Source organism: Macadamia integrifolia, chromosome 13 (genome assembly GCF_013358625.1).
Source record: "Macadamia integrifolia cultivar HAES 741 chromosome 13, SCU_Mint_v3, whole genome shotgun sequence".
Lineage (NCBI taxonomy): Eukaryota > Viridiplantae > Streptophyta > Magnoliopsida > Proteales > Proteaceae > Macadamia > Macadamia integrifolia.
This window is the reverse complement of record NC_056569.1, coordinates 18,530,956-18,603,044: the sequence shown is the minus strand read 5'-3', so window position 1 is coordinate 18,603,044 and position 72,089 is coordinate 18,530,956. Positions and strand designations below refer to the sequence as shown.

Here is a 72,089-nt window from a genome sequence, read left to right as displayed (position 1 = left end):
GTGCCATCAATATGGCATTGGGTCAGTATTGATATTGGTGACAACTAATACCAATACAAAGTGTCTAATATCAATATATGAAACTATGGTTTGTGTTGCTTAAACATCCACTTTGTCTGCCCTTGTGTGCGGATCCCTTATAGCACGTTACATTGAATAGCACATATCCAAGGGTTGGGACTTGACAGCATCTTGGACTGCGTGTCTGAGGGCTCTCAGCCCTTGGATCTATGTTACATTGTGTAGCGTGCTACAGAGAACCCTGATCCCTTGCTTTCCCCCCATTCCTTTCAAGTCCCCCCACCAAAAAGCCATGCCAGCAACCTCAAGCAAGACATTTTGGGACTCCAATTGCAGATGGACTGAAAAAATAAAACGAAAAATTGTGATGGGACGAATTTGCTTTATGTCTTTACAAAAAGACATAACTACTTCCCTCTTATACAATTCATTTTAAAAACGGTTATGTTATTTCTATTACACCTGTACCCTGACCCAGTCTAATTTGAACTGTTGTGATAGGTCTCAGACCGGAGATCAGGAGTACAGTCGGATTTTGGCTCACGGTTGCCCATTGCCAAAGGAGAAGAGATGACCCCACGTGTTCGTGCATTACGTGCTAGTCCAACTAGAGGGGATTCGTACCTTCCAATCCCAGACGGTAAGTGACCCGACTCCCCACACATGAATCCTGACACGTACTAACATTGCCAGAAGACTATGAGCATGGCCAAGGGTAACTACCCGTGTGAGGCTAGCTAATAGACAGCAAGCAGTCAAGATAGTCTATTGTCTTGACCACCGAAAATAAGCCACCGGAAAAAGCCTGAGCCTGAATCCGATGACTATTTCCAGTGACCAAACAAACTATTGTCAGGGTTCCGATGTTCGTGGGTCCCGCCACTATCACCGTAGATATCACTAGATGATCCCAAATCATCCTCCACACCTTCCTCATGACATAAGAAATTTACGGACCTAAGTAGTCGGGTCCTCGTGCTCCGGAAGTCAGATTAACTCGATTGGACTGAATAGGGACCAAATAGGCCCTAAGGACCAACTTAACTCATAAGTTAGAAATGAGGATTTCATTTCCTCATTTCAGTTGTGCTCAATATAAGAGAGGAGAGAAAGGAAGAGGAAGAAGAGGGGCAAAGGGCTTACCTTGGTGCTGGCTGCCTCCTAGTTGCCAGAATCTCCGCTGGAAGTAAGTACAAGCTCTTCTACTACTCTCTCTCTTCATTTTAACCTAAGTTAAGCTAGGTTTGGATGGAATCTTGGTGCTCAAACCATGTTGAACTTAGGGAATGCGTATTTCATGTCCCTAGTGACATTGCCGAGCTCAAACCAAGTCCGATGAGCTCTGGCAACAAGATTGGCAAATAACCAACTAGGATTTTGATTGTTCGATCAATATAACTTCCAAACGAATCAGTGGAATTAGGATTTTATTATTTTAAAATGATGCTAGGAACACCCCCTACAAACTCCACGGAATAAATCCCAATGATCAGGCCTGAGCCGGAAAGCCCCAAATCTCACGGGCAGTTCTGTACTACCACCAGAAGCAAACCACTGGAAACACTAGACTTGCTTCCAATGGGTTGTTTTCGATGAACACCTGAGCCTTAGGAGCTCTCTGTCACCTGCACCGAAAACAACACTGATATTTTTCGGTGGGAAGTGTCTATTTCTGGCAGGTGTTTCCGGTGACATTACTGTCACAGATGTGGGGATGACCCATGTGGGCCCCTTCCGATGTCCCCGACACGTATTAATGTACAATTACCTTTGTATCTAGGACAGTGACGCACAAGTGCTCCGAAGTTGAAATTGAGTTGATCGACAGGTGGTCATAGTTAAATCCTAACACACACGAACGTAAACCAGGTGAGGGATGGATTGCTTTATTTTTGGGATTGTTTTATTATTATAGAATTGCTCACATGCTTAAGATTATACATGATTATTAATTGCCCAAATGATGATGGTATGCTATCACATGTTACATTTTTATTGAATTAATATGAACTATTATGGAGATGTATGGCGGGATCCAATGTGGCGGAGGTGGCACCGGTACCGTGATCGCCGTGTGTTTGTTGTATGTATGAGATGGAATTCAAGGTGGATGAGGTGGTACCGGTGCTATGATTGTCATATGTATGTTGCATTCATGCATTGATTATGTGCATTAGAGTTAGTTGTAGTCACAGATTACACTTTGTGGCCGATGTGTTACTGATATTGTGTGCTCTGGGACTACATTTGGAAATGGATACACTTCGTGGCCTACGATTGGTAGCGGTGTTACGTAGTCCATGCTCAACTATTATATGCATGCTAAATTAGGTAAACGGTCACGGGTTACACTTTGTGGCCAATGTGTTACCGATATCGTGTACCCAGGACTATATTTGGAGATGGATCACACTTAATGACCGATATGTAACCGGTATCATGTAATTCATACTAACTGTATCACTATAAAGGCATGTAGAATATTTGTGGTTAGGCAGCACTCCCTATGCTACGAACCCTTGCCAACAGGGCTTAAGGTGTTAGATAACCCATTATGATATGTTCAATATGCTTTTCTAGAATGCCACACCCGCGGTACGATGTGATTGTTATCGGAGGTGGGAACTTGTCAGGCATGACCGATGATTGGTACCAGTACCGTGAAGCCAGGAGGGGATTATCAAGGATTTACTGAGTGACACATGGATCCATATGGGGACCGACAGGCTTTTATTCACAACTAGGGATTGTATCCCTATATAGTCAATGGCGGTTCCGAGACGAGGGGTACAGCCTAATGTGCTGTAGTAGCATTTACCAGACTTAGTTTGTATTGTTAGGTGGATAATAAAATAAATGAATTGCATTACGAGTATCGTGGACTATGTGTTTAATTTCTGTTATTATGCATCATAAATTATTACTGCGATTGTCTTGCTTGGATGTGCTTGAACCCCACCCCTCACTAAGCAAGTTGGAAAGCTCACCCCACGTATACATACTTTTTAGATGGTGATGCAGTTACGGTCGTGCCTATGGCTAGTGACTCTCTTTCCTCCAGACTGAGTACGCAGTGAGTGACTGGTGGATGTCGAAAGCGGGGGAGTATAGCCAGGACTGTGATTGTGATTATTGTGCATACGCGACACCATGAGGTGTTCGACGTATTTTTGATTATTTTGGTACGAGCTTGGTACGATGTGATTGTTATCAAAGGAGGGAACTTGTCAGGCATAGCCAATGATTGGTACTAGTGTCGTGACAGCCAGGAGGGGGTTATCAGGGGTTTGTTGAGTGACATATGGAACCATATGGGGACCGACAGACTTTTATTCATAGCTAGGGATTTTATCCCTATGTAGTCAATGGCGGTTCTGAGAAGAGGGGTACAGCCTAATGTGCTGTAGTAGCCTTTACCAGACTTAATTTGTATTGTTAGGTGGATAATAAAATAAATGAATTGTATCACGAGCATCGTGGACTATGTATTTAATTTATGTTATCATGCATCATAAATTATTACTACGATTATCTTGCTTGGATGTGCTTGAACCCCACCCCTCACTGAGCGAGTTGAAAAGCTCACCCCACTTATGCACACTTTTTAGATGATGATGCAGGTACGATCATGCCTATGGCTAGTGACTCTCTTTCCTCCGGACCCGAGTATGGAGTGAGCAACTAGTGGATGCCGAAAGCGGAGGAGCCTGACTAGGACTATGATTGTGATTATTGTGCATACATGGCACCATGAGGTGTTTGGCGTATTTTTGATTATTTTCGTACGAGCTTGTGTATGGTACATTTTGGTACAAGCTTGTACGATATGATTGTTACCGGAGGTGGGAACTTGTCAGGCGTGGCCGATGATTGGTACTAGTGTCGTGACAACCAAGAGGGGGTTATCAGGGATTTGCTGAGTGACATATGGACCCATACGGGGACCGACAGGCTTTTATTCATAGTTAGGGATTGTATCCCTATGTAGTCAATGGCGGTTCCGAGACGAGGGGTACAACCTAATGTACCGTAGTAGCATTTACTAGACTTAGTTTGTATTGTTAGGTGGATAATAAAATAAATGAATTATATCACGAGCATCATGGACTATGTGTTTAATTTCTATTATCATGCATCATAAATTATTACAACGATTGTCTTGCTTGGATGTGCTTGAACCCCACCCCTCACTGAGCGAGTTGGAAAGCTCACCCCACATATACATACTTTTTAGATGATGATGCAAGTACAGTCGTGCCTATGGCTAGTGACTCTCTTTCCTCTGGACCCAAGTATAGAGGAGCATGGCCAGGACTGTGATTGTGATTATTGTGCATACGCGGCACCATGAGGTGTTCGGCATATTTTTGATTATTTTGGTACGAGCTTGTGTATGGTACATTTTGAACTTTTTAGTTATAAGTCATGGATGATTGTAAACAGAATAACTCGGTTATAGATATTATTTATCATTAGATATTTTCCCCATTTTATTGGTGATTCCGCTATTATACTTTGGTTTCGTTGCTTTTGGTTAGTTTATGATATGAGATTGTGAAATGTTAAGGTACTACAATCAGAGATCCTAGTAGGTTTGTAAGATAGGTATGTGTCTTACTCACACAACCGGTATTCCTAATGGTAAGTTAGGTCTACTAGAAGTAGAGTGTGACAACTTGGTATCAGAGCGCGATGCTCTGCCTTAACTCACAATCTCAGTCAAACCATGATTTTGGGGAAATTAGGATTTAAATAAAAATCTCAAAGACAACAATTTATAGAATTGTTCAATTAGGAGACAAGCATAGGTGTTAAAGCCGTTTCATTAAATAAGAAATTTGATTACATAAGCTTACACCTTTTCATAAAATAAAGACAGAAAATTGAAAATCCTAACTAGCCTAATTCTATGTTGAGGAAGTACATTCCCGACCCCACTCATGTCTTAGCTTACATACCCCATGAGTTGGATGAGGATTTTGCCTACGTGGAGTATCTGAAGAAGATTGTTGATCGGAAGGACCATGTTCTCCGTAACCACACCGTCTCCTTTGTCAAAGTGAAATGGATGAACCACCCTATACAGGAAGCATCCTGGGAGTGGGAAGATGAGATGTTGAAGCAGTATCCTGGATTGTTTGATTTACCAGGTATGTTCAATTTCAAGGACGAAATTCTTGTAAGGTGGGGGGAATGTTACACCCGTGCCCTGACTTGGTCTAATTTGAACTATTGTGATAGGTCTCAAATCGAAGATCGGGAGTACAACTAGGTTTTGGCTTGTGGCTGTCCATTGCCAAAGAGGAAGAGATGACCCCACGTGTTCTTGCATTACATGCTAGTCCAACTAGAGGGGATTCGTACCTTTCGATCCCAAACGGTAAGTGACCCGACTCCTCACACATGAATCCCAGCACGTACTAACATTACCAGAAAACTATGAGCATGGCCAAGGACAACTACCCATGCGAGGCTAGACAGTAAGCAGTCAAGACAGTAGACTATCTTGACTACCTAAAATAAGCCTTCAAAAACAGCCTGGGCCTGAATCTGGTGATTGTTTTCGATGATAAAATAAGCTGCTGTCAGAGTTCCGATGCCCGTGGGTCCTGCCACTCGCATCATAGATAGCCCTAGATGATCCCAAATCATCCTCCACACATTCCTCATGACATGAGAGATTTACGGACCTAAGTAGTCGGGTCCTCGTGCTCTGAAAGTCAGATTAACCCGATCGGACCGAATAGGGTTCAACTAAACGGGCCCTAAGGACCAACTTAACTCATAAGTTAGAAATGAGGATTTCATTTCCTCATTTCACTTGTGTTCAATATAAGAGAGGAGAGAAAGGAAGAGGAAGAAGAAGAAGAAGAAGAGGAAGAAGAGGGGGAAAGGGCTTGCCTTGGTGTCGGCTGCCGCCTAGTTATCAGAATCTTTGTCAAAGGTAAGTACAATCTCTTCTACTACTCTCTCTCTTCATTTTGACCTAGGTTAAGCTAGGTTTGGATGGAATCTTGGTGCTCAAACCATGTTGAGCTCGGGGAATATGTATTTTATGTCCCCGGTGCCATTGTTGAGTTCAAACCGAGTCCGGTGAGCTCTGGCAACAAGATTGGCCAAATAACCAACTAGAGTTTTGATTGTTCGATCGATGTATGTTCCAAACAGCTTGATGGAATTGAAATTTAATTAGCTTAGAATGATGCTAGGAACATCCCCTACAAACTCCACAAAACAAATCCCGATGATCAGGCCTGAGCCGGAAAGCCCAAATCTCACGGGCAATTTTGTACTACCACCGAAAGCAAGCCACCAAAAACACTGGACTTGTTTCCTATGGGCTGTTTTCGGTGAACCCCTAAGCCTTAGGAGCTCTTTACCACCTCCATTGGAAATAACATTGATATTTTCGGTGGGAGGTGTCTGTTTTCGGTGGGTGTTTCTGGTGACATTATTGTCATTGATGGACCTTGTCCGTACTCTTTGGGGGTGAGCCATGTGGTCCCCTCCCGATGTCCCCGATACCTATTGATGTACAATGGCCTTTGTGTCTAGGATAGTGGTGTGCAAGTGCCCTGAAGTCAGAATTGAGTTGATCGACTGGTGGCCGTACTTAAACCCTAACACACACGAATATAAACCAGGTGAGGGATGGATTGCTTTATTTTCGAGATTTTTTTATTATTATAGAATTGCTCACATTCTTAAGATTATACATGATTATTAATTGCTCAAATGATGATGGTATGCTATCACATGTTACATTTTTATTGAATTAATATGAACTGTTGTGGAGATGTATGGCGGGATCCGATGTGGCCGAGGTGGTACTAGCACAGTGATCACTGTGTGTTTGTTGTATATATTAGAAGGAATCCAACATGGCGGAGGTGGTACCAGTGCCATGATTACCGTATGTATATCGCATTCATGCATTGATTATGTGCATTAGAGTTAGTTGTAGTTGTGGATTACACTTTGTGACTGATGTGTCACCAGTATTGTGTGCTCCAGGACTACAATTGGAAATGGATACACTTCGTGGCTGACGATTGGTACACGTGTTGCATAGTCTATATACTTATATGCATGCTAGATTAGGTAAACGATCACGGGTTATACTTTGTGGCCGATGTATTACCGATATTATGTACCCAGGACTGTATTTGGAGATGGATTATACTGTGTGGCCGATGTGTTACTAGTATCGTGTAATTCATACTAACTGTATTACTATAAAGGCATGTAAAGTATTTGTGGTTAGGTATCACTCCCTATGATACGAACCCTTGCCAACAGGGGTTAAGGTGTTGGATAACCCATTGTAGTATATTTGATGTGCCTTTCCGTAATGCCACACCCGTGGTATGATGTGATTGTTGCCAGAGGCGGGAACTTGTCAGGCGTGGCCAATGATTGGTATCGGTGTCGTGACAGCTAGGAGGGGGTTATCAGTGTTTGCTGAGTGACCCATGGATGCATACGGGGACCGGCAAGCTTTTATTCACGACTTGGATTTGTATCCCTGCATAGTCGATGGCAGTTCCGAGATAAAGGATGCAGCCTAATGTGCCGTAGTAGCATTTACCAGACTTAGTTTGTATTGTTAGGCGGATAATAAAATAAAGTTGCATCACGAGCACCATGGACTATGTGTTTAATTTCTGTTATCATGCATCATAAATTATTACTGCGATTGTCTTGCTTGGATGTGCTTGAACCCCACCCGTCATTAAGCGAGTTTAAAAGCTCACCCCACGTATACACACTTTTTAGATGATGATGCAGGTATGGTCGTGCCTATGACTAGTGACTCTCTTTCCTTCGGATCCGAGTACGGAGTGAACGATTGGTGGATGCCGAAAGCGGAGGAGCATGGCCAGGACTGTGCTTGTGATTATTGTGCATACGCGACACCATGAGGTGTTTGGCGTATTTTTGATTATTTTGGTACGGGCTTGTGTATGGTACATTTTGCACTTATTAGTTATAAGTTATGGATGATTGTAAACAGAATAACTTGGTTATGTATATTATTTATCATTAGACATTTTCCCCATTTTATTGGTGATTCCGTTATTATACTCTAATGCTACTGCTTTTGGTTAGCTTGTGATGTGAGATTGTGAAATGTTAAGGTACTGCGATCAGAGATCGTGGTAAGTTTGTAAGACAGGTACGTGTCTTACTCACACCACCAGTATTCCTAATGGTAAGTTGGGTCTATTGGAAGTGGGGTGTGACAATTTCAGTATAAGATCTAGATATTTCCATGACACTACCATTAGGTTAAAATTAAATATTGATAAAGGACTTGAAGGATTCAAAAGTTCAAAAGTGTTTGATATTATAGGGAAAATCGGACTCTTGTTCCAACCTAGACAATAAAAATTTAAATTAAAAATAATGAAGATACAAGCCCACCCAAGTAAGAAAACTAAGAAATTCGGAGGACAAGTTAAACAACTTTCTATCTTGATAAATGAGATACTTTATTCAGGAAAGGAGATAATGCAACTAAAAAGGATGTAGAAACAGTCTCAGTTTGCTTCCATTTAAACAGTTACAATCTCCTGACGACAGTCTGGGAAAATATTTGAGTATTGCAAACGTATTGAGGAAAAATACATACCATTTGCATCTTAAATGTCAAAGAGAGATTAGATGAGCATATAAAACTAAACCTTTTCAGCCTTGGCGGCCACTTTCGCAGATCTTCCATACAATTCTTCTCTAACAGCAAGTTGTCCTTTCAGTTTTTTTATCTTGCAAAACCTGAGAAGTATTTAGAGATTCTACAAATTAGCAAGCTACATATAATACTATATAAAGATGAAATCCCTCCATATCCTGCCAAATACCCAAATTTGCACCCATGTCCCGAAGATACTTCTTTACTTTCAAATCCAAGTCAAAAGAAATATCTTGCGAACAGAGGATTAATACCAAAATTTTGGCATGTAGATGTAACAATTTAATGAAAAACTTGAATCATAAACAAGTCTAAGTTAAATATTACAATGTTCTAGAGCCAACATATCTGCATACAACTCTTACTTTAACCATCAACAAATATCAGCAAAAGCTCAAAGAATTCTTCAGCCATAAAAAAGAAAGAAAGCCCTCCAGTAAACTATAAGGAACATAGAAGTATGCCAACAACAAAGAGGGTGGGAAAACTTGTTAAATTTATTCATGTATTCTTCTAATGCATAAACAACCAAAAATATGGACATAATAATAGTAGACAACACCACATTTTCAGCATAGAACATGAACTTGATTATCACCTTCTCAATCAGCGGCATCTCAATTCTTGGACAAAAAAAAAAAAAAAAAAAATCTTTCCTCTCGGAAGAACTAAAAGGTTAAGAATAATGCAAAATATGAATGACTAATGTCAATTATATGATTTGTGACACTGATTTGTTTGATGACAAAAAATAATGAGAGTAACGGTTAAGAATATTTAATCATTTTTATTACATGTCTGACATTCATATGAATAGATGCCAGAATAGTTATCATGGAGCCTAGGCGATCTAAGGCATTAGAGAGCTGCCTAAGCAAGCACTTAAGTGCCTAGGCACCCTTGTATTTTTTTTTTTTTTAAATAAATCTAGCATAACAATGATATAATTGTGCTTATATGCTATATAAAGAGTTAACAATTTAAGCCACATCAAAAGACAAGAATCAACATCAAAGCATAGCCATGCACCATGGATTAGAAGAATAGATGTACAACAATATCATCTTAAACTAATCTGAAGACTGATGGCTGTAGCCATGAAATATTCTTTGTGTGTGAGAGAGAGAGAGAGAGAGTATAGAACGAAGGAGATGAAGAAGGGGCGTGAGACAAATAACCTTGCTTTCAATTAAACAACCAAAGCAATTGTTAACCAAAACACAATGAAGAAGGGATGTGAGACATTGAGTAAAATAAATTAACTAAAATTTGCAACTGAGGGGAGAGAAATTGAAAAAATACAATTTATATTTTTGGTAATATTTTGAGAAAACTAAAATAACTAAATTTGCAATTGAGGAGATAACTTAGATTGGAATTTTTTTCCCAAGAAAGAGTTTCAGAAGAGAAGAGAAGAGAGAGAGAGAGAGAGAATATTTTTTTTTTGGGTAATAACAACTCCTAAAATAAACTTTTTCTTTATAGAAAGATATGGGTTAAAAGAGAAAAGAGGAACGTGAAAGAGGGGAGGGGGAAAATTTAGAATGAACTTTTTCTTTTTTTTTTTTTGTAAAAAGACTCTTAAAATATATATTTTTTTTATTTTTTATTTTAAGAAAGCTATAGATTAAAAGAAAAAAAGAGAGGAACGTGAGAGACGAGGGAGAAAATTTAGAAATATTTTTTTTATTAATAAAAACAACTCCTAAAATATAGATGTTAGAAGAGAAAAAGAGAGGAACGTGAGAGAGGAGAGAGAGGATTTGGAATAAAGAAACTCAATTTAGAGAATATTTAAAAATTAAAGCATACAAAGGGTACCAACAATATTGAAAAAATAAAAAATATTGACAAAAAAGATAATGAAAAAGATAAAGTATATAAATAAGTAAGATGACTAAAATAGTCAAAGAAAATATTAGCCACGAAGCATGAGTACATGCACTTATATAATAATAATAATAATATGATAGTATGATATATATTGGTAAAAAAAATACATATATGTATTACATAAGGGATATTTTTATTGACATTCGTTAAGGTATCAAATAATGTGTAATCTTACTTTTTTGCCCTCTTGGTACAACATATTTTTTTATGAGCGTATAGTTTTATCATTTCACATGTGCATTAAAAATGTGCAAAAGGGCAATTCTTAATAATGATTTAAATAAATTTACCAAAAAGAATAGTGAAAAGAAGCTTATAAGTTCTAAATGTACCTATAGAGGTGTCATTCAGACAATCTCATTACACAATGCTAGTAAAGGCTCTGTTTTGGTATGATTTATATTTTAATTTTTGGGAATTGTTTTAAAATTTCGTTGGTTGTATGCTATTATTTTTGTACCCAACTTTAGTGAAATCAAATCTATTTGAATAAAAGCCTAATAAAACAAAGAAACTATTTCAAATTTAGAGGTTGAAATCACTTCATCTTATTTTGTGCTAAGGATTTAATGCACGTGTTCACAACATCTAAATTTGAGAGTAAATGTGTCATTAAAAAATATTTAAAGAAAACAAAAGCATAGCTCTTTCTTCTCTCTGTTAGATCTTATTTAGGGTTTCACATCAGACCCTAATTGGTTCCCATACGGACAACTAGAATACGATATGAATTAAAACTTGAATAATTGGATCAGATCATAGAAGATCGAATTGTACCTTTCACCTAGTATGCTGAAGACGATTGATGTTGGTCACTCCCACTTTCACTCTCTTGGTTTGACTATGGACCTTCTACAACCCCTTAGACTTCTTTGGTTCTCTCACTTTAGTGGTAAAGTGGGGAAGAATGAATAATGGCTGCAGGGACTCAAAACTTAGTATTTATAATATTGTCCTGCATCCAAAACCTTAAACAACAATGGGTTGGGCCAGCATATCCCTAAACTTGAGAGTGGATCGAAATGGTTTATGTAATTTGACTCACCCATTTAATCAACCCAAATAATTAATTTAGCCCATAAATCCAATAATCTCTCCCTTGGGCTACATTAATTATAAGGATGTCTTTTAAATTAGTGTGGCCATAGAATCTCATTACATTAATCACTCTTACTGTGATTCAGTTGAAAAATCATTTACATCGAACAACAGCAGAAGATACGCCTCAATATACGACATATAATGTTTTGCTATTACAAACATAAATAAATTTCTCAACACAAATCTATGTGGGATATTAACATGAAAATATTGACATATCCTCATATAACACTGTTGTTATTCCATGTAGGCCCTTAACTGTGATATTAACCTTCACTGTGGCAAATTGCCTTTGATCTGGGGTTAATATCTGACTATCGCTTTGTGCCTATAAACTGTGGTAAATATTGCCTTTGAACTGCCAAAAATATTATCTTAAAATGTGGTAAACATTATATTTGAACTGTGGTAAGTACTACCTTTTAAACTGTGGCAAAAATATTGCCTATAGCTGAGGCAATTATTGCCTATAAAATATTCTCAAATGAAACCATAAAGTATATAAATAATAGAATAACTGTGCATAATATAAATACTAAAACATAATCATAATTTATCAAATTGTGCCCCTAAAACATATGGGCTAAGGTTTCAAAACATAAACATATAGTCAACAAAAAAAAAAAAAAAAAAAACAAAGGCTCCCACTAATCAAGTGTTTTATACAACTCAATATAAAAGGTTTGAATTAAAATAAATCTCAACTACTTAATGACATTTACTCCTAATCACTCCCAATTGTAGACACTCAGTCCACCTTAGCCTTTCTTAGTATCTTCATGTTTATCAGTCTCATAAATCTTTCTCTTTTCTAACAATTTTTTGAAAATGAAGCAGTCCTTCTTCACATGTCCTTTCTTATGGCACCAGAAACACTCTACGTTGTTTGTCTTCTCTTCATCCTGAGTATTCCGAGATGTCTCAAGCTCTTGAGAGTCCTTAGTCCTATCATATGGCCTGAAGTTTCCTTTATTGAAAAAAATTCTTGTTCCTTCTACTTGGTCTATCAGAAGATTCTTTGTGGAAAGTTGCATACGCAGTCTCAAACCTGGTTTGTTTCAATTTTTTTCCTCTTGAGTGCAAATGAAAATAAGCTCATTCAAGCTCCAATCGTCATTCAGTGCAATGTAAGTAGACTGAATAACCTTATACTGATTAGGGAGGGTATTTAGTGCAATGTAAACAATATATTATTCATTGATTTGTATTCTAAGATCCTTAAGTTTACCAGCATCAGTAGCTACACCAAAAATGTATTCCCTAGCACTCCTATTTCCATCATACCTTATATTCATTAGCCTAGTCATCAATATGGTTTTCTTAGCTCTCTTGTTATGTTCAAATCTAGCTTTAATAGCATCCAAGAATTCTTTGGCAGTGCCTTCGATTTCTATGTTCCCACATATAATTTCAGGAACGACTGCCTTTTTCATAACTAGTATACACTTTCTGTTTGCATTTGCCCATTTCTTAAACTTGGTCATTTCAGCAAAAATTTTTGTGTTTGTGAGAGGATCAACTCTCTAAGTGCCAAGTCTAAGTCAAGAAGACCCAAATGCAATTCTTATTTCTCCACCAATTTTTGATAGTTGTTACTAATAAGAATTAGGATGGAAGACACATAACTTGAGGGAATGACCATCCTGCAAGAGCAGTAATAACAACACAATACACGCAAAATTTTAAAATATAAACCAAAATATTAAAGCATATAATACCATCACTATATTTTTAATAAGAGTTACAATTAAACTGTATCTCAGTCCTTTGTGACAGGAATTAACTGATGCTCTTATTTCCTTCTTTTAACTGTGAAAATAATACTAATTTAAGAATTCAATCACCTTTGGGCAAAAGAACTCCTAAGTCAATGCCATTTTCTAAAATGTGGATATTTATCCTCAAACCTTAATGACATAACATTTAGGAAAATATCACCTTTACTGTTTGGGAAGATACAATCGAATTGAATGTACCACTTTGGTGAGTTCCACTCAATTCTATCATATCTTTCCCATTAGAAATGTGTATCTTTATATTCAAGAACATACATTTAAATGTGTCACTAGGACAACAATAACCATACAAGAGTCACAACCGTAACTACATTCCTATCCTTTGGGTTAAGAATGCACTGGCCCTCTTACAAATCCATATTTACTGTGAATAGAACAATAACTTTCGAGATCCCCTCACCATTGGGCTTAGGAGCCTCTAGATTACTGTCACTTTCATTAACTTTGGTGGTATCACCTTTGGGCAAATGTCACCTACTTTGCTGCCCTGGGGAAAACCATGGAATAATAAGATGTGCCACTTTTGTGTATTCCACCTCATCCTTTCATGGTTTCCTGAAAAAATTATTTTGGAGCTAAGAATGTGCGGAAGCTTACACCCTTTTCAATATTAATATATCTCAATTTAAAAACTCTTTCCAATCTCATGGTAACCAATAACATATACATTTTTCAAAGCATTGATTTATGCCCTCTTGTTTCAATGATTAAAAATAAATACAACATAAAATTTCAAATAAACATGTCATATAAAAAATTTGATCATTAAATGTGGCCCAAACAAGGAATCCAACGCCAAAAACGGATTTCAATTTGGCCTTAAAACGAACCTTAAAATGACATTTAAATAGTTTAAATAAAAACCCAAAAGGAACAAAAAACCAAACAAGCCATTTAAGGTTTTTTTTTTTTTAAAGCACTTTCTCGGTCAACACCGGTCAATGCCGAAAACTGATTGTCGGTGGGTTTTTTCGACGACCCACCGGAAAACCCAATTGGATCAAAAAACTGGGTCATCGGGTCTTGTTTTGGGTCGACCCAACCCACTAGGTCCGATTCTGCTCTGAACTGATTCAATTGAACGATATTGGGTTGAATGGTTTGATTCTCGAAGCCACAATAGTCAATCAAAGTCTATGGACCAAGCTAGTGGGCCTTAGCCCACTACTTCCTTTTATATGTCAAAAACTAAGTTTTAAAACAATAACGTGGGCTTAGCCCATTATATATTAAGTTAAGTTTTAAACAAAACTTATAATGAAAACATGGGCTCAACCCATTAGTTTTTTAAAAGTGTTTGGACTTGAAAAAAAAAAAATAATAAATAAATAAATAAATTGATAGACCCAATCTTAGGTCTATCACCATTTCACGACCCTATTCTCTTTGTCTTCTCCAAACCAAAACAGCCGCCGCGGAACATGCCAATTTTTTTTTTCTTTTTTAGTGCTTGGGGCGACCATAATCGACAACGAAAAAGGCAATTCAATCATGAAATCCATAACAGAAACCCATCCATAGGGAATCAGGACCGATCCAAACCACCAAAGGCATTCAACACTTCGCTGGACAGTAATTAAATTTCAGAGACGTCTGCTTAAAACCAGAGTTAAAATCCAACTTAGCCAATTTCAAACATTAATCACGACCACAGGTGACCATGGGCTTCAAAAGTCGGGCTGAGCCAGTGTCAAACTCTTCAATGACCGTGAGGGCCGTTGCCTTGGTCATGGGCATGCTTAAAAGCCCCCCCCCCCTCTCCCTTTTATTTTATTTATCACAAAGGTTACTAAAAGGCCCAGGTCGATCAAATCTCGCATCAAATAAAAACATAAAAAATGGGCAAAGATAAATGGTTTGAGCAATTCATAGAACATAAAATCTCTATCAATCGATTCTAACATTGTATGGGTCATTCTAATACCACTTGTTAGAATTTATTTAGGGTTTCACATCAGACCCTAATCGGTTCTCATACAGACAACTAGAATACGATATGAATTAAAACATGAATAATTGGATCAGATCATGGAGGATCGAATTGTAACTTTCATCTAGTATGCTGAAGACGATTGATGTTAGTCACTCCTACTTTCGCTCTCTTGGCTTAGCTATGGATCTTCTACAGCCCTTTAGACTTCCTTGGTTCTCTCACTTTAGTGGTAAAGTGGAGAAGAATGAATAATGACTGCAGGGATAAAAAATTTAGTATTTATAATATTGTCCTACACCCAAAACCCAAAACCACAATGGGTTGGGCTAGTATATCCCTAAACTTGAGAGTGAATCGAACCGATTCATGCAAGTTGACTCTCACCCATTTAATCAGCCCGATTAATTAATTTCGCCCATAAATCCAACACTCTCGAGCCCTGCTCTCCATATTGTAGACCACCACCACTAGTAGTAGCAATGTTACTACATCTGTTGCTTGATTCAAATAGTTATTGAGATCTATAGAGTTTTATTATCCAAGTAGAGTCAATTTGCAAAATAAATAATTAAAAAAAAATTAACAGAACTGTATGAGATAATTATAATGTGCTAATATGATCCAAATGGGAGATTGTAGGAATTTTATCTTATTAGTGTGACCCATAGTTATTGAATAATAATACAGACCAGATTAGAATGATCGAATATGATTGGAATCATGCTGTGATTTCTCATGGAATTTATGATGATGCTAAACAAAAAATGCAACTTCACTATTGAACCATCAACAAAGGAATGTCATAAGGCCCTTAATAAATACTTCTCTATATATGGTATTATTGACATGCATAACTTGCACACCCTTATATATGTGGTTGATGCAAATAAAGCCCGAAACACAACGGAAGATCATCTAAAGCATTGCTCCAAAACCATTCTCAAATTTGTAAGTTTCATAAAATATTTTAACAAGTTAGTTATAAAGGCTAATATATAAGGTCTCAGTGTATTAAATGTAGTACTAAATCTCTAAAATAACAAGATAGGCATAAGAAACCAATTGGTTATGACCTATGTGTGTTTGAGCACTCTAAGATATTCTATTGACCAAATGTCCAAGAAGCTCTGCATGCTAACGTCACAAAAAATATTCCATATCCATGGACTCAGTGTAGGTACTAATCATCTTACTCAACCACTGATCAAATCCTTAGCTTCCTTTCATCCTCAGAGGCTTGTCATGCCTTGACTATGATACCACTTGTTAGTACTTTGGTATAACTTATCCATAGAAGGCTTTGAATCTGTTCATTTTTTAACTGAATTCGATTTTTTTTTTCAGCAAAACATTGGCCTTACATAGTTCAATATAATCCATTCACAACACTATATAATATTATTACCTTACGTCCAAGGTTTTGGCCCATAAAGTTCTTAAACAACAATAACTCCATCACATTTTAGAAATATGCATTTTCTTCCATGCTCCCAACCATCTGAAATTTTATCAATAAAGACCTTCTTGTATTGGTTTTTAAGTAATGATATTTCTTATACGTATATCATTTTTAGTGGATTGTTATCGCGTATATATATATACTAGTTAAAATACACGTGCATTGTGTGGCTAAGGGGAGAGAGAGAGAGAGAGAGAGAGAGAGAGAGAGAGAGAGAGAGAGAGAGAGAGAGAGAGAGAGAGAGAGAGAGAGAGAGAGAGAGAGAGAGAGAGAGAGAGAGAGAGAGAGAACAAAATGTCTTGTCTAACATCATACTAAAACTATTTCAATCATATATGATATCCATCGAAGCAATTAGTAATTTGAGATGATTATTAAATTAAAAATTTATAAATTTTAAACAATGATAAACAATTACAGCTTTAAATTCCCCTACAATGCAAGCAAGGAGGATTGAACCTGATAAAAATTATAAAAAATAAAATAAAAATTTATGACTTTTGATTTCAGACAATCAATAGTTAAATGCTATTCTGAGGCAGAGGGAAGAGAGGTTTTCTAAATATAACGTTAATGATTTCTGTATCTATTTTGAGTTGTTTCCTAATTTGTAGTAATCTTATTTCTTCTTATTGTGGGTAAAGGGTGAAAGGTTGGATTCTCCTCCTGGAAACTTTGATTTGATTCCATTTTGTGAAATCTGACAGTATATGAATCCATAAGATATCAAGTGAGGAAATTTTATGCCACTACTGATTTCTATCTCTCCCTCTACTAGAACTTGTCATTCTCATTTAAGTAGAGATAGAAATATACCTTATTTTTTTTTTAATTATAATTTTTTACATGTCCTTGTTGTTGATTTAAGAATGGGATACAAAAGTAGTAAGGAAACTTGATGAAATAGTTGGTAGATGTATCTTAGGGTTATCAGGCTAGTAGTTGAGTTATAATAATAATAATAATAATTGGATTTTTTTTCATTGAAGCAAGGTATTGCTTTACTTCTTTTGGTCTCGTACCTTGAACATGTGTCATTACTCTTATAGGAACTAGCCCTTGGTGATATAGTTCTTCAATCCATATTTATTCAAAAAGCCCCTGTATATCTCTGTTGATACCATGTATGCTTGATAGGGGATAGGGAAAAAAAAAAATGGAAAAACACTATCTTCAGTGCCTTGCCAGGATGCTTTCTTTGGTTTTTCTATCGTAGGTTCTAAGGCAAGAATTGTGCATTGACAGTTACATTTGCATTTGCTTAGTGCCATGGCTAATCTATGTAAAGAAAATACTTCTATAAATAAAAAGAATAAATTTTAGTACTATAAAATAAACTACCAACATTCCTTTTAGACTAAAAGGGTGACAGTGAGATTTATAATAACCTTATTCCAGAATCATAAATTCTAGTTGGAGACAAGATGAAACAAATAATTGTAGTGAATTTAAAAAATGACCTCTTAACATTTTCATTTCATTACAGATTTCAATTTTATGATATCAAATAATATGAATGCCCAAATAACTTTGATAAACACAAGAAATTTTAAAAAGGGGAAATGATCAATTTCATTTCAATCTCTCATAGAGCATATATATACAATGATAGTTGACGAAATTAATCAATGCTGCCCTTTTACCCCATTGCAAATGTCAACCAAACCCAACTTTCTATTCACCAATGACATTCTCTTTAATTCTTCTGTGAATAAGTTTCTCAGGTAATATATTCTCAATGTAGTGATATTCTATCCTCACCTTGTATCAACAACATTTCAGTAGCGGGAAATAACCTCTTCGGTAAAGCAGGGGGTAAGGCTGCATACAATTACTCTTCCCAGACCTTGCAGTAGCAGGAGCCTTGTGCACTGGGTTGCTCTCATCAATAATATTTTAGGCATTCTATACAGAACTTGGCTTCCATAAGCCATACACTCTTCTTGAATAGACCATTTGAGCCATGATAGTGTTGACATCGTTAACTTTGGAGGTCGTTTCCTACAACAAAACCAAAAGATAAATTCAACATCAATGGTAAAGAAACCACAAAGGGGTCATCCAAAAAAGGATTAAAAGAAGAAATAAGAACTATTAGATAAAGAGCAGATGGATCAACAATGGACTTAATGGCATCAGCTTATACACCCGAGTGTAGATGGTACATCCCAGTTTTTAAACCCCAGCATATGCAGCAAGAATATGTAAAACTGCTTTGCTTCCAGCCGAATGCATGTCAAAATTCCAAACAATTTGAGCATTACATGTTAATAAATACCTTAGCCCAGGCATAGAAGGCGTAGAAGTGTAGGGAAGTCAGTTTCCCAAAATTAGGCTTATCCAATATTCAAGCTTTGACTTTGATCTATGTAACACCCACAACAAAGACCCATGTCAACCAGTGTATTTTGCTCAATCTCTCATTGCCCTAACATCATTCAAAAAAAAAAAAAAAAAATCTAAAGTTGTCAAGAAATGGTGCATAGCATACTTGTAAATAGCCTTGAGATCATCAAGAATTTCTGGGATTTTTTGGATCGAACCATTTTCATAAATAATCTTGTTCTTGAGAGAAGGAGGCCAAATACCCTCTTTGGTTAAGTCATGAAAAAGATGTGTGTTCACTACTATAAACTTTCCACTAAAAAATAATCCTACTCTATCTCAAAGAGGTCAAGATCCCTACTGGCGTCATTAATCACGTGATCTATCTTGGTCATTCCTCCATCAAGGTGTTCACCGTACATAACGTGATCCTTCGAGTTATCGGAATATCTTATGAATATGTGTTTCCTAGCTTTAGGGCCAAGCTTCCCAAACTTATGGGAGGTATTGTGAACATAACCTACTGATCCCAATGGTCGCATATGCCATTAGTTAGGCTTTGCACCATTCCATAACTCCTAAGGGGTCGAAGGAATTGACTGTGAAGGCACCAGATTAAGGATATAGGTTGTAGTCAAAAGAACATCCCCCAGAAAGATATTGGGAGGTTGGCTTGCGGAATTATTGACCTAACCATATTTAAGAGTGTCCTATTTCTCCTCTCTGCTATGCCATTTTGTTGCAGAGTATAAGAAATAGTCAATTGCCTGCAAATCCCCTACTCCTCTCACAGTTCTTTAAACTGGTCAGATAGATACTCGCACCCTTGGTCAATGCGTAGAGTTTTTAATTCCTTACTTGACTGATTCTCAAATTCACCACGAAGCATCTGAAGCAATCTAACGCCTTGTAGTGGTGAGCAATCAGATACGCATAAATTTGTCGCAAATAATTATCAATGAATGTGAGAAAATAAGAGGCATCATGGTGTGCCTTTATATTCATCGGTCCACAAATATCTGAGTGGACAAGTTTTAGGGGCTGGGTAGCTTGGACTATCTTTCCAAAAGGCTTTCGATGAGCTTTACTTGCTAGACAAAGCTCGCACATAGGGAGGTTAACTTTAGCGAGTGAGCCTAAAAGCCTTCTCTAGCTATCCTAGCCATCCTATCTTGACCTATGTATCCCAATCTAGCATGCCATGTAATAGATTTAAAATTATCACATGTATTAACTATATAAGAAAAAGATGAAGTAGAATAAATTAAATCTAATTTAAAAAATCTATCAATTAAGGATCTACGTCCAACAATAGTATCACTCAAATAAAACTCTAAAGTACAACCGTCAATATAAAAAGAATATCCTGAAAGTAATAATACAGAAATTGAAAGTAAATTATGTTGAATGTATTGTGAGTAAAGCACATCATGAAGAAGCAAGGTGCACCCAATACGCATCTTGAGCAGATAAATACTAACTCGTCGAACTAGATCACTAGTGTTGTTTCCCATGAACACATTCTGGGATCCAGCCAAAACTCTGCGATAATGTATAAAACCCCTCGATCTCGTGCTATATGTTTTGTTGCTCTTGTATCCACAATCTAATCAGACTGTGTACGGACAAACAAAACATGGGTACAAACAAATGTACAGAGAGAGTGTGATAGAAATGATACCTTCTTCAATTCAGTTCAATCACGAGCAAAGTGCCTCATCTTCTATTAGTTGCAGTATTTAACCTTGGATAAATATTTCTTTCAACCACGCTAGACTCTTTTGCACTTGGCAGGCTTACCTCTTTTGGCACCTAGTTGTGAGCCATACCCTGATTTTTAGAGTTGCCCTGTCTTTTGTGCTTGAACTTATACTTGCCTCCCTGGGTGACTAAGGAAATTGCACGGTTTGCCTCTTGGCGCTCTGCCTCAAGTTCTACATGTTGTGCAACATCAGTAAAAATTTTAATGCTATCATTATGAGTGAGAAAGAGTTTTATGGGGCTCTAGAAATCAGGTAGTATCCTAATGACAGCTTGAACCTATTGTTCGTTAGTAAGGGTGGTCCCAACATCTTTCAACTTCTGAATCATGCCCTTGACCACCCTAAGGTGTTCAAACATAGTGTGCTTAGGGTCCATCTTACACATCTTATACTTCAAGGTCATACCCCTTAACCTATAGTTGATGTACTTGAAAAGTCAATTTTTAGCTGGTCTCACATGGACTTAGCTGTGGTGTATTTCTCATAATCACCAATCAGATCATCGTGCATAGTGCTAATAATCAAACATCCACTCACCTCAAAACCCGAAATCCAATCGTTACCACTAAATTTCCGTCACCGCGTATCCTCGTCGGGTAAATTAGGTTCCTATGTAAATTGTGTACCATCATATTAAATATTTATAACTCCTAGTATGACTATATACAAGTTCATTGTTGAACCAAAAATAACTCCCAATAGCCCACATACTAACCTAATTCAAAGTCTAGGAAAAGCCCCTGAGCTACCCCTACCCATAGGGTTAATTTAGGCAAAAGGGTAGGGAAATAGGGTTTGATCAGTCTTAAAATTATCCAACCAGTGGGTACCGACCGGCTGGCCACTTGTCCAGCTAGCGGGTTGGTTTCAGTATCATTTTCTACCTACAACCCTGCAAGCTGCCCGATTGGTTCTCTTGGCTTGGGCTACATATAGCTGATGGCCAGTGTCCATAGAAGTATAGGGAGTGTTTCTTCATGTCCCTAGGGTCACTCTATAGTCCCTAAAACCCCCAATTCAATGAGCTATAAATCAACCCAACAAATTCCATAGACTACTAAAATTTATATAACTTTGAGTTGCTGGGCTGAGGGTTGAATATTTTCCTTCACATTTGCCTTTTAACTGTAGCTGGTAGGACATGGTACAATGAATATTTCCCACTACTCATCCCCCAATTAAGTTCACAAAATATTTTAATTAGGAAAGCATACTTGGAGAGAGAGAACAATAGTAATTTAACTCTAAGTTTAACAACCTATATACAAATATCACCCTATAGTGGTTTTCCCGTCGAATTCTCACTCATATAGAGCTAAAGGGCTGTAGAAATCATGGATTTACCATCTTCAACTCCAATTGAGCTCAATTGAAGAGATTCATATGAATCAGAGAAGAATTGGAAAATTTCTTAATTAGCTAGCAAAATACAGCAAGGTTCTATAACATACTCCAAATATGAATTTAATTGCATGCATTCACCATCCTCAACTTCAATTACATGATTTTAAGAATGCATACCAAAATCCCCAATTTTTAGGGTTCCTAGAGATGGGTCAGAGATGGGTTTGGGTCTCTGAACCCACTCTATTTCTCCAATTTCTTCTCTGGGATGGTGGTCCTAGCCCGGGGAACTTGTTCCCCAACATGCAGAGCTTAAACCCAGCTTGTGGGTGACTGCAAAAATGGGCTACAAGTCTGAACACTACCCATCACACAATTCCAGCATAGATAAATTTTGCAAAGTTATATTTACATATACCCTATGCTTACCCAACTAGTAGGAACCAAATTTAGGTTACTGATTTCCACTCTGGGATAAAATCCCCTGCGTGCAAGGTCTGAACCCAATTTTTGGGAGGCTGTAGAGACAATAAAGGGTATGTACACTACTAAAATTACACGTACAACAACTATATAGAATCAACTACATCTTTGCAGCTGAATTAGTCTAGTTCCCAGGCATGCAATCCAAGGTTTCCCAGTTTTGGGTGGCTGCATGCTTGGGAATACAGCTGGAAACACTTCTAATTTGCAATTTATCTATTGTTCAACCATTAGAGAACAATTTCTTACCTTAATTTTGCAGGTATAGCAGCAAGAATGTAGCAGCAGCCGGCCTTTTAGCACCTTGTACACCAACCTATGATTCTGTGCACCATCCTCGGCCTTGATGAGCTGCACAATTAATAACTGAACCCTTGGACAACAGCTACAACGGGGTCAGTCATCAATAGCCGTATGCAATAGGAGCAGGGCAACAAGAGTAAAACCTTGAACAAGAACCCAAAAACTTGCCACATGCACAGAGGCTAATGATATGCATTAGCCTCATTAATTTTTCTTCTTCTTCTTCTCCTTCTTCTTCGCTGTTGTTCCACTGAATTTGCAGCAGCAAATGAGGTGAAACAGAGGCGGTTCCCTTGTTTTATAATTCAGACAAAGGGGCAGGCCCCTTTGGCTGAACACCTATTGTCACACCCCGTTCACACAGAACCAGGCTAGTGACCGGGTTAACACCGGTTAACCCAAACCTGTCAGGATCATTTGATACAGTATCCAACCACAGCATACACACAACTAAGAAAGTGTTCATCAGTTCAGCGGAAGGCTTAATTTATCTATAAATAATCCCATTACACTTGCTACCCAAATTGTAATACATAGTAGAGTACATGTGGGCCCGCCAACATGATATTTACACAAAAGAATACAATTTACATATCAAGTACACAAAAAGGATCATAAAAAAAAAAAAAAACACAAAGGGTACAACTTAGCTCAGTATCAAAAGTAAGCTCAGCTCCGCATCAGAAGAAGAGCTCAGCTCGGTATCAACAGTAAGCTCAGCTCGGTATCAAAGTTGTGGTCCCGCAGCACAGCCCTCACACGAGCAATCTGTGCCGTGCTCTAATTCCTCGGGGACCCACCAATCCTCTTCAGGGAATTCAACTGTGGGGCCCGACCTGTGCTCTTTAGGTTGATGACAGCATTTGCATGATGACATGGCTAGTCTAGATACAATTAGATGAATGCCAAACAAGCCTTGAAACAAGGCCAAACGTCCTCTCCCCACTTACCTGTAGTGTACAAAGACTCACGCCTGGTACGGGTGAGATCCGGTGCGAGAAGCGTAAGATTTGGTGAACCTATCATGAGTGAATGAGGTTAGCATTTCACCATTTCAGGGTCAAAACTAACAAGATTTGGTGATAAAACCATGTTTAGAATCCTAAAAGAAGGTCGCACGTCCATTTTGGGTCCATTCGGACGTAAAAATCACCTTGGGAGCCTCTCGGGTGGGTCAGACAACCCACCTGTCTTGACCCACTGGTCTTGACCGGTGGGCAGGTCAGCCCACCGAACGACCCACCGGTTGGCCCTGAGGGCCCTGTTAGGATCGGCCGGCAGGTTGGCCCGTCGATCGGCCTACCGATTGGGCCCGCCGGTTGGCTCCGAGGGTCTGCCCTCTCAGGCGGGTGCCCTCAGGCGGGCCATTTGGCCCACCGGTCTTGGCGGAAAAATACCATTTTCGCCTGAAACCTTCCCCAACCTTTGGGGAATCAAATGAGGCTCTTCCCAACCCATTCTCCACACATTCAAGGTCTCATAAGATGGTTCTAACCTAGATCTAGGTTAGATTTAAGGAATGGAAAACCATCTTACCTTCTTTGCTCAAGAACTCCTTCAAAACCCTAAAATCACTTCAAATCACCAATGCTTTTGCCAACTTTGTAAACACTTCTTCAATCCTTCAAAATCAACACATAGATCATCTATTAAACCTTAGATTGATCATCTCAAGGGGGATTTACAAGACCTCAAGAAACTCTACCAAAATCAAGGATTTTACTTGGGTATGGTGAAAGTTTAAGGAATCTAGCCTTTGCTCACCTCTAAACGTAGATCTCGTGTTGGAGATCACTCTTCCGGCGTCGGAATGGGAAGATCAACCCTTGGCGCCGCTAAAATCCATCTCTTCTTCCTCTTCTTTCCCTTCTTTTCTCTCTCCTCTTTACTCTTCTCACGAAACGCGCCGAGTGTCATAAATGAGAAAATGGAAAACTTATAAATGCTATTTATACTTTCTAAAATAACTAAGTAACCACATGGGTGGATCACTCAGGTGGGCGGATGCGCTCACTTGTGACCGCCCACCTGTGGGCCGAAAATTGGTCACCAAGTGGGATTTTGATGGAGTTCGACTCTCGGCACGAATCTCACTCTCGGCATGAGATATAATATACGTATGCGCTTTAAGATACGGTTACGTACCTGCTTTATCCATACATGGCCTTATGATATGTGCATGTACACGGCTTGGGTACACCCGTCTCCTCTGGCATTGACTCGGACTTGTCTGGCCAGCCGGTGGTCAAAGTCACCTTTGCCATCATGGTCTATAAGGAACCCGCCTTAACCCTCTCCGATTCGGGTCCTGCATGGTTAAATCGGGTCAACCGTGTAATCAGACCGGGTTTAAGAAGTAGGGTATTACACCTATTTTCTAAAAGTAATTCTTAAAAGGTACTTCTAAAAACTATTTTTTATAAACTTACAACTAGAACTAATTAAAATTAATTTTTCAATTGTGGACCCCAACAAATACTGACCTATTAGGTTGGATTTGGTCAGAATTAGGACCTCTACTTAGTGGGTAAGTACGAGGCTCAAGGGTATAGGGATGTGGGCCCCACAAGAAAATCCAAATTTTCCTCTCTTTTGCTGTACAAGTGAATCCACTACACCAAGGTAGCCTATCTCTTGTGCCAGCTAGGTCCTGACCTTGAGCTCAGCTGCTTCCAGTTTAGGGTGTTACACTTACTACATCAATCTATTGAGTAGGCAGCGTCGCACTTTTACATCATACACAAATACTATGTTAAATGCACATACATAGGAGCACTTCCACTTAAACAAAATACCAATTATAATCTCCAACCCAAAAACAAGAATGAGCAATCATGGGATAGTGGGTGGAGATCGACCATGCATGTAGTCCAACAAGTGGAGCGAGTCACAATTTATAACCACTATTGGAGGGTATGATGATTTGCCAATACACACACACACACACACATATATATATATATATATATGCTAAAATACATTTAAAAGAAATAATATATATGAGCCAAATGTTACAAATTCGATTCATGCGAATGATCCATATTTAATAAAGCAAACATCGTAAACATAGATCATACGATAATCATTACCACAAAAGAAAAATAATTATCACCATAGCCGTCCATAACATAACTTATGCCATTATGATCAAACCCATCATATAAAGCTCAAATGTTGATCTAAGTCATGACCCTTAATCACAATCAATAAGAGTGATAAAAATATTGAAAAAAAAGGGTTTGATCTTTCCAATACTTTTCGATCCAAACTTATTGGATCCAATCCAATCCAATCAAATTAGACCTGATTTCTTAAACCGTGATCAAATAAAACGCCCCCATTTTTTTTATTCTAATAATATAATCATTTTATAACTTTTAGAACAATTATTACAATCAATGATAACTTACATAACACAAGGGATAATAGATACGCGGCACTAGCCGCACAAATGTAGCGACAAAGGAAAACAAGCCTCAATGACCTTAAACGAAGGGCAAGTATAGGGGAAAAGACCCATGGGGTGAATAACTTCTTGTGTTGTAGTAGTTGCCAAAACCAAAGAACCATATATATGTTGGTCTCACAGTGATTGTTCCCCTTTTAATTATTAAAAATAAAAAATAAAATTGTTCAGTGGATACTTTTCACAAATAATATTTAAACTAAAGTTATTCAAGTTTGTTTTAAACAAATCTATCATTATTATTACTTTTTTTTTTTTTGGTTTCAAGGATTGCAATCATTACTATTTAAAATATATAATCAATCATTAATACCCCCCTTTTTCCCCAATAAACAAAAGAGCAGAATCTTACAGGTTCTTCAATTTTGAAGGCGACGATCATAGGATCAATGGGCAACTGCAATGATGCACATGAAGCACAAAACATGGTAAGGCACAGTGTGTTTATGCACAATCACACACGATAATATGTGGAGATGGGCAACGCAACCAAGAACACAAGCTCTAATATCAATGTAAAACGGAAAATGATTAGATGATCAAAGATTACCTTGATGTAGCTTTTCTCGCAGCAGAATGGATTGGATTGCACTGCTCGTTGATGTACACGAATAACAACGAATGAAGGATCACAACTATCTCGCTAGGCAATGTTCCACCCTTCAAATCCAAGGATTGTAATGGAGATCCTTAGAGATACTCATAATTGGGAGAGACATAAGAGAATATGAAGAGAGAGATCTCTTGAGATTAGGTCAATAACCTTATTTTGCTTTGTGAGTAAACCCTCTTTTTTATAGAAAATTGGCTAGCTAGGATCTCTAATCCTAGTGGGTCTATAATTATGCCATGTGGAGGACCTACAATCAGGGTCAGGACCTATTCTGACCCAGTTCAATTAACAGTTTTCCTTATCCTTTTTATCCAAATTCATTCACCACACTTTGTTCTCCTTTTTATCCTCTTATTATTTGGACAATTATTCTTTGAATGATATTCTTCATTGTAATAATAATAAATTATTTTATGAAGATCTTTCGACTTAGAGAAACTCTTATTTATGTCGAACTTCTCTTATCTTTCACTTGACCTACCTCTACTTTGACCACATGTTGTAACCAAAGCATTATCCTCCTCTAATATCTTGTCATCGCTATTTTTTTGTCATATCTCATTCATTTGCAAAACAATAAAACTTCATGATTAAGTTTGAGAGACCGAAAAAAGTGTAGTCACAATGTGATCAAATGGAGGAGGTAGTGAAGCTAAAAGAAGAACTGTCATATCTTCCTCTTCAATCTTAACATCTAGAGAAGACAACTCAATCAATATCTTGTTGAACTTATCTAAGTTCAATCATTAATCCCCCCCTTTCTCCCCAATAACAAAAGAGCAGAATCTTACAGGTTCTTCAATTTTGAAGGCGACGATCATAGGATCAATGGGCAACTGCAATTATGCACATGAAGCACAAAACATGGTAAGGCACGGTGTGTTTATGCACAATCAGACACGATAATATGTGGAGATGGGCAACGCAACCAAGAACACAAGCTCTGATACCAATGTAAAATGGAAAACGATTAGATGATCAAAGATTACCTTGATGTAGCTTTCCTCGCAACAGAATGGATTGGATTGCACTGCTCATTGATCTGCAAGAACAACGACGAATGAAGGATCACAACTATCTCGCTAGGCAATGTTCCACCCTTCAAATCTAAGGATTGTAATGGAGATCCTTAGAGATTACTCATAATTGGGAGAGACATAAGAGAATATGAAAAGAGAGATCTCTTGAGATTAGGTCAACAACCTTTTTTGCTTTGTGAGCAAACCCTCTTATTTATAGAAAATTGGCCAGCTAGGATCCCTAATCCTAGTGGGTCTATGATTATGCCACGTGGGCGACCTACGATCAGGGTCAGGACCTATTCTGACCTAGTTCAATTAATCGTTTTCCTAATCCTTTTTATCCAAATTCATTCACCACACTTTGTTCTCCTTTTTATCCTCTTATTATTTGGACAATTACTCTTTGAATGATATTCTTCATCGCAATAATAATAAATTATTTTATGAAGATCTTTCGACTTAGAGAAACTCTTATTTATGTCGAACTTCTTCTATCTTTCACTTGACCTGCCTCTACTTTGACCACATATTGTAACCAAAGCATTATCCTCCTCTAATATATTGTCATTGCTATTTTTCTGTCATATCTCATTCATTTGCAAAACAATAAAACTTCATGATTAAGTCTAAGAGACCGAAAAAAGTGTAGTCACAATGTGATCAAAAAGAGGAGGTAGTGAAGCTAAAAGAAGAACTGTCATATCTTCCTCTTCAATCTTAACATCTAGAGAATACAACTCAATCAATATCTTATTGAACTTATCTTAGTACACCCAAAATTTGCTCCCTCTGGCATCAGAAAGTCATAATCGTTTCTTCACAAGCGACTAGTTTGCCAGTGATCTGGAATTGTATTTGCTCTCTAGCTTATCCTAGACTTCATCTAGATCTGCCAACCCAATAACCACACAAAGAGTATTATCTACAAGGATATAACAAGATCGTATTGCAAATCCCTTAATTCTAGCCACTCATCTTCCATAATCCTGTTTGTTTAGCCTGATTTCTTCCTAAGAGCTAGTCTTGGTCATCCCTCTTGTGTAAGAATATTCTTACACAAGACATTCCTATAAGGTGAAGTCATACATTATGGCTATTGAAAGGTCCTAAGGAGAAACATGAACCCTTCAACACCATCAAATTTACCTAATCTTTGCACTCTTTATCTACCATCAACCTCGATAAATATTATTATCCCTAATCATCGTTGATCTTGCATGAACTTACACAATCTATACCAATGAAGTAGAATTTTTCTCATCCACACAATTTATTGAATCCATACAACGTAAAAAAAATCGGATCACTAAGTTTCAAACGTGAGCATTCACCAAAATCCTTCGGCTATGCATACATTCAACCTAGCATATACCATCCTATGATACACCAAATTTATGACCTCCAAAGCTATAAAGCCCATACACGATCACCACACCGAAGTAAAAAAGAAAAAAATGGTGATGAAAAGAAAAACACAATAATATAATTTTTTTTTTTAAGGAAAGGGAAATATATGTTGTAAGTGTACACTTCTTTCTCAGAGTCTCTCTCCTCATTAAACATCTAGTCACAACAATACCATTTTCCTCTCCGTTACTGACTTGCCGTATAAGATGCAGGGTAGCGTATAGATTCCTCTCAAAAAAAAAAGAAAAAAAGAAAAAAAAGATCTGCCGACAGCTAGTCTTGGTCAATAATGCTAATCCCGTAATAATTACTTACCATCCGATTAGTATTATCTGTGCCAGTTGGTTTGTAATGGAAAGCTTAATTGGAAAGACAAAAAAAGACTAAAGGATAACGACCACCTCGGCTTTGGCTTTACTTTCCTTCCAAGTTCATTCAATGCCATCCATAGAAAATTCTGTTAACTCATCACCTCTTCTTCTCGTTTCCAATGCTCATCACCTCTCTCTCTCTCTCTAGAGATTTCGCACTCTTCAACCAGTGAGAATGGAGCCTGCATGAAATTAAGAGCCCAGAACTCGAATTTTCTCATGGAAGAAGTTGATCATTCTGTGAGAGAGGCCAACAAGGTCGTCACCAATACCACCATTTCACAATCAAAACAGAAAGCCAATTTCAATGGCACCCCTCACATTAAATCTCTATCTTCACGTCAATTGGAATCCCTCTTATCCATTTGTGATACCTTTCTTCCATCTATCAATATCTCCGGCGACATCACCGTTCACGACTCCGTCCGCACGTTTTACAAAACTTGTGCATCCATGGCTGGAACCCATCAACACGTAAGAACTATTCATATAAAATACGATGTTCTTTTATGGACCGAGTTTTTCTTAGACCACAGTGGATAGGCATCGGTTCACCATGATCCATCTATACAGGGAGAAAAGAGGGATCACATTAAGGCCCTCTCTTCTTTTACGGAGAGGTGAAGGAAAACTTTGTCTTTTTATTTTCTGATGATGATGATTACAAATTTAATGGAGAATAAACATTTTGGATGTTATGTAGGTTGGGGTGATGATAGGAGAAACACTGAAGCATCCATCGGTTCCTCTGCTTCGTTTATCATTATGGCTGTTGTCTACAAGGTTGGGAACTTCTCTGCTATGTGGGACACTCTGCCTGTCTACCAAATTCCCTTACTTTCACAAATTTTCAGAGCTTCCTCAGAAGAAGCGGGAGAAGATCTTTCGGTCCTGGGCTTTAAGCTTCTTTTATCCCTTGAGAAAGCTTTTCAAAACCCTCAAGTATCTTACCATGCTTGCCTTCTTTTCTAAGGTATTACTTCTCTCTCACTCTCTCTCTCTCTCTCTGCCTGTATGTTCATGTTTCCGTCTGTGTGTGTTTCACGAGTGGGTTGGGGGTGAGGGTGGGGGGGGTGGGAAGTTGGCGTGTTTAGCTGCAATCAGAGTGGGTTGGGCGTGAGAGCAAAAATGCTAACCTCACAGATCATGTCCATGTAAAGATCTAATCCCCACTTTGTTTGGCATGCCCTTATGGCATGAGGTTATGCTTTTCTTTCTTTGTTTTAATATATTTTTTATTTACCTAAAAAAAAAATCTAATCTTTCATGGAGTCTCCATTAGTCAAGATCTTTGGTTGAGCAAAGAGTGGTTTAGGAATTGTTTTTTTCTTCCTATGTTTATCGTGGTGCTTAGCTGTTTGAGTTCTATCTTTTTGTATCCTCTTCAGATATCCCTCATAGCTGGATTCAGCTGTAAGTGTAGGAATAAGTCGTTTTGTTGTGGAGTTTTTTTCTTTTGATTTCTTAACCAATAAAGGGGGAGAGCTAGAAAAAGGATGACTTTGTTGCCTGTCATGTGATCTACATGAGTAGAAAAGGGTTGATATGCTTTATTGCTTGTGTCATGGGTTCTATGAGGCGGATGTCACCATTTCCATGTGGGAGTCTTATAGAGGAAAGCTACTGGTCAAGCTGAACATCATTAACTCTTAATTAATATGGATTTCTAGTGTACATACTTGTTAAATAGTTTCAGCACTTTTAAACAACCCCCCCTCCCCCACCAAAAAGAAAAAAAGTTTCCAGCACCTAGGTATAATTTGACCGCATTGTACCATAGTTAAACGGGAGTGGGAAAAAAAGTTTGAACGGTATGGAGTGTTTAAAACCTCTTAGAATTCAAATAAGATGGTAAAAACTAAGTTCAAACATTTTGAGAATGATTAAAAAAAAAATATTTACAGTAGATATTAAATGTTTAGATTTGAAAAATACTTAACTAAAAAAGCCAAAAAAAGTGGCATAAATTGTGTAACAACTCATTTCTTATTAATATTTGATGTATTAATTATAAATTCATATAATATTATATTATTTTAACAATGACAAAATGTTTATACGATTCCTTTTTATTTTTAGGGAAAAGGTTGGGTATGCCGCCGATATCAAGTATGCTAGCACCCGTTGTGTCTATCTCTCTCTTCCTTTTTTCTGAAATGACCCTCATATCCTTCCTGAATGATACTCCATCATGTGTTCCTATTGGTGCTAACAATGAGCATACTTGATATCGGCGGCATACCTATCCCTCTCTCTTTTTTTTATTTGTTATTTTATTATTTTTAACGTTTTTCTATATAAATTGAGTTCAGTTCAGAAATGAAAAAAAAAAAAAACATTTAAAAGTTGTTTTAACTAACTATCATTGTACTCATTCACACAATCATTTTATTGATGAGTTGAGCTAAAATCCAATTAAAAATCCCTATGGCTATGTGTTAGATCAAACACCAAGAAACATGAATAATAAAGAGATAATAGATCCGTACGACAGAGATTTAACAAGGTTCACACACTAGGGTGGTGTGCTACGTCCTCGGGCGAAGAAGAAGATGATTCACTATGCAGAAGAGAAATTACACCCTAGCAGCGATGAGGAAAAATTCGCCCTGAAACCCTAGCTGCGTGAAAACCTTGGAATACAATGACTTTCTCAACAAGCAACAGTACATTATATATATACTCCAAATCGCGGTTCGATGGGTCACGGTCGATCCGGTCGAACCATACCGCGGGGGCTACACCCCCGCACCCCCATACGAGATCAGTGATGGGCTCTGGCCCAAGCCCTCTGCTTCCATCATAGATCTCAGAAATTTTTCCATTCGGGTCGCCACCAAAATATGTCGGATCGGGTCAATCTTCAAAACGGGTCAAGAATTCGAGACAAACTTAACAAATCTCCACCTTGGCTTGAATTCTCCTCCAACAGATAAACAAATAGCTAATATCTTCATCTTCTCCAATAGCCCTCCAAAAGGGCTGAACTCAAACACGACAAACACCAAGTTCAAGCAATGCTCGAACTTACCAACACATAAAGGCTTAGTCAACATATCAGCTGGATTGTCTTCAGTACCAATCTTCAACACTTGAATATTACCTTGAACAATTATCTCTTTTATGAAATGATACCGAACATCAATGTGCTTTGTCCTCTCATGATACATTGGATCTTTAGTCAAGTGAATAGCACTCTGGCTATCACAATGGACAACAGTCACCCCATGATCCATGTTGAGTTCTCCCAACAAACCTCTAAGCCAAATAGCTTCTTTAATTGCCTCAGTCACTGCCATATACTCTGCTTCAGTAGTAGATAATGCAACTATAGTCTGTAAAGTAGCTTTCCAACTAACTGTACTTCCTCCAAGAGTAAATATATAGCCTGTGAGTGACCTCCTCTTGTCAAGATCACCTGCATAATCTGAATCAACATAACCAGATAAATTATCAACATTCCTCCCAAACTCCAAACAAACACCAGAGATCCCTTTCAAGTACCTAAGTATCCACTTCACTGCTTCCCAATGAGCTTTAACTAGACATGACAAATATCTGCTCACTACACTGACAGCTTGTGAAATGTCAGGACGAGTGCAAACCATAGCATACATAACGGAGCCAACTGCACTAGAGTATGGAACACGTGACATGTACTCCACCTCTTCATCTGTCTTAGGTGATAGAGCAGTTGAAAGTCTAAAATGAGATGCAAGAGGAGTAGTTATAGGTTTGGCATCTTTCATGCCAAAATGATTCAATACCTTCTCAGTGTACTTTTGTTGAGATAGCCACAATTTTCCTGCTTTTCTATTCCTCTTGATCTCCATATCAAGGATCTTCCTTGCTGCCCCCAAATCTTTCATCTCAAATTCAGAACTTAATTGTTCCTTCAAACTATTGACCTCATTCCTGTCTTTTACTGCAATCAACATATCATCAACATAAAGCAACAAATATATGAATGACCCATCAGAGAGCTTTCTGAAATAAACACAACAGTCATATTGACACATGGAGTATCCAAAACTAACCATAACTGAATCAAACCTTTTATACCACTGTTTAGGAGACTGTTTCAAACCATATAGGGACTTCTTCAACAAGCATACATGGTCCTCCTTACCTTCAATAACAAACCCTTCAGGTTGATGCATATAAATCTGTTCTTCTAGTTCACCATGCAAGAATGCTGTTTTCACATCAAGTTGCTCAAACTCCAAATCATACATAGCAACTAAAGCAAGTAGGACACGAATAGAACTATGCTTAACAACAGGTGAGAAAACATCATTAAAATCAATTCCTTGTACCTGACTGTAGCCCTTTGCAACTAAACATGCCTTGTACCTAGCATCTTCAACACCTGAGGCAGATTCCTTCTTCTTGAAGACCCATTTGCAACCAACAATTTTCTTTCCTGTTCTCGGCTTCACAAGTTCCCAAGTCTGATTTTTATTAAGAGATTCCATATCCTCATTCATGGCAATCAACCATTTTGTAGAATCAATTGAAGCAACAGCTTCAAAATATGTTGCAGGCTCACTATTTTCATTTGTATATGTAATAGACAATGCATAAGCAACAAATTCAGCATGCCCATACTTTTATAGTTGTTTAATATTCCTCCTTGGTCTATCCTTGGCAATGCTGTACCGCTCTTCTTCTTGATTCTCTTGAGCATCACCTCCTTCAGTAAAAGTAGGCAGCTGGAATAAGTAGATTGTGCTTTGTTTGAAGATGAACCACCAATTTCAAACTCCACCTTCTCTTTAGATTTTTCTTGACCTTCATCACAATGAATAGGAGCTTCTTTCCTAGGATGTAACATAGCAGATTCATCAAAAGTAACATCTATACTAATAAGAAATTTTGGAGACTTTGGATCAGGACACCACAACCTGTATCCTTTCACTCCAGATCCATACCCAAGAAAAATGCATTTCTTAGCCCTAGGTTCCAACTTCCCTTCATTTACATGTGCATAAGCAGGACATCCAAATACTTTTAAATTTAAGTAGTCTGCAGATTTACCTGACCAAACTTTTTCTGGAGTCTTGCACTCAATAGGTGTGCAAGGAGATCGATTCACCAAAAAGGTTGCTGTGTTAACTGCTTCTGCCCAGAACTCCTTGCCCAATCCTGCATTTGATAACATACACCTCGCCTTTTCTAACAAGGTTCTATTCATACGCTCTGCCACTCCATTCTGCTGGGGTGTTTTAACAACTGTATGGTGTCTTGCAATACCTTCATTTTTGCAGAACTCATTAAAGTCACCTTCACAAAACTCTAGGCCATTATCGGTTCTCAACCTTTTAATTTGTTTCTCGGTCTGCTTCTCAAGCAAATTCTTCCACTGTTTGAAAGTGACAAATACTTCATTTTTGTGCTTCAAGAAATAGATCCAAACCTTCTTAGAGAAATCGTCAATGAAAGTAAGCAAGCATCATGCACCAGCCCCCTTTGAAGCAACCCTGAAGGGCCCCCATAGGTCTGAATGAATGTAGTCCAAAGTTCCCTTAGTCCTGTGAATAGCAGTACTAAAACTAACTCTTTTCTGCTTCCCAAACACACAATGCTCATAGAACTCCATTGCTTCTGTACTCTGACCACACGACAAGTCCCTTTTACTTAATGATGCCATCCCTCTTTCACTCATATGGCCTAACCTCATGTGCCATAAATTTGTGACATCTGATTCAATCATAGATGATGAAGCTGTTGCAACGGACCCAGTGACTGTAGTACCCTGCAACACATACAAACTGTCAATCTTGATTCCTTTCATCAATAAGAGAACACCCTTGCTGATTTTCATGACTCCACCTTCAGCTGTATACTTGCACCCATTTGAATCAAGAGTGTCTAAACTGATGAGATTCTTCTTCAAATCAGGGATATGCCTGACATTAAACAAGGTTCTGACAATGCCATCATACATCTTAATATTGATCGTTCTCATTCCAATAGTCTTACAAGAAGCATTATTTCCCATCAACACAACTCCATCTCGAACTGATTCGTATGTGGAGAACCATTCACGATTGGGACACATACGGTAGGAATAACCAGAGTCAAGAATCCATTCATCCTGTGATCTAACTTTATCATCAGTCACCAAAAGCATATCAGACTCACTCTCGTCTTCAGCAATACTAGCTTCTGCAGAATCATCTCTTTTCTGTTGATTTTGAGCACCACCACCTGCCTTCTGCTTATTTAAAAGCTTATAGCATTCAGATTTAATATGCCACTTTTTCTTACAGTAATTGCATGTTAAATTCTTGTGCTTAGATTTTGATCTAGCCTTCTTTTTGTCACCATCTGAACCCCTTTCATTCGTTCTCCCTCTAGCTACCAAACCAATACCATCAGATTTATTGATAGATGTCAACTCATCATCAATCTTCTGCTTGCTTTGCAGATTCGTTTTGACATCCTCAATAGATATTGTCTCTCTATCATAAATCATAGTATCCCTAAAATGCTTATAAGATGGAGGCAGAGAACATAACAATAATAGGGCCAAATCTTCATCATCTATTTTAACATCTATTATTTTCAAATCAGTAACAATAGAATTAAACTCAGATATGTGGGATTTAATAGAAGTACCTTCACCCATATGAAGGGTATACAGTTGTTGCTTTAATCTCAACCTATTGGTGAGGGATTTGGTGAGGTAGAGGTTCTCTAACTTCGCCCATAACTCTGCAGTCGTTTTCTCTGAGAGAACTTCTTGTAGAACATCATTCGAAAGACACAACTGAATAGCTGAAAGGGCTTTATCATCCAAATCGTTCCAATCATCATCGGACATAGTTGCAGATTTCTTCGCCTTCCCAAATAAGGTTTTCTTCAAACCCTGCTGTGTGAGAACAACCATCATTCGAACCTGCCATAAACTAAAACTGATGTTGCCGTCAAACCTATCAATATCGTATTTCGTTGAAGCCATGGATCGAAGTAACCCAGAGCTCTGATACCAGTTTGTTAGATCAAACACTAAGAAACACGAATAATAAAGAGATAATAGATCCGTACGATAGAGATTTAACGAGGTTCACACACCAGGGTGGTGTGCTACGTCCTCGGGCGAAGAAAAAGATGATTCACTATGCAGAAGAGAAATTACACCCTAGTAGCGATGAGGAAAAACTCACCCTGAAACCCTAGCTACGTGAAAACCCTGGAATACAATGACTTTCTCAATAAGCAATAGTACATTATATATATACTCCAAATCGCGGTTCGACCCATCGGGTCACGGTCGATCCGGTTGAACCATACCGCGGGGGCTATGCCCCCGCACTCCCATACGAGATCAGTGATGGGCTTTGGCCCAAGCCCTCTGCTTCCATCATAGATCTCAAAAAATTTCTCATTCGGGTCACCACCAAAATATGTCGGATCGGGTCAATCTTCAAAACGGGTCAAGAATTCGAGACAAACTTAACACTATGTTTAGTTGGAAGGGGAATTAAAGGGAAGGAAAGTGATATTTTCATACTTAAAAGAGAAATATATATAATCATTACTCCATGTGACTTTAACATTGACTTCAAATCATTCCATATTTGGTTATAAAATTTCACTTTACTTTGCATTCAAAACCCTTTGCTATTATATGTAAAATAAAAATTACATGTAAAATATATCATTACAAATATGGCTAAAAAATTCAAGTAGTTTATACAATCACATGGGATAATGATTATAAACATTACTTTTTAAAGTATGAAAATTTCACTTCCCTTCTCTTTAAATTCCCATTGCAACCAAATGGAGCCTACATGTATGGGAACTTTTCTTACCATTTACTTAAAAAAGAAATCATATAGATATATAGTGAAATAACCTAGAGGGGGGGTGAATAGGTTATACTAGTGGAATTTAACTCTTTTCGATGTATAGGTCACAAGTGTGACTACAAATTAAAAACGATGCGGAGTAAATAAAATAAGAACAACCACAACACAAGATTTATAGTGGTTCGACTCAATTCGAGTCTAGTCCACTCCCTATAAGAATCTTCTTGTAAGGTATTCCACTAGTTCTCCCTTTCAGTACAGTAGGTAGGGAAGAAAACCTTTACAATCTTTTTACGGATAAGAGTATCCTTACAAATCTCCTTTCTAGGCAGAGAGACACCTTCACAATCTCTTTTAGAGGTAGAGAGAGACCTTTCTCTTTTTAGGATAAGAGTATCCTTACAATCCTAAGTACAGTCTAGAATTATAAAAAAACAAAAAATAAGAAATAGTGGAATAAGAGGAATACCTCAAGTGTGGTGCCAATGAGAATGAATAATAAATGATGAGTGATGCACCTTTTGTAAAGTCCTCTCTTACGGCTTTGACTTGCACAGGAGAGAGTAGAGGACTTTGATTAAGACTTGAGCCTCTTGTTTGGGATTTGTGTAATAGAATAACTCAAGTAGAAATAAACTTCTCTAATGCTTGCAACAATGCTCTTAAAGCTCTTTCTTAATGAATAATTAATTAAGAGTGATTAGGGTATTTATAGGTGAACTTAGTGAAGCATTTTAGGCAAGGAATCAAGCTCTAACGGACATATTCTGGGTCTACCGGTCGACCGCCATCGGTAGCCGGTCGATCGCCAAGAGCTGTTGTAGACAAAAAAATAGCCGTTGGAGTACTTCCAGACAGGCATCGGTCGATCGGTACTTTCAACCGATCGACTGCCTATGGTCTCGGACAGGTCCGATCGACCGGGGTTTCCAGATGGTCGACCGCCTATGGTCTCGGGCATAGTTAGCAAATTCGGATTCGGGAATTATTCGGACGGAGAATTATTCGGAATAATTCGGACGATTAATTTAAGGATTCGGTCAAAAAAGCGGTCAAAAAATCTTATTGGGTTTTTTTTNCAAGAGCCGTTGTAGGCAAAAAAATAGCCGTTGGAGTACTTCCAGACAGGCACCGATCGACCGGGACTTTCAACCGGTCGACCGCCTGTGGTCTCAGAAATGTCCAGTCTATCGGGGCTTCTAGACGGTCTACCGCCTATGGTCTCGGGTGGTTTCGGTCGACCGGGGCTTCTAGCCGGTCGACCGCCAACATGACATGCTCTGTCATACTGACCAGTCACCATTGTTTTGACTATAACTTTTTGATCCGACCTTGGATTGACTTGAGATCAGTTGCATTGGAATCACAACTCAATTTACTACAGCTTTTATGAAGGATTCGTCTCCTGATACTAACTTTAAGATTCCCTAAAATACCCTTGAGTTAGGTTACTGTGTGTTCCACACCACTTAGAGACTTTCCATACCTAGTCAAGGCATGCTCTATGGTCATTCTAATATGATGCAATGCACATGCATGAGATGAGTGCATATAAGTATGTGGAAATTACAAATTACATTAAAAATAACTAATCTATCCTAGTGGTCTTCTTCTTCACTCGAATCTTCCATTCTTTAGCCCTTCATCTTCTTTCCTTCTTGTTTGCTGTTTCATGTCTTTAAGCTAAGCTTCATGTCTTGATTCGACCTTCGATCTTCTAAGGGTTTCTTCAAGCTAATCACACTTTAACAATCAAGTTAAAGATGTATGTTTGTTTGTTAACACCAAAACATGGCAAGGAGTGTGGACATGTTTCCCAACATCTATGGTATCGGCAATACCAGTTGGGCTTCCTCTCCTCTGGTTTAGCATTCATTGGCCTGGGCTAGCGAAAGTACTTCTGATTTTGGATCTCTAAGAGCAGGTTTGTTCGAGAACGATTAAGTTCATATCGCTCAGGTTCAGCTATGTCAAGAGGTCGATCTGTTCTATTTTTCTTCGGCTCGCGAGAGTCGTCCCTAGGTCTTAGAGTCCTTTTCTTCTCCTTCTCCGCCTGATCACCCCTGTCAGCTATTCCTCGGGTGGCCAGAACCTCCTCCATGTTGGCAGATTGATTGCACCGTCTCAACAGTTCGGGCATCATTTTCGGTAAGTCGAGGGCCAGAGACTGAACCAGATTAGGGTGTATTACCCCGTTGCACAACGTGCTATACGCCACTCCATCCGGTAGGTTTTTTACCTCTAGTGTTGCCTTGGTGAATCGGGCAAGGAACTCCCTTACAGTCTCCCTCGCTCCCTGCCTCATGTTCATCACGATTTGTGTGGTTTGCTTCTGCTTCATACTTGCTTGGAAACGTGTGAGGAACGCTCTAGTCAGCTCTTCATAGCTACGGGACCATGGCTATAAGTTTGACATCCACACCAGCGCAGCTCCTTTTAATAAGGCTGTGAAAGCTCAACAGAGAACGGCGCCTGACCTACTATGAACCACCATGGCCGAGCTATAGTTTAGCAGATGATCATAGGGATCTGTGGTGCCGTCATATCCATTAAAGACAGGTATCACAAAATTTGAGGGCAGCTCGGCATCTATCAGTTCGTCCCAGAGTTACAGTTATGTCAATCGGGTGGCCCTGCCTCTGCATTCCTTCTATTCACTCAGTGAGTCGCATGCGACTCTCTAGGTCGTCTCTTCTCTCCTCGGCTTAGAGATCCAGAGATCAACATGCCCCTTTGCCTCTTCTGGGGCTTCTTCCTTGGCCTTGGTGACCACCAGGCTGATCCTGGCCTTGCTGTGGTGCGCCTCTGGTCAGCCTGATAGGCGAGCCCTAACCCGAGTGGGGTCGATCTTGCTGAGCTGACCTCTGGTAGTTTTCACGTTCTTCTCTATGGGGACGCGCTCCTCTACTGAGTCTTTGAGGCGACAGTTGGCATCTTCTTACCTGGGGTGGGGATCTATGAGTATCATGTGTCTCTGGGCTCCGGTGATGCGTGGAACGATGGGCCCTCCTGTTCTCGGTGGGGACAGGACCTTGCCTGTGCCCCTCAGTACGAGAGTGGGGTGGTACCGAATGAACAGTTCGTGAAGTTCTGGCTGACCCCCTTCTTACTGTTGATTAAGGGGTGACACTATTGTCAGGAGATTCATCATTGAGATGTCTGCTCGGAACAAGCCTATGCGGCTGAGCTGAACTATTGCACGGCACAGGAAGTGCCGAGCCTAACTGACGTATGAAGTCCCGCACCAGTGCGTTTGTAGCTAATACCTGCAACTGCAAACTCTGCATCTACTCTTCTATGTTCGGGTGAGTTACCCAGGATGATGGGACATGATGAGATAGTTGAGGGTTCTGCTCGCACTGATCCCCCTCTCCCTGAGCAACTTGTGCATTGGGTCTGGTTTGCTGGGGTCCTTGTGGAGGGGTCTCTGCTGGGACGTTTTCTTGCTCTGCCATTGGTGGTGAATGGGGACGTCCAAGTGGTACTTCACGAGTGGATCTTGCTCTCGTTGTCGTTGAAGAAACGACATTCTCGCTCCTTAATTGTATTGGTCCAAGGTGACTTTTTGTAATAATTCCCACAGACGGCGCTAATCTAATGCAGCAAAAATTGATTGGATGATCTTCCCTGCAGTTCCTGGTGCTTTGGCCGACCTGCATAGAAGAGATGACAGGGGAGAGTCGGGCTGACCTGATGGGGGACTCTCTGATGCCTAAGTCAGATCTTTCCACAGCAGATGCTCAAGGGAGCTTTTCCAGTAAAAGAAGTGAGTGATCGATCCCCCATGATGGAGGCTTACCTTGGTATTTATAGGCTGCTGATAGAGGGAGAGTGGGAGACGATCGTGAAGAGTCCTGTGTAGGCGTGGAGTCCTCAAGGGGAGTGGCTCTGTGATTCTGGGAATATTCCAAGCCTCTTATCTCGGATAGGCCAACCGTGTGACATCTATGATGACGTGTAGTGGATAGAATCCTGTCCTTCTCAATAGGGATTACGTTCCTTGAGTGTAGGGGTTGACGAAAACACGTTTCTGGAAACCTTATTGTTGACGTCGGGCCGAGGTGGAAGCACGGCCTGATGGAGGCCGAGGTGATAGCACGGCCTGATTGAGGCCGAGGTGGCAGCACGGCCTGATGGAGGCCGAGGTGGCAGCACGGCCTGATGGAGGCCGAGGTGATAGCACGACCTGATTGAGGACGAGGTGGCAGCACGGCCTGATGGAGGCCGAGGTGACAGCACGACATGATGGAGATCGAGGGGGCAGCACAGCCTGATAGAGGCCGTGGTGGTGGGTCAGTCTTGTTCAGGTTTGCATACACGCTACAGCCGTGCTGAGGAAGTTGACATATTTTTCCTCATCAGGGTGCATAGAGAGAGATGTTGGGGGCTAAGGAGGAGGGCTAATGGGAGCAGGGAACCAAAGAAAAGAGAAGAAAAAGAAAGGAACCTGTTTGAGATTTAAAAGTAACCGCAAGTGTATGGATTATCGTAGTTACGAGTCGAACACAAGGAGGCAACCACTTTATTTTCAGCTTCTTGTAGTAACGTGAAAGTGTATGGACTAATGCTTGTGATCTACTTCTAACTACCACCCTAAAACAGAAACATCTAAAATGAACGTCCTAACCAACCCAACTAGGGAAATTGGAATTGCAATTGAAATTAAAAACCTAACCATTCATCATCTAGGAATTTAAATACTCAAAGCAAAAAATTAAAAAGCAATAAAGAAAAAGTAAAATGAAAGTGCTAAAATAAAATAAAATAAAAGAAATAGAGCTAGAGAGAGGCACACAAGTAGGTTTCTTTAATTAGCCCAAGGGATGCACCATAAATAATACGAGCTTCCTTACTTGACCAGAGAGTAACTCTTACAAGGGCTTTTCTACTTAGCTTTAGGGAAAGGGATGCAAAATAAATAATTAAAGTAAAAGGATGGTTCCATTACTAGAGAGGAGCAAAGCCAATACATAGTCTAGCCAAGGACCTTGGGGGAAAGGGAAAGCATCAAAGTAAAACTGAAAATTAAAATCCTAAATTAAGAATGAATGGGTAGCAAGAAAAGGGAATGAGAAGGGGGTGAGAACACTTATATAGAAGCCTACTTACCTGAACTTCAATCCTTGAATTAAAAACTTGACTGATTTGATATACGACCAACCCTAAAAATCAGATCTAGAATAAACCAAATCTGAAATTGCTAGGCCTGGAGAAAACAAATCTTGAAGAAAAGCTTGCACTTGAAAAGAGATGCTCCAAAGCTTTGTTCTTGTCACCTGAATCTAAGCCTTGAACTAGTAAATTAAAATTATTACAACTTGAATAACTTGAATAGCATGAACGATAAAAATTGAAGCAAAAAACTAAAAGCTAGAACTAAAGAGAGAGCATAATGAAAACTAGAGAAAAAGAGAGCAAGAGAACCAAACGGAGAACGCCCTCCTCCCCTTGGTCAACTGCCTTTTATAGGGAATAGGGGAGAGAGGGGAAAAAAGAGAGAAAGTAGGGGAAAAAAGGAAAACGTCCAAAGGAGATCCCTCTTAAGATTGTGTGTGATGAGGTGGAGGGTAGGAGAGAAAGTAGGGGAGAAAAGGTTCCCACGATTTTTCTTTCCTTTTTTTTCCTATTTTTCTCTTTATTTTCTCTCTCTTCTTCAATCTTGTGCAAAAGCCCCTCTTGGACGATTTTCTTCCCTTGCTTTGGTCGATTTGGACATCTTCTATAATAGGAGAGAGATCTTCAAAAAATTCTCCGAAAAGATAGGGAATCTTTAAAATCATCCAAGAGGGAGGAGAGAGAGTGTAGTGCCCAAGTGTGTGGGTCCCTCCATATTTGTTGGAATCTTGGAATGTCTCTTGTACCTTTGGGACAACTGTAGAAGGGCTGGGCTTGCATCTCGGTTCGGTTCTGGTCCATTATCATTTTTTTGGCCCGAAAAGAATAATCGTGTGTATGGGTGTCAAAACGAATGTGTACTTTTAATGCAACACGTCCAAGTTGCTCAAAATTTTGTCCTCTTCATAGCCATGGAAATAAACGGGACCTCTTTACGTGTAAAATTGTAGATATGACACCCGATAATCCCTAAGGCCTTTTAAATACAAAACCTGCAAAAAGAAAGAAAAACCCAAGGTAGCTCCATTCTAAGTATGTAAAAATGCATGCTTTACTACCTAATATTTCACACATAAATGTGCTCATTAGAATTCCCCCACACATATTCCGCTACAGGAAAAACAATAATTTGCAATGAAGAAATGCCCCCCTTAATTCTCTCATCCTTCGGTTACAGTTCCAGCTGGATGGCATTCAAATCTATTCTCATCCCTTTCATAAGTGGGTTCCAGGACAAGGTTAAGTGAGGCCAGCTTGTCACCTTACCAACATTATATTATTTGAAGAGTTTTTCCTATCCGGGAGTGTAGCTTATGCCATAAGGAAACACCCAACCACGGAAGGGAATCATACTCAAGGTAGAGTTGACAATTATGGGGATGAGAAGAGAGAGATATACTTCCAGATAGAGAACATTGTTCCATCTTATTTTTATAGCCCATTTAAAAGAAGGTTATCCATATTTCTCTCAAATATGGATCCGGCTCTTCTCCAATAGCTAGGTCACCTAATTAGTTCTCAATTAGTCATCCAATTATAAGCGGACTTAGAGATGCATCCTAACACAGCCTAGCCGTTGGATTGCTGGGCTGCCCAATAACTGGAGAGGATCTTTTTTCCGCTAAATACATACCTTATGCTAGCTTTGTTGGATCTAGATTGTCTCCAGCAGCTAGGAGAACTCGGGTACACATCCCATCACATGGTCAAGTCCTCCCAACCGTCGAATGCCTCTCTACATAGACCAACCATTGGAGAGGATCCAGATGCAGTTCTGTTGGCATTCAAATGTTATTGAACCATCCATATCATTATCTATCAATTCTGGACGTTTTAAATCTATCTAATTCTCTTAAATAAATATATGAATGTTGAAAATTGTTTGGAAAATCAAACTTGGTTGTTTCAAGGTAACTTCATTTCAGTTATTACAAATAAAAGCATAAAAGTACTAATTTGTTGAGTCACACGATAGGTGTGACCATGACTTTAACGCAAGATTAACCAATAGGTAGAGGACCTTTCCAACAATGGACCAACTTTAGAAAATGATACCTCCACATGGATGAAAATGGTTGAAGCCACACGAAATAGATCTCTTATCTATGGAAAATAGATGATTTTTGCTCTATTTTATTTATTGATTTATTTATTTATTCCCCAATTTTTTAGTCCAACACTTTGTATCAAGCAACAAAAGGGTGTCATTCCAACAAGTTTCTATGGTATAAAAATCAGGAAAGGATTTCTAGCATTTGATATTAATTTTTTTTTCAATAATTAAAATATTTTCTAGTTAAGTGCTCAATAACTTAACCATTCATATTTTCTTACAATATGTTGAATTTTTCATTACCTTTTAACAAGAGTAAATTTTCTGAATTGAATGCATTCTCATTGGATTAAAGATGGAAAAGACTGGCATTTAGTCTCTATGGGTCGACTCAGACTCAAATGTTGTTGCTTTATATGTGGTAAATCAGTCGATTCCATGGAATTTACTCCATCTCTTGGAAGATAACCCATTGCTATAGAAAAGTAAATTCAGCAGCGGATAAAAAGTGAGGTTGATCTTCTTACTTCAAGATTTTGGCCTCAACAACCTTCGTTCATAGATCATGAGATCGACTGGGATTTCTAAAATAAATCGAGCTACAAATTTCATGATCAAGAATTTGTTCTCCATTTGTTTTATGTAATATGTTTGTTTGAGGGTTCTGTTGATTGCAATGTCAAAGGAGGGTAGGAAATTTCCAATGACCTCCCAAACATGGACCCACGGTACCCATCCACATTCCTAACCTCATTGGAAATTTCAAAATTTTATGCCATAGAAAGTACCTTTGATGGTCTTGCTAATATTTTTGCGCAAGCAAAAAATATTGTAGTTTCTGACTTGGAGGATGTGTGTCACTAGGGGTTAACTTCTTCTGGAGTGTTTACCATTAAATCAACATGGGAGAAGATGAGATGGGAGTCGCCTAAGGTGGGGTGGTTTTCTTTGATTTGGAAATCTTAACTACAACCAAGGCAATCTGTTTTTGGATGGAGATTGGTGAAAAACAAATTGCCTACGGATGATAATGTGAAAAAATGAGGGGTCGTAGTTCCCTCGCGGTGTGTTCTGTGTGGCATTGGCCTATATTCGATGGGGTTGATAGATTGGTTGCATGGTGGAAGGCCCAGGCAAAGAAGGTTTATTTCAAGGGGGTTTGGCTAAAGGGTTTTATTCTGGTTCCATTTTTTCTCCGGCTGGAGGGGAATGGTAGAAAATATGATGATACAAGAAAATCAGTTGAGCAATGCTTTGGTGCTCTGAGAAATGAAATAAGCTTACAGTCTCTGATTCACACAGGGTTGGCCATCTCAATTCTGTACCTGGTGAGTGCCAGAAGATTGGGGTTTTTAGGGGTGAGGAGTAGACCTCTAGAAATTTTTGAAATTTTCTGGTGTCCTCCTCAGCCTGGTTGGTTGAAGCTAAATACAAATGGTTGCTCATTTGGTAATCCAGGGAAATCTGGGGCAGGTGGTGTCTTCAGAAATGATAAGGCAGGGGTAGTCGCTAATTTTAGGAAGTTCCTAGGCATTCAAACGAAATTTAAGGCGGAGTTCTTGGCGCTGATGATTGGGATTGAAGCTACTCATCATATGAGAATCCAACGCCTTTGGATTGAGTGTGACTTAGAAGCGGTTGTTCTTCTCCTTCTTAAGAGGAAACCCCATGGTAAGCTCGTCAAAGATGGTTAAACTGTTTGCCTTTCTTGGAAGTGGTGGAGTGGAAAATTACCCACTATTTTCGGGAAGCAAATTCAGTTGCTGATTACCTGTCAAAATCAGCTGCTCGGTTTGAAGTCTCATCGTCGGTTTTAGCCTAGGTAGTGCTGGTGAAGATGGATTTAGAGATTGATGCCTCTAGCCGTCTCGTTCTAGATCAAGTTAGTTGGTTTTGTTTTTTTAGTCTGTTTTTTGGATGGTTGAGGCTTGGGCTGCTTTGCTCTTTCTCTTCTTGATGTATCATATTTTGTTATTTTTTCTCCTTTATATTTAATATACATGATATTCTAGCGGAAAAAAAGTACCTTTGATTTTGATCGTTTCTCACTTATTGAGCATAAGAATTATATCACATTTTGCCCATGTTCCACACGGGTTTGATTGAATGAATCATACCTTCCAGTTATCGATAATATCAAATATTCTCAAATATTTGATATGCTCATATTGTTAGTCACATTTTCCACATGGGTTGGATTGCATGAGTCATACCTTCTAGTTTTAGATGATATCAAATATTCTCAAATATTCTCCTACTCATATTGTGAGAATACAATCTGTATTTAGGTTAGTTTACCTTTTATTTTGAATCCATGTATGGGAAGTCTAACTAGTATCATTGTATAAATACCCCTTCATATCATCAATGAAATTCATTCAAGTTTCATGATCTAACATGGTATTAAGGGCATAACAAGCTCCATCGAGCTCTATCCCTCCCTCCCTGCTCCAACTCCAATGAGTTGTGTGCACCCCATGGCTGCTACACCATCGTCCTCTCCAGACATCCAACAAAACCCACCACCCGTCCTATCCTCCATTACTCCATTCTCTCCCTCCATCAACCAGGCCCATCACTACACCTCCTTGAAGCTCACCTCCATGAACTTGCTCTTATGGCATACTAGCTTGAGCCATTTCTTGATGGCTAGAATCACCTAGGCTACATCGATGGCACTCTCACTTGCCCCACCGATCCAACTGCAGCTTTGGTGTGGCAAAAACAGGACTCCATGATTCGGATTCTCCTTATTGCATCTTTATCTGAGGAAGTTTTTCCTTTGATTGTTGGGAAAAAAAAAAACAAGCCATGATATTTGGGACGCCTTGGCCAATGCGTTCTCTTCTGCATCAACATCTTGTATCATGTCCTTAAAGATGGCCCACCAAGAATTAACTCCAAAGCCCGATGCAACTGTCTCCCAGTTCATGCAATGGGGAAAAACCATCTCTGATAAACTTAATGATGCTAGTAATCCACTGCCTCCCAATGACTATAATATGTATATTTATCTTGACCTCAAATCTGACTTCCGCGACATTGTCACTTCCCTGCTCACTCGCAATGAGCCACTCTCCTATGAGGATCTTCACTCATGCTTCTAAGCCATGAGTTTCTACATGGCATTTCTATGAACAAGTTAGTTATTGCCGACTCTACTAACTCTAATGGTGCCCCCACTACAAATACAGCCCAGCGTAGTTCCACCAAAGATTCTTCACCGGACCCCGCTACAAGTGGCTGTTCCAACCGTGGCTGTGGTCGTGCTCATGGCCAGGGCCGTGGTAGGGTGGTGGTTGCGGTCAATAGGGATGTTTCTGGTGTTAAATCTGCAACAGGACCAACCACACGGCTGCTACATGTTATTACTGTCCCCAACCGACCAACCACCCACCTGCCCCCTATACCACCTATTCCTCGCCCAATCCCGCCGACTCTCCATATCCCCACCTTGCCGCCTATCACACCTACCCATCTCCCAACCCTTTTCCCACCAATAACACTACCTGGTTTCCCAAAATGGGAGCCACACACCATGTTACCCCCGACCTCCATCACCTATCCTCCTCTGAGGCTTATACCGGTCAGGATCATCTCTAAGTTGGCAATGGTAAGGGGTTATTAATCTCCAATTTTGGATCCAATGTTTTTTCTTCTCCTTCCCGCTCTTTTAATTTATCTCATGTCTTGCATGTACCTTCCATCCAAATCTTTGCTTTCGGTTAATCAGTTTACTCGTGACAATAATGTTTTCTTTGAATTTCACCCATTTTTTTCTTGTGCAGGATCTGAAAATTAGGCGTACTCTACTCTCAAGGCCAAATAAAGGGGATCTCTCCACCCTTCCAATCTCTTCCTCTCCATCGCCCTCAGTTAGTCTTGTGGAACTAACCTCTTTTGATGGTTGGCACCAGCGTCTTGGTCACCCCCATGAAAGAGTGCTACATCAAATAATAAGTAATAATAGTCTTCCATGTAGTTCTCTTAAATTATGTCCTCTTTGTCCTGCCTGTCAGTTGGGCAAGGCTTCTCGTTTATCTTTGTCAGAGACGCATACACGTAGTTCTTTTCTTTTAGATGTTATTTTTTCAGATGTATGGGGACCTTCCTTTTTCTAGTCGGTTGATGGTCATTGTTACTTTATTATCTTTGTTGATGATTGCACAAAATTTATTTGGTTTATCCTCTAAAATTAAATTTGAAGCATTTTCTATTTTTCGTCTTCAAACACTAGTTGAGTGATAATTTAATTGTAAAACCAAATATGTTCAGACTGACTAGGGTGGGGAATTTCAAACCCTCCCACATTTCTTTGCCAAATAGGCGTCACTCACTGATTGGCTTGTCCTCACACACATGCGCAACAAGGCACGGTTGAGAGGCACCATCGGCCACATATTTGAAACAGGCCTTACAATTCTTGGGCATAACTCTGTCATGCACTGCTATTGGAATTTTGCTTTTGAGTCCACGGTTTACCTCATCAACAGCATGCCCTTCTGTGTGACAAATAACATTTCCCCATTTAAGCTTGTTTATAATAGGGACCTTGATCATAAGTACCTGAGAGTGTTTGGATGCCTGTGTTTTTCCTTTCTCCGACCATAAAACAAATGCAATTTCGTTCTATTCCTTGTGTATTTTTTGGATATAGTCCACCTCATGTTCGGTATTGCTGTATGGACCATCGCTTGTATATAGCTCGCCATGTTTGGTGAGACAAGACCTCCTTTCCCTTTGCCAAACCATCTCTTTTGGGACCAGCCACTCACCCGCCACCCCCTGTAACTCCTCCGTGGGTTTCCATGCCCATCCGTCCCTCCCCTGTCTATCTGCCACCTTCCCCACATCCACCCCCTCCCCCTCAATCCCCCTACCCTCAATCCCGCACCTCTTCTTCTATGGATACCCCTCCATTGCGGACTCAGAGTATACTTGATTTGTATGCCTCCTCGCCTACTACCAACAACTCCACACCCCACTACCCTTACCTGGCCCAACATCAACCACATCTCCCCCTCCACCCCACCCCCACCCCCACCCCTAACACATGGCCATTTCATGGTCCTGTGGCCCAGATCCAAGCACACACCGCCATCCCTGTACCTGCGGAACCCACATGTTTTACTAATGCTAATAAATTTCATGAGTGGTGTAGCAATGGCACATGAATTCAATGCCCTGATGTAGAATGGTAATTGGTCCTAAAATGAATCTAGTTGGTTGTAAATGGGTCTATTGGACCAAGAGAAAAGCAAATGGTTCATTGGAAAGATATAAGGCCCGCCTTGTAGCTAAGGGCTTGCACCAATAGCAGGGAATCGAATTTCAAGAGACATTCAGTCCCATGGTCAAGCCCACCACTATTCGCACTATGCTTTCTCTTTCTGTCAATCATTCTTGTACAGGTAAAAGGTGAGAGTGGATCAGGTCAATCATTCTTGTACAGGTCTCATCCACACAGACAGAATTCATCCAAAGATAAACTCTAAGGTGGATTCTATTTGTGTGAATCAGACCATATGAAGAACCCCATACGAGAATGATCCTCATACGAAAACCTGATCCACAGTCGTAGAAGGTACGTAAACTTATACCATTCATCGAGTTTAACACTAAATAAATGATAAAACCCTTACTAAATTTGATGGGACGATGGTGGTCTGATGGAATGGTCCCAACACATTCTGATCACGCCATTTTGCGAAGGTTTCTCCTCCTTAAGAACTCAGAAATCCAACGCAGCTGATCACAAACAAACACTGCTTATCAAAACCCTGACATTCTACCACGGATGAATGAGAGTTGAAATGGGAAGGAATGAAGAGAAAATTGAGTTCTCTCTCACTCTTCTCACATATGGTTGATATAGAACTACCACCATAACTAGCTGCAGTGGAGCATCATCTTTTTACAGCATAAATCCTCCCATTTTTTGTCCTTTCTTTTTCAAGAAATATCTTAAACCACAGATAGAGATTTTAAGACTTAGAAAAGAAAAAACCCAATTGAAAATTCAGGCAAGAACTAACTAAGCATAAGATATACTTGAGAGGAAATTGAAATGTGTATTTAATTTGTTTGGCCTTACCGAATTGCCAAGTCCACCCATTCCAAGGAACAGCCTAATCGAATCGCCAAGAAAGAATGGATTTGCTACCGTCTGTTACGAACTTGTAAAGTTAAAATTTGTTCTTATCGCAGGAATTAATGTCTTGTTGCTGCCAAAGAGAAGAGGAAGAGAAGGGATTTGGTGGTGTTTCAGGTGCGTGTAGCGCTTGTGTAATCCTACAGCAGAAAATGGTGAGGGGCAAGGAAGTAAAGGGATTGGATTAGGAGAGAGAGGGGGGGGGGGACTATGGGGTGAGGCGAGAAGATGAAGTTGAATAGATAGAGAGAGTTCTCTTGTGCAAGATGGGGTTGGGGCGGCGTTTCTTTTTATAGTTAAAAAGGGAGAAGGGAGGGGTATTATGGGGATTGGCTTACGGCCCCTGATTGTCTACTACAAAGTTAGAAGGGTTGTTACGTAAATTTGGTTTCTTGTCTTGGGGCCAAGTAGAGCATTATTTTGCTTCTTTGGGTACTTGGCTTGTCCCTATGTTTAGGGAAAAAGGAAAGAGTGATGTGGCATGAGGAGAGGATGACTAGTGAGGTGTGATGTAGCACAGGGTTGATGAGGCTGCACATGTAGGCACATACGGGGCATGCAAGTTGTTGAGTTTGCCGGCCTGCCCAAGCTGCTGGCCTGTAGCATGGTAGGGGTGGGGCATGGGCAAGGAGTAGTGACTTATGTGTTGGGATGGGTTTAGGCATGGGTTGGCTGGAATCAAATCCTCTCAAGTGTGCAGTGCGTCTAATGTGCATCAGATGATGAGAGGTGCGTGTCTGAGCATTTGCATGCCAGTCATTTAATGTACTTTAGGGACACTAGGGACACTAGGGCACTAGAGAGGATCCAGGTCCAGATTAGTTTGGGTTATAGGTAGAGATAGGTTTGATCTGACTCAGATCAGATCACATTATTATATATTTATTTATGTATTTATTTTTAATTCTTCTCATCTCTTTCCTTTTGATCCTTTTTTACCCCCATATCTTCTCAACTATAAGTCCAATTTTTGCTAACCAGGTGTTGTTAAAAAAGATTTCACAAGTACTTTAAGCAAAAATTAGGCAAAGATTTGGCCGGGAACACAATTAAAACTACCGTTAAAGCGGGGAGGGAGAGTAAGTGAGCAGGGAAATGAGGTTGCATTGGTAGGAAAGGATGGGGCAGGGTTACAGAAAAAATGGTGGGGAAAAAGACGATGAGCAGGGAAGGGGGTGATGAGGGATGGAGGAAGAGGGGGTAAAGAGTTCTGGAATCTTACCTCCAACTAGAAAGAATGAAAGGAGACGCCTCCTGATGGCCCTAATATGATATATTTATTCTTTCTTTTCTGATTAATTTGTAAGGAGCTTACCTAGTAAGCTCAAACGTTCTTGGAATTGTCGAGAGGGGGGAGTTTTTTGGCACTCTTTTTCTTGAAAGAAGGAAAAAGAGCTGTAGGAGAGTGAAAATGGAGACGACGATTCTAGTTAGCGGTGGGACAACGGAAGGAGCTTTGGGTGCTGGCCAAGACCCTGATGGAGGACGCCCTCCGGACCGTGGACGGCAGACCTTGATTACTGATTTTTTAAGCCCTCCTAGGATCCAAACTGTGAGGAATGTGGTGTCTGATGAGGTGTTCACTTCTCCTTTGGCTGTTGAAGCAGGGAAGGATAAACCTATGGCAGAGGCTCTTTCTGGGAGAAGAGATGATGTGGGAGAGGCGATAAATGGTCAGTCTCCTGAGGAAGGAGTGGCCAGATCTGAAGTGAGGCCTGCTCAAACATATGCAACAGTGGTAGGAAATTGCTTGCCTGATGTCGAGGAATTACCATAAGCTATCCACGCGGGTACTTCCACTAGAATTGTTATTCCCCAAGGAGCTTATGAAGAAAGATTGATGCGATTCAGGTATGCCCTAATTGGACGTGCAAACTTTAGGTTTACTATCATGGATGACATAAGAAGGGAGTCTAAAGATTCATGGAATTTGAAAGGCAGAGTTGCCTTGGCTCCAATGGGGATGGGCTTTATTCTATTCAATTTGAGCTTGAAGGGGACATGTCATCTGCATGGAGGAGAGGTCCCATTAAGATTGGAAATCAGGTTATCCGATTCCAGAGATGGAGACCGGATTTCAATATTCATGAAAAACAAGTATCGATGAAGCTTGTTTGGATCCGCTTTTCAGAGCTACCTTTGGAATACTCGCACAAGAAGATCCTTTTATCCATGGCCAAGGTGGCAGGGCATCCTGTGGCATTGGATAAAAGAACGGCGAATTCATCCATGGGAAACTATGTCCATGTTCTCGTTGAAGTTGAGATGGGGAACAAGAGAGTGGAGGAAATTCAAGTCGAACGAAAGCAGCCCAAAACTGGTGACCTCTTCTGGTTCAAGCAATGTATTATGTATGAAGACATGATCAGTTCCTGTGGATTTTGCAAGAAATTGGGCCATTCAATTGATCAGTGCAGATAAAAGAAGAAGGATGCTAGTGAACAAGGCCATAACGTAGGAGTTAAAGGTGGTTCAAACGGTAATGGCAGTGGTGGGTCTCCTCGCCGGCTAGACAATTCTAGTTCCGGTGAAGGGAGATCTACTTCTAATTGGGAAGGGAATATTCCTAGGCACACTAGGGATCCTCTTCCTTATTGGGCAATAGCAATTCCAATGGAGGAAACTGTTAAGTCTGTCTCGAATTCTTGACCCATTTTGAAGATTGACCCGATCCGACATATTTTGATGGCGACCTAAATGAGAATTTTTCTGAGATCTGTGATGGAAGCAGAGGGGTTGGGCCGATAGGCCCAAGCCCGGAGCCCATCACTGATCTCGTATAGGGGTGCAGGGGCTACGCCCCTGTGGTATGGTTCGATCGGATCGACCGCGACCCGAAGGGTCGACCCACGATTTTGGAGTATATATAATGTACTGTCGCTTGTTGAGAAAGTCATTGTATTCTAGGGTTTTCACGCAGCTAGGGTTTCAGGGCGAGTTTTTTCCTCGTCGCTGCTAGGGTGTAATCTCTCTTCTATATAGTGAATCATCTTCTTTTTCACCCGAGGACATAGCACACCACCCTGGTGTGTGAACCTCGTTAAATCTCTGTGTCGTACGGATCTATTGTCTCTTTATTATTCGTGTTTCTTGGTGTTTGATCTAACAGAAACATCTCAAAGGAAGGGAGTTTGAACCATGAAGGAAACTTCTAAGAGGGAGGTTTGGAAATTATCTTACCTTGTATTCATGGGCAGGACGTGGCAGGTGTAGTTTTGGAAAATGTCTCAACCATATCCGGGCAATTTAGATGGGTCGGATCTTCAATCAGATAATGAGTTAAGGATGGATCAGTTGGGTCTAGATTGGTTGGGTCCGGATCAGATGAAGAGGACACAAGTGGGGCTGGATCGGATGGAGCCTATTCTGGTTCAGCAGTTGAGATAGATCAGCTTTTGGGCCAAATGAGCCTGCAGGGGTGATTCAAGGGATTGGATTGCAGGGACTGTGGAAAGAAGCAGCCAGAGTGAGTGCAATCTATAGCAGCCCATCCCTGAGGATGTGGTGATCACGTCATTTACCCCTAGTCAACTTCAGGCAGGGGCGATTGTGCTGCACCATGAAGAAGTTAGGCAGGTTGATGAATTTTTGAGTCGCGACAAGGCTGAGGATGTCACCTCTTCCAAGCTCCGGAAAGGTAAAAAATCTCGCAAGGTGGATCAGACCTTCGTGTCTGATCGTATCACTTCTTCAAAATATTAATTATGAAGATTCTCTATTGGAACATTAGAGGATTGAAGAAGGCAGCTGCTAGAAATGCCTTAAAACTTTTATTGAAGGATAAGAATCTTGACTTGCTATTGTTAGAACTCCCTATGGGTTTGAGTTTGAAACCCTATTAAGGAAACCACACAAGAAAAACAAGAACACGAATCTAATAAAATTATAGAGGATCTATTTGCACCTTTCACCAAGTATGTTGAAGAAGATTGATATTGGTCACTCCCACTTTCGCTCTCTTGGCTTGGCTAGGCTATGGATCTTCTACAGCCCCTTAAACCTCCTTGGTTCTCTCACTTTAGTGGTAAAGTGGGGAAGAGTGAATAATGGCTGTAGGGACCCAAAACCTAATATTTATAATACTGTCCTGCACTCAAAATCCTAAACCACAATGGGTTGATCCAGCATATCCCTAAGCTTGAGAGTGGACCGAATCGGTTCATGCAATTTGACTCTCACCCATTTAATCAACCCGAATAATTAATTTAGCCCATAAATCCAACAATCTCCCACTTGGGCTACATTAATTATAAGGATGTCTTTTAAATTGGTGTGGCCATAGAATCTTATTACATTAACCACTCTTACTGTGATTCAGTTGAAAAACCACTCACATCGAATAACAGCAGAAGATACACCTCAATATACGGCATACAACTTTCTGTTATTACAAACATAAGTAAGTTTCTTAACACGAATCTATGTGGGATACCATCATAGAAATATTGACATATCCTCAAATTACACTGTTGTCATTCCATGTAGGTCCTTAACTGTGATATTAACCTTCACTGTGGCAAATCACCTTTGATTTGTGGTTAATATCTAACTGTGGCCTTCCGCTTATAAACTGTGGCAAATATTGCCTATGAACTGTGACAAATACTGTCTTAAAATGTGGCAAACATTATCTTTTGAACTGTGGCAAAATATTGCCTATAACTAAGACAATTACTGCCTATAAAAACATTCTCAAATGAAATCATAAACCAAATATTTCAAGAAATAACTGTGCATAATGTAAATGCTAAAACTTAACCATAATTCATCAAACTATGCCCCAAAACATACGGGCTAAGGTTCAAAACATAAACAAATACTAAACAAAATCAGAGATCCCACTAATCAAGCATTTCAAATAACTATATGTAAAGAAATCCTAACTACTTGATGGGACCAAATTTTACTTGCTCTCAATTGCTGGTGATCATTCTACCTCACCCTTTTTTAATATCATCCTGCTTATCAGCCCCAGAATTCTTCCTCTTCTCTAACCATTTCTTGAAAATAAAACAGTCATTCTTCACATGTCCTTTCTTATGGCACCAGAAACACTCTATGTTGTTGGTATTCTCTTCATCCTGAGCCTTTTGAGATGTGTCAAGTTCTTGAGAGCTATTAGTCCTGTCATATGGCTTGACGCTTCCTCTGTTGGAAAAATTTTTGTTCCTTCTGCTTGGTCCACCAGAAGATCCCTTGTGGAAAGTTGCATGTGTACTCTCAAACCTAGTTTGTTTCAATTTTTCTTTCTCTTGAGTGCAAATGGAAATGAGCTCATTTAGGCTCCAATCGTCCTTCAGTGCAATGTAGGCAGATTGGATAATCTTATACTGAATAGGGAGGGTATTCAGTGCAATGTGTACAATATATTCTTCATCGATCTGTATTCCAAGATCCTTAAGTTTACCAGCATCAGTAGCTACACCCAAAATGTATTCTCTAACACTCCCACATCCATCATACCTTGTATTCATTAGCCTTGTCATCAATGTGGTTTTCTCAGCTTTCTTGTTGTGTTGAAATCTGGCTTTAATAGCATCCAGGAATTCTTTTGCAGTGTCTTTGATCTCTATGTTCCCACGTATAATTTCAGGAACTGCCTTTTTTAAAACCAGTATGCACTTTCTGTTTGCTTTAGTCCATTTCTTAAACTTGGTCCTTTCAGCACTTCTGCTCGAGTCTGTGAGAGGCTCAGGTTTAGGCTCCCTAAGTGCCAAGTCTAAGTCAAGAAGACCTAAATGCAATTCTAATTCCTCCACCCACTTTTGATAGTTGTTACCAGTGAGTATTGGGATGGAAGATACATAACTTGAGGGAATGGCCATCTTACTACAGCAGTAACAACAACACAATACATGCCAAATATCAAAATATAAACCATAATATAAAAGCATGTAATACCATCAATATATTTTAAATAAGAGTTACAACTAAAAATGTATCCCTATCCTTTGGGACAGGAATTAGCTGATGCTCTTATATTCTTCTTTTAACTGTGAAAACAACACTAACTTTGGAATTCAATCACCTTTGGGCAAAAGAACTCCAAATTCAATGTCCCTTTCTGAAATGTGGATGATTATCCTCAAACCTTGATGACATAACCTTTGGGAAAGTATCACCTTTACTGTTGGGGAAGATACAATCGAACTGAATGTACCACTTTGGTGGGTTTCACTCAGTTCTATCATATCTTTCCCATTGGAGATGTATATCTTTATGTTCAAAACATACATATAAATATGTCACTAGGACAACAATAACCATACAAGAGTCACAACCGCAACTACATTCCTATCCTTTGGGCTAAGAATGCACTGGTCCTCTTGTAAATTCATATTTACTGTGAAAAGAACAATAACTTTTGAAATCCCCTCACCTTTGGGCTTAGGAACCTCTAGGTTACTGTCATTTTCTTAACTTTGGTGACATCACATTTGGGCAAATGTCACCTACATTGCTACCCTGTGGAAAATCATGAAATAATAAGATGTACCACTTTGGTGGATTCCACCTCATCATTTCATGGTTTCCTAAAGCAAAATTACTTTGCAACTAAGAATGAGCGGAAGCTTACACCCTTTTCCATATTAACATATCTCAATTTAAAAAAAAAATTTCTCAATTTCATGGTAACCAATAACATATATATTTTTCAAAGCATTGATTTATGCTATTTTGTTTCAATGATTGAAACTAAATACAACATAAAATTTCAAATAAACATGTCATATTAAAAATTAGATCATTAAATGTGGCCCGAAACAAGGAATCCAACGCAAAAAACAGAATTTCAATTTAAAGTAATTTAAATAAAAACCCAAAAACCAAACAAGCCTTTAATTGGAAATTTTTTTTTTCTCTCTCCTTCGGCAGCCAATTTCCGATGACGCGTTCCGGCTGTCTGGAGGTTTTCGATGACTTACGGTATACCACCGCGACCATCTTCTCATGATCTAAAACTTTCGTGAAGAAAGTTTTCCCATAAAGGATCTTTAAGTGATGGTAATTTTACGATTTTTATGATTTTCATGATTTTTAATCAAATCAGGTTTTAAGTAATAATCAAAATCCTCATGTACAAGAAAAATTCAATCGATTCTTGTCCCATGTGGTCTGCTCTGATACCACTTATTAGAACTCCCTATGGGTTTGAGTTTGAAACCCTATTGAGGAAACCACACAGGAAAAACAAGAACACGAATCTAATAAAATTATAGAGGATCTATTTGTACCTTTCACTAAGTATGCTAAAGAAGATTGATATTGGTCACTCCCACTTTCGCTCTCTTGGCTTGGCTATGGATCTTCTACAGCCCCTTAAACCTCCTTGGTTCTCTCACTTTAGTGGTAAAATGGGGAAGAGTGAATAATGGCTATAGGGACCCAAAACCTAGTATTTATAATACTGTCCTGTACTCAAAACCCTAAACCACAATGGGTAGAGCCAGCATATCCCTAAGCTTGAGAGTGGACCGAACCGGTTCATGCAATTTGACTCTCACCCATTTAATCAACCCAAATAATTAATTTAGCCCATAAATCCAACAGCTGTGTATTGTAGAACCTATGGTGGATGTAGGCGACTTCCCTTGTTTGCTCTTTAACAGGCTTGGGCTTGATGTGAACTTTGTTTATAACCATTATGCTAATAAAATCCCTAATATTTGGGTGATTTGGAAGAGACATTTGGCTGCCCCAGTAATAATTTCAGAGACTGATCAACAGGTTACTCTGAGATGGTGTTGGCAGCAACAGGAGATTTATGTTTCTTGCATTTATGCCAATTGCTTTAGGGCTCTTAGAAGAGAGCTCTGGACGGATCTTGTTGCATCTGGGCCTCAAGTGCCAGCGCCGTGGATGATAGTAGGGGACTTTAATGCTATTTTAGAGTCCCATGAAAAGCGTGGTCCAGGGGCTTTCAATGTAGGACCTGCAGCTGAATATGGTCCTATGGTGGACGCATGTTCTATGATTCCAGTTCCTTCCCACGGGCGAAAATTTACATGGTCAAATAATAGGAGGAGAGGGAATGTGGTCGTGGTTCTAGACAGAAGTTTCTATAATGATTCATGGGTATCTTTTTTTAATGGATGCTCTCAGTATATTCTGCCTAGAGTTATTTCAGATCATTCCCCTATTTTGATTGCTTCTGAGCAGTGCCCTGACCGAGAAATTGTCCATTTTGTTTCCATAATTCTGGATGGACAATGAGAGTTTCATTCCTGTAGTTGCTAAGGCTTGGCAGGTATGGATTCGTGGCTCTCCTATTTTTGTGCTTTCAAAGAAACTGAAGAGGCTAAAACCAATTCTCAAGAATTGGTCGATAGAAAAATTCCCTAACTTTGATGTTCGGTTGGAAGAGTCAAGGAAGTGTCTAGTGGAGATCCAAGAGAAAATTGAGAGGGATGGTCTTGACGATATTCTCTTTTCCAGAGAAGTGGAGGCCAAATCGGAGTATCAAGCAGCGTTAGATAATTATGAGAAATTGGGGGGTGAAAAATCCCGTATTAGATGGATGAAAGAAGGCGACAGGAACTCCAAATTCTTCCATCTCTCTATTAAGATGAGAAAAATTAAAAATTCTATTAGTAGCCTGACCAAATTTGATGGTACGATTGTTTCTGACCCTGAACAAATGGAAGAGTTTGTGGCTGATTACTTCGAATCGTTCCATAAGACTTCCCCTGTAGTTGATCACTTGGACCTCCTTGATGCAATTCCTAGGGTCTTGGATGTGGATGTAATGATGCTGAAATTGATCCCTAGGGATACGGGGATTAAATTTGCGGAGTGGGAGTTAGATCCAGATAGCTCTCCAGGACCTGATGGTTTTTCAGGGGCATTTTACAAGAAGTGTTGGGAGGTGATTGGTCAGGATTTTTGCAATGCCGTGAAAGAGTTTTTTAGCTCTGATCATATGCCGAATGGTGTTAACAACTGCTTCTTAGTTCTAATCCCAAAGGTGGATGGTGTGGTGCCATTGGACAAATTTAGACCCCTGTGTATGGGGAATTTCTTTGTCAAATTAATTTCAAAAATCATGGCATTGAGACTCAGTCGTCTCCTCCCAAGATTTATTTCAGAAGAGCAAGGTGCCTTTCAAAAAGGCAAGGTGATTCAATCTAACATTGGGTTAGCTTCTGAGATGGTGAATCTGATGTTCTTTGCAGCAAGGGGTAGCCTTGGTATTAAAGTTGATATTCAGAAGGCGTACGACACAATCTCTTGGGGATTTATATTCCAAGTACTGAGAAGATTTGGCTTTCCTGAGCAGTGGATTACCTGGCTACATCAAATCCTTGTGACTAATCGCATTTCTATCTTGTTTAATGGTGATCCGGTTGGTTTCTTTGGAATGGAGCGTGGTCTTCGGCAAGGTGATCCCATTTCCCCCATGATCTTTATCATTGCGAAAGAGGTGCTCTACAGAGGTTTGCAAAAGCTTTTGTCTGAAAGGAAAATCACTTCCTTACAGGGGCCATGTGGTGCTCATGTCCCGGGTCATATATTATTTGCAGATGACATTTTTATCTTTACTAATGCTTCTGCTAGAAATGTCAGGAACCTTCACTCTTTCTTGAACCGGTATCAAGAATTCTCAGGTCAGAAGTTTAATTTGGAGAAAAGCAAACTCTTTATGGGCAGAATTCCGATAGATAGAAGAAATCAAATCTCAGGCATCCTTGGCATTATGGTCTGTAATTTTCCAACAAAGTACTTGGGGGTGGAGATTTTTAAAGGGAGAGTGAAGAAAGAGGTTCTTCTGCCTGTTATGGACAAGGTGAAGAATCGTTTAGCTGGTGGAAAGGGAAGATGCTCTATGGCGAGAAGAGTTGAATCGGTTATGTCGGTCATCTCTGGTATGCCCCTTCATAGCTTTTCTATCTATTGGTGGCCATCTTCTTTGATATCTGTTTTGGAGAAATGTATGAGAAACTTTTTATGGACAGGTGAAATTGATACCACAAATCGGTTACAGTCCAATGGGACTAGGTATGTAAGTCTTAGGAGGAAGGGGGGCTGGATATCAGGAGATTCAGAGATGTGAACAAAGCCATGATTAGCAAGATGGTTTGGAAGATAAAGCATGATTCATCATTGGCTTTTAAATTTTAAAAGGCTGATTTGTTTCTAGTAATGGAGATTTGAAGAAGGGGTACAAGGCTTCTTCGATTTGGCCTAGTGTTCGCAGAATGTGGAGCTTTGTAGGGGACAAGAAGCGATGGATTGTTGGCAATGGACAATCTATTAACTTCTGGAAGGATAGATGGTGGGGTTCTGAATCTATAGTTGAGAAGGTTCAAGGTCTAGATGATATTTTCCAGACTACCAATGCAAGAGTAGGGGATTTTATCTCTAATTTTGAATGGCAGATTCTTGAGGCTCGGTCTAACCTTCTAAAGGACGTCTTCAATAGGATTCGAGGTATAAAGCTGCCTCATTATGCTATGGTAGATCATTGTGTTTGGAGCCTTACCACTTCAAGAGAATTCTCTTCTTGCTCTGCTTGGAAAGATATTCGGGCAAGAAATCGTAAAGCTCCATGGAAATCCACTATTTGGTTTAAAAGACTATTGCCACGTCTCTTTACGTTTGGATGGAGAATTGTCCATGAGAAACTTTCGACTAATGACCTGATAAGGAAGAGAGGTATTTCTCTAGTTTCAAAATGTGATTTGTGTGGAGATGCTAATGAATCCTTATACCATCTATTTCTGAGTTGCTCTTTCTCTTTTCAAGTTTGGAATGCATTTCTAGATTGTTTTGGTTTATCCTGGCCAAACCATGCATCTATTGGTGATTTTCTGACTTGGTGGAATCAAAAAACATAAATTATTAACATTAAGGAGCCTTGGATAATGAGAGCAGTTGTTGTTTCGTATTTTATATGGTGGGAAAGGAACAAATGGAGGTATGAAGGAAAGTGCAAATCAGTTCTTCAGATCTTTGAATCTATCAAAGAGGAGATTAGAGTTTGTAATCTTAATATGCAAGGGGCAGTGAAGTCTATACAGGATGTGACATGTTGTAGGAGGTTGAACTTGCCAATAAAACCACGGTTGTCCAGGCATTTGTTGGAAGTTCACTGGTGTAAACCTATGAGGAGCTGGCTTAAACTAAATGTTGATGGGAGTTCTCCAGGTAATCCAGGAAGAGTAGGAGCTGGTGCAGTTTTGAGAAATCATTTGGGTCAAGTGGTGTGTTCTTTTTATATTTACCTTGGTGTTAAACCGATTTTTGAAGCAAAGTTTGTGGCATTGGTTGAAGGTGTTGCAAGAGCAAAGGAAATACAGACAACTGCTCTTTGGATAGAGTCGGATTCTGTTGCCATGTTATCATGCATTCAATCTTAAACCATTCCATGGTTTTGCTCCAAAAGTGGTTACATCTGCAACCATATCTTGTATCGATTCCATGGAAGATAACTCATTGCTTCAGGGAGGTTAACCCTGTGGCAGACTATTTGGCAAAGCAAGCTGCAAAGACTGGTGGTTCTAGGGATATGATGAGGTTTCCTTTTCATGTGAATGAGAAAATTACTAACGATGCAATGGACCATCCAAAATTTAGATTCAATTTGTCTCAGGTTCTTCTCTTCCTGCTGATGGCAATGCCGAAGGTGGGAAGAGATTAACTTGGTTTTTTGCTGGTTATTTTTGATGTTTTTTGTTTGGCTTGCCGATTTTCCCTTTTTAATAATATTGATCTTTTAGCAAAAAAAAAAAAAAAGCTCAAACGTTCTTCTTTTCTTCTTCTTTGATATTTTCACTGACAGAAATTGTAGAAATCTTGAAAAATTAAAATTACAAAAGGGATAATGACTAGACTAGAAAATTGAAGAAATCATAGATTAGAAAAGGTTATTGGCTTCTCTAGTCTTCTCTACTTTTCATGGTGGAAAGAATTGGAATGGTACCGTTTATTTTGACAATGTTATAGACTCATTCTGATTAGAAAACTCTTAGTCCAATCCATTGTGAGAGTGAAATAGAGTTTTAGGTATTCTCTTATAAATAGAAACTAATGATCTATGCAGCCATCACTTTAATACCTTCATGATTTTGGAAGCACAGACTCCCCTCACAGGAGTAGTGCGTATGTGAGAGAATTCCAAGGGTGAAATGTTGCAGAAAATCTTTGGGAATGAAACTCTATTCAATAGTTCTTCATTTATGGTCCATTTAGGTATTCCAAGGCTAATGATCCATGTAGCCATCACTTTAATACCTTCATGGTTTTGGAAGCACAGACTCCCCTCACAGGAGTAGTGCGTATGTGAGAGAATTCCAAGGGTGAAATGCTGCAGAAGATCTTAGCGGATGAAACTCTATTCAGTAGTTTTTCATTGTCAAAACTTAATAGGACCAATGTTCAAGCACATGGAATAGAGTTTCATGATCAATACTTGTGGGGCTTCTAAACTTACACACAGGTACTCCTCTCTTTCCATTTATGGTTCATGTAATGGGGTTGTTCCATTCATTATCATCAAAAATGGTAAATTTACAGATCCATGAAAAAACTATCATTAATCATAGTTTAGGGACTACATCCATGCTCAACGTGTATGTGGTTAATCTCTTTTATAATTCGTACTTGTATTCTAAACATTATGGAGTTTTTCATATGATTCTATGGAGTAGAATCCCTAACAATGCATTCCTTTTAATTAATAGAAATTTGACTCACATTTCTCCTCACCCTCTCTTTGAATATATATCTACTCTTTGTAAGCTGGATGTAGAGATTGATACTTCAACACCACTTGGATAATGAAGTAGGTTAGTGAGCTGACCAGCCTCGTTATAAATCACCAACTCCAAATCAACATCCCAAATTATTCAAATAACCATCTTTCATTTCCAAACAAACTCCCTAAATAACCAAAATCCTTGCAACTTGCCATGTATATGATTTTTAATTGTTTCAAGGTGGTTTTGATTCCAATGGGATTCTAATCGATCTTTCAATTTTAGAACCCCTTGGAAAACTCATCCCAAAACCAATATGTCCTATTTAATAATCGATCCAAAATCAAATTTCATAATCAAAATATCCCAATAGGACGGTGCAATGGGAGCATCTTTAGTGAGGAGTAGCACAATCTTTTCGTACCCACTTGTCTAGGCATAGATACACACCAGTGGGTAGCGATATATCATCCAAATAAATAACACTCTCTTGAATTTTTGACATCCTCATGGTCTCACCCCGTACTAATGAAATTGTTTGTGTTTTTTCTAACAGATATCATTCAAAATTTATAAAGATCGAATCGATTTGGGAAAAAGAACCCTGCCAATCTGGTGTTGCTTATATTCAGATTGGCGATGTCACAAAAGACCCGAATGTCTCCTGTTGAGCACTGAAAATGTTCCCTCACGTCGGTGTAGGCAGACTCTTTCTCCCTAAATAATTATTGATACGTTATATATATATATATATATATATAAGTAGTTTTAGATTAAATAATAATCTCTTAAGACTATTTTATGAGAAAATATTTTTGTGTAAAGTATTTTCTATGAAACCATTTCCTTAACAGTTCAATTTTGATTCTATTATAAAAAATTCATTAATATTCGATTTTAATTTCTACTTCTCACACCATGATTTGAATCAAACCATATTAGACCATCTAACCGAAATTGCATTATACAAAAAGGAAAAATTGTTGACACATGTGAGTTATGCTTATGAATACAACCTGGATATATATATATATATATATATATCTTTCTACGTAGCCGAATCAAAGATAGGTTGCTCCTAGTTGCCTTTCAATACACTATTATTGCTCAACTTGATTCGTTTGGTTGCCATCTTTCTTTTCTTTTCGGGTATCAGATTTTGGCATTTAATCCACTTATGCAATGAGGAGAAATTATAACTGGAAAACCTGTAACAATAAATTAGAAAAACAAAATCAAAGATGAATAGAAAATTCTATCTTTTGCAAGTTGGAAAGAAAAACTTAAATTTTTCTTTTTCTTGGGAAAGAACATAAAAGGTGGTGGGTGGTGGATGCCTTCAATGGCTGTAAACAGTGGGTGGGGCATTCAATATTTGGAAGTAGAACAAACAAGGAAAAAGATAGAATTTTCTAGAAAGGGTGAAAGAACAAGCAAGGAAAAAGTGGTGTAAAAGAAGCAGAAGGCATTCAATATTTGGAGGTAGGGACGACAATATCTCTCTCTCTTACTGGAAATTGATTGTGACCATCTCAATAATACTTTCATATATGTTTTTTTTTTTTTTTTGGGGTGGGGGGTGTGGGTGGGGGTGTGTGGGGGGTTGGTGGGAAGGGGTGGAAAACAGATGTGGTACGTAAATTAGAGACTAAGAAATAGAAAAATTACAGAACCCACCATGCTTTTAAGTATTCATTTAGAAGGAAATAAATTAAAGCTAGGGTTGGGAGAAGCGTGAGCCAAGAATGTCTAAGGACTCAAAAAGGAAGAGCCCCCCCTGGTCACATGCCACAAAGTAATTTTGAAGATGGCATTCCCATGCATTGTCAACTTCCTCACAAATTTCACTTGGTCCTTGGATCCTTTATTGCTTCAATTACATGTAGCATTCATTCATTTTCTGTTTCCTTCTTTACCTTTTCTACTTCTCCTCCTCCTCTTTTTCTAAGTTGGGATAGTATAGATGAACTTCTAGGAATGAATATGACAATTTAATCGAAGACTCTCTCTCTCTCTCTATTGAAGCATCCATCAGCTTTCTATTTTAAGCTTTGTTGTGAAGTCACGAGTGGTGGTATGACCATGTTCAAAGGAGGCATGAGGATGCCCCAGTTTAGAGGAGGATCTGATTCAGATTGAAGGACTAAAAGAGATATTGACAAGCCTAAAATGACCATAGATGAAGTGATGAGGAATCACATGCTTTGTCTCGGATTTGTCCCAAGTATGACTTTGGATAAAGCCTATTGGAGAGCAATGATCCATATAGCCGACCTTATATAGCTATGAGTCTCCTAACTTGTGGGATGTGCCTCTTTCCTCTTACTCTCATTTTTGTATCTTTGTTGTTTGGACTTTTTTTCCCCCAATCATGATTTGTTTGGTTCCATGTAGTTGACCCCATTAAGTTGGATTAAGTGTTGTTATTTCGATAAACAAATGACCGCATTAAAGAAAATGAGAAACTAGATATACAGGATTAACATCAAGGCATACACAGATGACAAAGCAGAGGCTAAAATATAATCTTAAATTTCACCTTCGGCATTGCCAACAAAAGATTACACTATTTTGCATTGAGGACCCACCTTTGACATTGCCACAGCAAAAACCTTAGGTAAAGATAAAATACAAGATTAAAAATTGTCCATAACGGCTCAAAGCTATAGTGGGGTCTATCATTAAATTCTCAAAGAGTCTCATTAGAAATGAATGAAGGATGCTCCACCCAATAGTTTGAAACTTAATAAGAGGATCCATTTAGGTAGGATATCAACTATTGCATCCCCTTCTCTATAACAAGGAAAATTCTCAATTGAATCGAAGCTAAAAATGAGTTATGATGATTCAGTTGCTGCTTGAAAATCCATGGAATGGAGTTAATAATGATGCTAGAGATCAAAGCTTTAGAGTCGCTTTCAGTCATAACCATTTGCAGTTTTTTTCCTTGGCATATTGAATACCAATGGTTAAAAATAAATAATAAATAATAAATAAATTGTATTAACACCTAAGTGTTGGTTAAAACAATCTTGTGAAAGTCCATGGAATTTCAAAAAATAAATATTAAACATAAGAATTCAAATGATTTTAGAATAGTTAAAAATTATTTTTAAACAATGACGTAGCCCTTCCCTAGGGGATGCATCAAAACTCTTTGCCTTAAATTCCACCTCTCAGCAGCCTCCTAACGTAGATCATCCAAAGAGTTTAATCAAAAGTTAACGCGACCAATGAGAACAAAACGAAAGTTTTGCCTAACATTCTCATAATCAATCTAAGGAATGATCACCCTGGTTATACTCCCTGGCTGAATCGGGTTAGGGAGAGTATCAATATCAGGCCAAGAGGCTTGACCCCTGACCGCCCTCACATAGGACATTCTAGGTAAAGGAGCAGCAGCTTCCACGTTCACATCCATCTGTCCTACCTCCTCCAAGGGCCACGATCAATGGCTTCTCTAGCAACCCAATCACCATCATCCTCCCCCTCCCGATCACCTGGAAAGCCTCCCTCACTCATCGCCTCCAAGTCCCTGGATTTTCAACTTTTTTCCGACCTGATCATGTCAGTCACAATTAACAATCTCAAAACCTAGCACCACCTCTCACCTTTGGCGTTGCCATCAGCAGAGAATGTAACCTCTGTATTTCCTAATTCTATTTAATATATATAGGTCTAGAAAAAAAAAAACAGAAGAAGAAGCATCTTATATTGATTTTCAAGATTTATGAATAGTAGTTCAAGTTTGCAGACTGCTGTGGAAGGCATCTATGAGTTTTATTTTTTCAACGTAGCAAAGTTTCCCAATTTTTTAATGTAAAAGTTAAAAGCCTTTTCAACTGTACAATATGCATTCACTGGAATATTGTGATATTAAATATCATTAAAATGTGGTTTAGAAATAAATAAAGCTCACTTACTCCTAATGTACCGGTTTAATATATCTATTTCTAACTGAAACTTGAATCCTATAAATCTGTTATCATATGGAAGGTGAATTCATAAAATTTTTCCCTATCTTTCAAGAGTAAAAGAATAGAAAACAAGATGACAAATTTCTATGGTATTTCAATAATAATTATAGGGTTCTTAGCCTTCATTGTGCCAGCACTTGCATCAAGGAACATTGAACCTGCTCCTGAACCATTTTTAGATAACCCACCTGAACCTCGACCAGGATTTTTTCATTATCTAGATACTTGCACAGAGCATATAAATGAAGTTTGTGGCACAAAAATCACTTTAGGGGTGATTAGAAAATTCAAAGTCAGCAAGAATTGTTGCCTTCAACTTGTAAAAATTGGACATGACTGTCACAATGCAATGGTTGAAGCACTTGGATTGATTCCTGTACAAACATCAGATCCATTTTATAACAACTACCAATTGTTTAAAGCAGGTCTTTCCAAGGCTGGTGCAGCGGTGTGGAACCAATGCAAGAAAGATACTCTTCCCCCTCTCCCGAGTATCAATTAGGGAAGACCAATGTAACTAAAATTTTTAAGAGAGAGGATGAATATGAAGAAAAAAATGAAGAAAAACCCCACATTTTACTATTTCTTCCATATATTCTAATAAGAAGTTTTTTTTACTATTTTCCAAATGATTTTAAAGGTTCCTTCAATTTTTCTTCTAATTAAGAAAATTAAGTCGACATACCATTTTTTGCTCAATATCCACCTAATAGTTTTTCTTGTAATTCAAATACATCATATTTTCATTTTCAATGACATAAGGAATCAAATCTCTATGAAGATCATTGAATTTGAATAAAATCATCCACCAAAGGCGCCAACTAAGGGTGGCCAACAGTTAGGCTGCCCTTCTGACCCTTTCAACATTTTGTTAATCCATTTACACATTACGGTCTTTAGATCTTTAGGACAGAAAGGAGTTCCTACATCTCATTCTTGTTCAAGAGACTCCTCGCATTTTTCTCTAAGCTTATGTTACGGAGCGCTCGAGAAACGAGCCCTTATCATTATTGCTACATGATAGATGAGGCTCCCAAATCTGCTCTGAAATATAACTCCCTTTCAGATCAATTCTACTCGAATTCAGACGAGGTGGCCGGTTCCATATTTATGTTCAAAATTGGGGATAAATAATTCTGTAATTCTCATTCAAGTTGCCTTTGATTTACGATTAATCACAATTTAATTACTTGAAATCGACCTTAGTACTCTTAGATATCCATCTAGATTGTCTGTGGAGTCTATCCAAGTGACCCATGGATGGTAGAAGTATCAGAATAGAAGAGTTCAACTTAGGGCAAAAAAATTTGATTCAACTTCTAATTGCCTCTTCAGTCTTAACAATGAATGATTTATTTATTTATTAATTTTTTTTTAATGGAACTAATGTATGAAAATTGACATCACGAAATATGGAAATAGAACTTTATCTCCTATAAATTCCAATTTTTTTTAAGGGATAAAACTAAAAATTTTGATTTTATAATATTGTTGAAGGGCTTTAGGGTGGGATTCATGGAGTATCGGTATCGGATCAGTTCATATCGATCATTTTTGCCTTTTTATTTTATCTTTTTACCCTTGAAACGATGTGGGTAATAAATATGGATCAGTCAGATATTAGTATTGATCTTAGCCAATATCAATACAATGCGACCGATATTAGAAATCAAATTAGATTGGTATTGGCCTTGACCGGATTCTTGGTTGATATTGTATCGAAGGATCTGAGAAAAATAAATAAATAATAATAATAATAATAATTTAAGATTCAAGCCGATCTGGATTGAGATCGGATCGGTACCGGCCTAGACCGATCCCAACCCGATTATGTTTTCTCAGACTTTGGTAGAGTCTCAGTCAATGCCAGTAGACTCTCAGCTGCATTGGGTACGGGTGGGGGTGGGGGCCATTGGATGTTAATTAGAGAAGGTTTTTGGTGCCAAATTGGGCCGACCTAGGCCCGGGTCTGGACTCTGGACCATGTCAGGTCCACTGACAAATTCCTTTAATTATTTAGCTAGTGGATCTATAGGAACCAAAAACAAAAATGTAATCGTTTTCAAATCACTTTTTTTAGGAAAATTTACTGCGCCATCCCCTGGAAAATACCGCAATTATAAGAACACTCCCTCTATTTCACCAAATTATACTTGGACCCCTTACTGTCAATCACAGTTAAGTCAAAATGACCATTATACCTTTCTCAATAAAACTTATTTTAACCCAATTCCTTTTTTTTTTGGTTGAAACCCAATTCCTCTTCACCCCTACCTATTCTTACCTTCATGGAGACATCAAGCATAGAGACTTGGAGAGAGAGACGCAAACCAGCGGCACAACGCCATCATTGGCGGTGTTCTTCATCACTGCGCAGAGGTGAGTGTAGGTAGGTCTTTCCTCTATTTTTGTTTTTCTCTTCTAGATGCCATCCGTCGCCACTAAATTTTTCCGTAGGGGAACTGAGGGACGACGATCTCTATGAATGTGAGGAAATTCCCTCAAACACTTCATCTTGATGATCACACAAACGGTATAAGTAGATTAGATAGAAGATGATGAAATCAGAAGTGAAATTAGAGAAAAAAAAAACGTGAATTTGATTCGCAGAAGACAATCGATGGAGCGGTTTCCTGAATTTTAGCCCTGATTCACAGAAAACAATCGATGGATCGATAAGAACACAAGCACCAAAAGGGAAGAGACTCATGAAAGCAAAAAATTGAAGATCAACATGTTCAATATACCACCAGAGCTCTTTAATCCCAACCAATCTTCAATGAAAATGAAAACTGTTGTGTACTAAACAAATGCCATTAAACAAAGCACCATAAAAACTGGAAAAGATGGAAATCTTTTGATCTTCATCACTACTAGTACTTCTATGCTGATCCAGATTGAGTGAGAAAAGCAGAAAACCCTTCTTGTTCGAATCACCAGGAACACGAATTGCAATCAGCTAGAATTTGCATATTTTAAGGATGAACAAAGCGAATTCAGGTGGAAAATCGAAATTTAGACTAGATTTAAAAGCGATAAATGTGAAATAGGGAGAGGATTCTTAAAGAGGGCCGACACAATGGGATTGGCATCCGTCGCCGTTCGTTGCCGCTGTTCTGAATGATCGCCGGTTAAATGGGGTCTTGGAATGGTGAAAGAAATAGTAACTTATTACAAGGGTATTTTACGTACTTCACATTTAATAAAGGCATTTTGGTACTCAAAATAAAATATTATTGCTGACATCAGCATATACAGTATATTCCTTAACAGATACTGAAGGTAGGGGGTCTAAGTATAATTTGGTGAAACAGAGGGGGTGGTCTTATAATACTGTTGTTTAGTATGCAAAGGCCATTAAACAAAGCACCATAAAAACTGGAAAAGATAGGAATCTTTTGATCTTCATCACTACTAGTGCTTCTATGCTGATCCAAATTGGGTGAGAAAAGTAGAAAACCCTTCTTGTTCGAATCACTGGGAACACGAATTGCAATCAGCCAGAATTTGCAGATTTTAAGGATGAACAAAGCGAATTTAGGTGGAAAATCAAAATTTAGACTAGATTTAAAAGTGATAAATGTGAAATAGGGAAAGGATTCTTAAATAGGACTGACACAATGGAATCGGCATCCATCGTCATTTGTCGCCGCTGTTCTGAATGATTGCCGGTTGAATGGGGTCTTGGAATGGTGAAAGAAATAGTAACTTATTACAAGGGTATTTTAGGTACTTCATATTTAAGAAGGGCATTTTGGTACTTAAAATAAAATATTATTGCTGACATCAACATATACAGTATATTCCTTAATAGATACTAATGGTAGGGGGTCTAAGTATAATTTGGTGAAACAAAGGGGGTGGTCTTATAATTGTGGCATTCTCCAAGGGGTGGCGTAAATTTCCCTTTTTTTAAATACTAAAAATTAATCATTAAATCATTAAAATGAGATCAATTTAGTTTATTTACGAAATTTGCCACAATCATCCCTAGCATGGGTATTCTTGTCATTTCTTAGGTCATTTTCACAAATTCCTTTTAATTATTTTACCCGTAAGATGGGTGTACACTACATTTTTGACACATTAGAAGAACCGTCGGGTGATGATAATTGGGACCCAACTGACTCCCATGGCGGAAATGACCTTTTTTTTTTTATTTATTTTTTGATCAACCAAGAGAAACAAGTCCATTAAGCGCCAATATTTACATTTTTTTTTTTCACTAAAAGGTCATTTGTATTAAAGAAAAGAATAAATATATAGAACTACAAAAAAGAAACTGGGAA

General features: G+C 38.9%; 3 protein-coding genes and 1 long non-coding RNA gene across 4 annotated transcripts; 3 read left to right on the top strand and 1 right to left on the bottom strand.

Moving 5' to 3' along the window:
- The first annotated feature begins 29,934 nt into the window (after positions 1 to 29,934).
- LOC122059072 (long-chain-alcohol oxidase FAO4A-like) lies at positions 29,935 to 31,112 on the top strand. Its single transcript, XM_042621771.1, has 2 exons — positions 29,935 to 30,466; positions 30,696 to 31,112. The coding sequence occupies exons 1-2, from the start codon at positions 30,179 to 30,181 to the stop codon at positions 31,110 to 31,112; spliced, it is 705 nt and encodes a 234-aa protein (XP_042477705.1). The 5' UTR covers positions 29,935 to 30,178.
- A 13,449-nt stretch (positions 31,113 to 44,561) lies between these two features.
- LOC122058599 lies at positions 44,562 to 51,322 on the bottom strand. Its single transcript, XR_006133853.1, has 3 exons — positions 51,072 to 51,322; positions 50,620 to 50,725; positions 44,562 to 44,698 (listed from the first exon to the last, which is right to left on the bottom strand). It is a non-coding gene; the product is annotated as an uncharacterized LOC122058599 (long non-coding RNA).
- On the top strand, positions 47,376 to 49,162 carry LOC122058598 (mucin-2-like). Its single transcript, XM_042621232.1, has 2 exons — positions 47,376 to 48,590; positions 48,766 to 49,162. The coding sequence occupies exons 1-2, from the start codon at positions 48,075 to 48,077 to the stop codon at positions 49,096 to 49,098; spliced, it is 849 nt and encodes a 282-aa protein (XP_042477166.1). The 5' UTR covers positions 47,376 to 48,074; the 3' UTR covers positions 49,099 to 49,162.
- A 7,375-nt stretch (positions 51,323 to 58,697) lies between the features above and the next one.
- On the top strand, positions 58,698 to 62,766 carry LOC122059071. The gene is made up of 6 exons (XM_042621770.1): positions 58,698 to 59,204; positions 59,377 to 60,991; positions 61,082 to 61,124; positions 61,267 to 61,781; positions 62,274 to 62,463; positions 62,571 to 62,766. Exons 1-6 carry the CDS (start codon positions 58,698 to 58,700, stop codon positions 62,764 to 62,766), a joined length of 3,066 nt encoding a protein of 1,021 aa, XP_042477704.1.
- The last annotated feature ends 9,323 nt before the right edge of the window (positions 62,767 to 72,089 follow it).

Bases quoted from the DNA above. Each gene is read 5' to 3' on its own strand.
- LOC122059071 (XM_042621770.1), top strand. From the start codon at position 58,698: ATGGTGGATGTAGGCGACTTCCCTTGTTTGCTCTTTAACAGGCTTGGG. The intron at 59,205-59,376 runs GTATCTTTTTTT...AAGGCTTGGCAG, and splicing joins GTTTCTATAATGATTCATGG to GTATGGATTCGTGGCTCTCC. The intron at 61,125-61,266 runs GTATGTAAGTCT...ATTTGTTTCTAG, and splicing joins TTACAGTCCAATGGGACTAG to TAATGGAGATTTGAAGAAGG.
- LOC122059072 (XM_042621771.1), top strand. From the start codon at position 30,179: ATGAAATTAAGAGCCCAGAACTCGAATTTTCTCATGGAAGAAGTTGAT. The intron at 30,467-30,695 runs GTAAGAACTATT...GATGTTATGTAG, and splicing joins TGGCTGGAACCCATCAACAC to GTTGGGGTGATGATAGGAGA.
- LOC122058598 (XM_042621232.1), top strand. From the start codon at position 48,075: ATGCTTCTAAGCCATGAGTTTCTACATGGCATTTCTATGAACAAGTTA. The intron at 48,591-48,765 runs GTAAGGGGTTAT...TTTCTTGTGCAG, and splicing joins TCATCTCTAAGTTGGCAATG to GATCTGAAAATTAGGCGTAC.